The sequence below is a fragment of the Aulostomus chinensis genome, chromosome 11 (genome assembly GCF_037954235.1).
Source record: "Aulostomus chinensis isolate RoL2024-O1b breed Wild chromosome 11, RoL_Achi_v1.0, whole genome shotgun sequence".
NCBI lineage: Eukaryota > Metazoa > Chordata > Actinopteri > Syngnathiformes > Aulostomidae > Aulostomus > Aulostomus chinensis.
This window is the reverse complement of record NC_141330.1, coordinates 17,697,935-17,769,151: the sequence shown is the minus strand read 5'-3', so window position 1 is coordinate 17,769,151 and position 71,217 is coordinate 17,697,935. Positions and strand designations below refer to the sequence as shown.

At 42.3% G+C, this 71,217-nt stretch overlaps 4 protein-coding genes across 8 annotated transcripts in view; 1 reads left to right on the top strand and 3 right to left on the bottom strand.

Moving 5' to 3' along the window:
• The window catches only part of LOC147253672 (basic helix-loop-helix transcription factor scleraxis-like), a 10,952-nt gene extending 7,141 nt beyond the window's left edge, over positions 1-3,811 (bottom strand). The window contains exons 1-2 of the mRNA XM_086217340.1: positions 2,981-3,811; positions 2,532-2,748 (exon numbers count right to left, since the gene is read on the bottom strand). Coding sequence (XP_086073466.1) covers positions 2,532-2,748; positions 2,981-3,378 — 615 coding nt within the window. The 5' untranslated portion in view covers positions 3,379-3,811. The remainder of the gene's footprint in view (positions 1-2,531; positions 2,749-2,980) is intronic.
• A 15,184-nt stretch (positions 3,812-18,995) lies between these two features.
• Positions 18,996-32,268, top strand: LOC147253671 (sialoadhesin-like). Of its 5 annotated transcripts, none has more exons than XM_086217336.1 (19): positions 18,996-19,036; positions 21,588-21,653; positions 22,340-22,438; positions 22,957-23,068; positions 23,158-23,303; positions 23,392-23,512; positions 23,590-23,726; positions 23,932-24,054; positions 24,644-24,790; positions 25,219-25,324; positions 26,459-26,622; positions 26,933-27,082; positions 27,243-27,374; positions 29,422-29,503; positions 30,312-30,360; positions 30,525-30,611; positions 30,824-30,957; positions 31,041-31,167; positions 31,463-32,268. In XM_086217336.1, exons 2-18 carry the CDS (start codon positions 21,605-21,607, stop codon positions 31,144-31,146), a joined length of 1,944 nt encoding a protein of 647 aa, XP_086073462.1. In that variant the 5' UTR covers positions 18,996-19,036; positions 21,588-21,604; the 3' UTR covers positions 31,147-31,167; positions 31,463-32,268. The 5 variants fall into 5 exon arrangements, with proteins under 5 accessions (XP_086073462.1, XP_086073461.1, XP_086073463.1 ...); XM_086217335.1 differs by lacking the exon at positions 18,996-19,036 and adding an exon at positions 21,431-21,481; XM_086217337.1 differs by lacking the exons at positions 18,996-19,036; positions 27,243-27,374 and adding an exon at positions 21,431-21,481.
• A 4,955-nt stretch (positions 32,269-37,223) lies between these two features.
• On the bottom strand, positions 37,224-42,511 carry LOC147253670 (poly(A) polymerase type 3-like). The gene is made up of 17 exons (XM_086217334.1): positions 42,377-42,511; positions 41,270-41,449; positions 41,042-41,108; positions 40,835-40,916; positions 40,531-40,694; positions 40,321-40,432; positions 40,140-40,229; positions 39,809-39,947; positions 39,612-39,684; positions 39,406-39,526; positions 39,173-39,257; positions 38,977-39,030; positions 38,716-38,826; positions 38,440-38,543; positions 38,062-38,348; positions 37,861-37,908; positions 37,224-37,730 (listed from the first exon to the last, which is right to left on the bottom strand). Exons 1-16 carry the CDS (start codon positions 42,382-42,384, stop codon positions 37,873-37,875), a joined length of 1,713 nt encoding a protein of 570 aa, XP_086073460.1. The 5' UTR covers positions 42,385-42,511; the 3' UTR covers positions 37,224-37,730; positions 37,861-37,872.
• A 12,192-nt stretch (positions 42,512-54,703) lies between these two features.
• On the bottom strand, positions 54,704-67,184 carry LOC147253669 (poly(A) polymerase beta-like). Its single transcript, XM_086218907.1, has 17 exons — positions 66,106-67,184; positions 58,581-58,760; positions 58,353-58,419; positions 58,146-58,227; positions 57,842-58,005; positions 57,632-57,743; positions 57,451-57,540; positions 57,120-57,258; positions 56,923-56,995; positions 56,717-56,837; positions 56,484-56,568; positions 56,288-56,341; positions 56,027-56,137; positions 55,751-55,854; positions 55,373-55,659; positions 55,172-55,219; positions 54,704-55,041 (listed from the first exon to the last, which is right to left on the bottom strand). Exons 1-16 carry the CDS (start codon positions 67,182-67,184, stop codon positions 55,184-55,186), a joined length of 2,784 nt encoding a protein of 927 aa, XP_086075033.1. The 3' UTR covers positions 54,704-55,041; positions 55,172-55,183.
• Between the last annotated feature and the right edge of the window lie 4,033 nt (positions 67,185-71,217).

The following is a 71,217-nucleotide window of genomic DNA, read 5'->3' as shown; positions in this document are numbered from 1 at the left end:
AACTGCTTCAATGCCACATGAACGCTTGTTTTTCTCCTTAAATAACTTTCAAAGTAACAACATGTATTTCATTTGGCAGCTGTGTGCATGAGATATGAGCTTATTATAGCTGCACAGCTGCGATGCAATGATGGTGTTGGACGGTTTTCGATATTTGTGATATATGTTAATTCGCTGCGGTTGAAAAAAAAAGTGTTATAATAAGGGAAGGAACATTAAACAATTATTTTTAAGAAATGATTTACGATCCGACCGAGAAGTTGGATTGTTGCAAACCTCTGCAAACATCAATGAGCCACACTGACATGTCCCTTTATTGCAATAAAAATGAGTACTGCAGTTTACTTTGAGTCACTCCCTCAGACAACCCCCCCAACCCCATGCCCCCCCTTACCCCCCCCCTCCACACTGCTGCAGTAAATACTCTGATGAGCAACAAATGTGTATTAATCCGCCAGTGAAAATAGCCCCCTCCTTTTCAAAATGCATTGCTTTCTCCTGTTTAAGTAATGTTGGCCAAACACAACGACGGCCAGATGTTTTAGGAAATGACTGAGCTTTTTCAAAATAAAATATATTTGTGAGCTGTTTTTAAAGATTTACTGCGCTTGGAGCTGAACGTCACAGACAAGGTAGAATCCTGAACAAACAAGGCGATTTATTGACAGTATGAAAAATATAGGCTAATTGTTTTACATATAGAATAAATAATTCAAAAGGACAGTAATTTACTTTAAATGGATCCAGGTTTTTCATTTTGTTCTCTCATACCACTGAAATCTTTCCCTAACTCACCTTCTTTTTCTTTGTGACTGGTGGAGAAATGGCTCATGACAACAGTAAATTCATGCCCAGCAAACACACACTGAGCTAATAAGAAACAGCATAATGTGTCTGAGTCTCATGACGTGCAAAAGTTTGAAAACTGTTTTCTACCCAGCATGCATTTACAGGTCAGTCAAGCATCTGTTGGAGCGAGTTGACAGCAGCAGATAGTATTACACAGCTCCGACTGACAGCTCTGACCTCCACCGGGCTGATCGATATGTCGACGCAGAGCTGAGACGAGGTCAGTGGGAAACAGAGAAGAGGGCGGTTAAAGGAGAGTAAGGACGAGAGAGGAAAATGCGAGCGAGGGAGGCTAGTTATCTCCTAGCCGAGGGTGTCTGGGTTAGGACGCTGAGGACGTCTAGGCTTTCACTCACTCAAGAAGCAGGAGGGGGAGACACACTGCTGAGACTCAGGTTATCCCCCAGCTAAAGGGTCTCTGGGTTTAGACACTGAGGAGAGTATTAGCTTTCACACACTGTTGGGGTAACGGGGGAGTCTGCCAGATGTCAGCTCCTTACCCATAAATCCTGCTAAATGGGCAGCGGCTAGTTTCAAGAGGGAAAGTTGAGTGGACAGCACCTCTCTATCATCTTCCATGTGCAATGGTGGCTAAGGTCAGAGCTGGAGTCGTCTAAATTTGATTAGAGAAATTTTGCGTTCCTCGTTATTTCTCTCTGAAAGTCTTCTCAATTTCATTTATTTCCTGTGTCGTATTAATCACAAATAGGTTGTCCTTTTCCGTGTCTCTATTAAGGTGTGCACTGGCGTGTCAATACAGCCACAGCGGCCTCCGTTCAGAAGAAAAATCAAGGAAAAAGTAAATACATATCTGTTTGTTTTTGCTGTCCTCCTGTAGTTCCTGTTCCTGGAAGTACTTTTGAAAGACTACTTAAGAATATGTGAGTTAAATGTACAAAGTGTACATGCCATACAACATTTCCAGTCACAGATCTTTGCATCTCAGGTCAGTTATGATCTAAAGCGTCTCATATTCAGGCCTACGTTAATATATTCTATTACAGTTTTTAATTGATTTTCTGTGCTCTCGATCATCTACGCTGAATAAAAAAAACCCTGTAAACGTTAAAATATGAAAAAGAGAAAGGGTTAAGAGAATTCCACGGCTGAGTTTAGAGGGTTTTTTACGCAATGGCAGCGCACATTTTGACAGCGTTATTGTGAAAAATAACTGCCTGTAGTTTGACCCTTCAACTGTGTCCCACCATCTCTTCTATCCACTGAAATGTCCAATGAGTCTCACCATCATGAACCTTCAAGCCACCTGCTCCAGTAAAAAATGTCTCCCAACAGTACAGTAATACACAGTCCTTCACCCCAAAGACGACTTTAAAGAGGTTCTGTTTTTACCGCCCCTCAGGGCCAATCAGATTTATAGGCACAGTCACTGATCTCACATCAGCTTTAAACACCAAACTGACCCTGAGCCGCCACACAGTTTCCAGAAAGAGGCTTGTGATCAGTTTTTCTTTGACTTTAATTTGTTTAATTCTGGAAAAAAAAAGTACCCTTGGGAGCATCTGTAAGGCATCCAGAAAATGTTTTTTTATGGTCATTTAGGTGAAATGAAAGCCCTGATTATTATTCAAACTATTTAGTGCCGTATTACACAAATTACTCGTACGAACATTTTACCTGCAGATTTCTCTCACCGTTTTCTTTTATCGTTTTTGTCTGCTCACCATTTTCCTCTGGTTGCTGAGGCAGAAAGTACAGATGTGCTTAGGCTGAGCTGATTGGTCAGATCCTCGATTGGGGGAGGAGTTTACGTGGAAGAACGGCGGTGAGGGGGCGTGGCAGGGCTGTCCGTCATGAAGCCCTTCACCCAGGAGCAAAACGTTCCCCAGATGGCTGATGTAGCTGCTGGCCAGACGAAGAGTCTCGATCTTCGACAGCTTCCTGATCAAGAAATCAGAGTGAGATCGATTATATTACTGATGACATCAATCATTTATTTGCACAACATTTGTTCAAATTTCATTCAGTTGCTTCCTGTGCACTCTTAAACTACACGCGTTCAGTACGTCATCTACACTGGAACCTCAGAAATAGGCTAAATGTGCTAAAAGGTCTAATCGCCCTGAACTACTTTTTTTTGATGAAGAGATATTCCTGGTGTGCTGCTCTGTACCTGTCCGCAGGCTCGGTGGGGATGAGCGTACGTAGTGCCGTGAAAGCTGTGTTGACAGAATTGGTGCGATCTCTTTCACGTGCATTGGCTGCAGTCCTCTGGCGAATTTCAGTAGGGGGAGATGAGCCTGGGGGTCCAAGCCTCCCCACAACTGCAGCCGTAACAGCTCCGCCCCCTCCTCCCCCACACAGCTTCCTCTTCCGGTTCACCTTGATGTGAAAGGCAGACGGCGACGAGGAGGACAGACGGAAGGCGGTGGAGTTGGAGGAGTTGGTAGAGTGCTCCTCTGAGCCCGAGCCCTCACTGCCGTTCTCATCATCATCTTCAGAAAGGAGAGCGATGTCGCCATACAAAAACCGGCCTGCAGGAGGCGCCGTGCGTAGCATGGCAAATGTCATCTTTACCACAGCTAGGCAAATCAAGGCAAGGAGGTCAGAGGTCAATCCTGGGGAGACTTTCCTGAGAGAAACGCTGACGGTTGTTACTGGACACTACTTTATGAAAAACCGAGTTGTCTTAGTTGGTATGCCAGTTGAACCAGACGCTGAGAGAGTCTTGGGTCAGGGTGCTAGATCTGCAGTCATCAGCTGCTGTGTGACAGGTGGCTGCAGGTTCCAGGATCCACTCGTCTTTTTCTCTTCACATCCCAAAGGTCAGCTCCTCATTCAGTTAAATCCTTCAGAAGAGAGCAACATTCTAATGGCATGCTGAAGGCAAACGTGTCCTCTTTTCACCTCTTTGTTTGTCCTTCGTTTTTATCTGCTTCAGTCCCAACTGTAGAACTGCTCCCAGCCTGTGGTAGCAGTTGGACTCCCTCTCTCTCTCTCTTTCTCTCTCTCCCTCTCTGCGTCCTTGCTCCACGTGTGCCTGCTGTCTGAGTGTTTCCGTCTGCCTCGAGGTTTATAGAGGGTGGGAGGGCCTACTGACTCCTCTGCTCCTCCCTCTGAGCTTCGAGGGTCTCTCGGCTGCCGTCTAGAAGCAGGCCAGCGAGACCGGAGGCAAGAGGCAAACGATCGGCTGGAGTTTGTTTTGGCTGCACACTAGTGTGTTCCTGGGGAAGTCCATGCTAACATGCAACGTGCATCACCCTCATTTACTGGGTTGGTTAAGTGACCATAGAGGCCACAGATCGTCTAAGGTCCCTGTGTAAATCATATTTGTGTCAGGGAATATTATTACTGCATTTCTTGGAACGCTGCTTAAAGCGGGAAGGAAATAACTGTCATTTCTTTCTTGGACAAAGCAAGTAGATGTCTGACACAAATATTCTAAACCTGCCTTCTTGTTTAAACGAACATTTGAATGCAGCATTCTTCTAAAATATTGTTGGAATACATTCATCAAACAGACAAAATGAAAATGGCTTTTTCCATGCTTTTTCAGATGAATCTGAAGGTATGACGAGGGTTTGGGCTTCACTGCTTTTTTTAACAAGGAGTTGAGAGGCTTGAGCGTTGAGGCAAGAGATTGCCTTTCTCCATGTCTTCTTTTCCTCCCCCTCTGTGCTGTTTATGTCTCAGGACAGCAGGCTTGGAGGCGGGCAGCCGCAGAGCTGGAAGCTGTCAGTCCAGTCTGGAGCTTGCGGCTGAAGCCGGGAACTGTGTTTATTCAGCCATGGCTGAAGCCTTTTATCTGTGAAAGCTGCGGGCCTGCAAGTAGTTTAGACTCTGGGGATTGAGATTTTTGGGTGGAGTGTTTTGGTGATGAAGGGGAAACTCAGGGGTTACTAATAGGGAAGCTACTACTTTACTCACTTGCTCCCTTTTACAATCTGTCTTCCTGACAAAGAGAAGAAAAAAGTATGTCAGACAGAGGAGGGAGGAAAGACACAAGTGGGAGACAATTAACAAAAAGAACAAAAACAAAGGAATATAAGAGAAATATCAATACAAAAAATTATCAGTTTTGGAAAATACAGAAGTGTTGAAGAAAAAAACTATCCTGCATCCTTGATCAAACTCTACTCTGCCCTTCCTGCTGAAAGTCATTGGGATTATATTAGCCGTGATTGTGTAATTTAAGTTTTATTTCCAGGGAACTGTCTCAACCCAGTCTTTTTTTTCTTCCTGTTTCAAGTGTATGGTGGTTAAAGGTTGACAGCCTTTGTAAAACAACTATGAAGTCTATAATCCTCAATTGTATGATACTGAAACTACTATTGCTGGTGTGCCTCTTTTGTGTGGATTGGCAAGAGTAAGCTACAGCTGAAAACTAATAGCACAATGAATAATCTGTCAAAGTTACACAATGTTACAGTCAGCATTCATCACCGCCGGCCTCCCCACTTCGACACGTAACCCTGCAATCCTCAGCAGTCTCCGTTCGGGTGTTTATGTTGTGGTACTGACGGTGCTGGCTGTAATGCTTAATCGAAGTAGATGAAGTGCTCGGAGCAGCGGGCGACTGACTGCGATCGTACCAGTGTATAAACACCGTCATAAACAAGCAGTGAGTTTGAGTCAGTATCTGTAATGTTCTCATGGAGGGGATCAGGAATACGAGCCGAGTCCCTTCCAGGTAAAACACAGATTTTCGGGGTCACTGGCAATTGCCCTGAAGTACACCTGGCCTTTAATAAAGTGACAGCTGATCTCATCTGCTGCCCGTGATATCACTGTAACCGCCGGCAACAACAGCTGACGAGAAATGAAAGCTTGCCATCTATATCCAATCCGCTGCTCTGTGCTTGTAAAATGAGCGAGGAGAGGGGAGGTATGAATGAGAACTTATCAAATCTGAGTGTATTTCAGAGAATCCAGAACTGAGGCGATTTTCCAAACTTTTTTTTTTCATCACTTTAAAGAAGAAACAGGGAAAGGAGCAAGCTATTTTCAAAATGAGCTGCTGCTTCTTCGCCGTTTGTCAGGTGACTTACGCAGATTTGGCAGTAAAAACATTTCAAGTCGAACTTTCACACAGCAGGTCAAAGAGTGAACAGTACTAATCAGTGGCAACATTCCCACTCTCTGGCTGCAATCTTGGGACACTTCTGGTTGCTGAATATGAGATGTGCATGAAAATAGTTGCCTGGACGTCATCTCTGAACATCGGAGACGCAGTGAGGATCTACATGACATCATGTCAGTGGTGGAAACATCCTGCCTCTAACCTTTAGCGCATATCAGTTTCTTATGTGGGCCTCACCTCTGAACCAGCATCAGCAGCCACTAATGTTGCTGTTGTTTATTCCCTGATTGAAAAAAAATCAAACGAAGCTGTACAAAATCATCAATATAATCTTTTAAAAGAGCCCTTTGCTTTTGAAGTGGATCAAATCTTAAAGAGATACCTCACCAAAAAGGTGCATTTTGCCTTCAGAGTACAAGTGTCTGGGGCTCATGAAGACATTTTCCTCTCACGTCTTTGTGACTCTAGAATGTAGAAAGAGTCGGCCACGTATATTTAGCTAGAAGCCAATGATAGCTAACAACACCTTCAGCAATAAAACAACAGCAAATCTGTCCAAAAACATTTGTTTACAAGCTCTCAAGTGTTTCATCCATGTCTTCTTGAACAAGCTGCATGCTCAATAATCCACAAAGACTTTGATTTAAAAACTAACCATAACACTTGTGGTTTGATGCTAAAGTGAACAAGCCACTTTGTTAAAAGACTGTACAAGAAATAAAAGTAGCTTTTGAATTGTAAATTCATTTAAATTTGGTTTTGTTTGGATTAGAATGTGTGTGCAGTGTTTGTACTGTACACCTCAACCACCTGTAGGGCCTCTGGCACCTTTAATTTGGGGGTCCCGAGCTGGACTGCTTGGTGACCCCTGCATGAGAACAGTCCACCCGACCCCTGCATGAGAACAGTCCACCCCAGTAAAGGCAGAGCTGAAGCTACTGGACTTCATCTAAAGAAGGGGCCCATCTTTTTTACATTACTCCAACTATTTCATGTGTTTGCGAGAGTTTCTGTCAGTTGGTTAGACTTCAGGAAAGTCTGTAAAGTCTTTGATGACAAAAATAGTGACGCTGATATTTAAATGTGAAATTCATCAACAGCATGTAGCGTCGCCGTGTATGCACCACCATTAGTTTCCATTAAGAAATATGGAAATCTTAACCTGCCATAAATAGCAGCAGATGTAAGCCACAACCAAAATATGTTGATTAATGGATGCCAGATTGTTTTTAGATGTTCTAAATACATTTTAGTGGAAGCTTTAACTATGGAATAATAATCTCTGGTAGTTCCAAAGCTACTTCACCCACTGTGGTCCATCATTACATGCATTAGCATGATCTTCCTCTCATTTGCATCTCCCATGAGTGTGCGGCTGCTCTCACACTGGATCCATTTCTCTCTGAATTGTTGCCCTCAGGCCAGAAAACATTTGAGGGGGTAAAATGCAGACATAAAGTCGTTTTATAATCATACGTGGCTGCATTTGCCAAGAGATTGTTCGTGTGAAAAGGAAATAACTACATTACTGCAGGGTAATGGTGATATTTACATAAAATTACACCGAGTGTTGACCTAAGTTCATGACGCAGAGATTTGACACAATCATGCTGAATGTGGAGAACCTTGGCTGTCAGTCTGGACACTTGAAATTACATAAAAAGATGAAAATGCGAAGAGTACATACCATCTGAAAGACACACATGCTATAATTATTCTTGCATTGGGAGATATTTCGCAGTAGGCCAAAAATACTTGTAGTTTACCTCACATTCAACAATGCAAAGCGTAAGAGAGCTTTTGAGCTTGAAGCGGTCAAATTTCCATCCTGTGATTGATATTATACAATTTTGTTATGTTTTTATAATCTTTCAGGTGATAAATTTCATTTTAATTAAAACTGGTTTCTAAACTTGATGATCTACGTCATCTTCCTGCCTGGTTTTTAAAGGATAGAGCTCACTGAACTCATTTCTTACTTATACATCGCTCCTCCTTACTGTTGTGATTTTCCGTAAAATCATCATCACCTATAAGAGATTTTAAGTTGTGCAGCATTCTACTTTAAAGGCGCAGCAGCAGCGGCAGCAGCAGCAGCAGCAGCAGCAGCAGCACAGTAGTAGAGCACCATCTGATAGTCATTACCCCTCCCCTCCTCCTCTCTCCTCCTCTCGCTCGATACTCTTCTCTCAGCTCAGACGTATTATTCATTAGTTTGATGAAAAACACCCACAGACGTCGCTAGGCCCAGCATTGCTCTCACTTGCACAAAGACACCTAGACACACACTCACCACCATCACCCCCACAGTCCCAACCCAGCTGAACCGCTCTGGTGTGGGTCAGGGACCTGTCAAAACTCGGAAGCAGGTCTGGACCCAATACAGTACCACAGAGCGGGCGTCTAGAGACGGGGAGAGAGAGAGTCTCAGAGGAGGTGAGCTATATATTGTAGTCCTTGGATACTCGTTTTTAAACCGAGCTGAAAGTGATAGAAAGTGGAGAAAGAGCAAGACGTTTCTGGACTTGTTATGGTGCCACAGACGTCTGGAGAGGGTCATTACCAAAAGTAATTGTCTACTTTCCATGGAGAAGGAAGAAGAATAGGAAAAGGAAGAAAAGGAGTGGAAAGATGGAAAGAAAGAGGCATTACTAGTGAGACAGATGAGGAAAAGTCAGATGGAAAGGAAGGAAATGAAGGAGGGAGGTAAAGAAAACGAAGGGGAGAGACTTGGCGGTGGCCTGCCAGCGCTCCAGACTGGATGGTGTATTGCATGGGGAAAATGGTCGGAAGTGCTCGCCCCCCCAACTTGCCCCCCCCACCCCCACCACCACCACCAGCCCCATTTTCAGCCTCATTCAGCCTTAGCTCCAGCCACACTCTACTGCGTTTCCCAGGAGAGGCCGACTCTACAGCTGGCCTTATTAAACTGAGAGAGGCAGAGAGACAGAAAAAAGTTGAAGAAGGAAAGAGAGGTCACACAACTGGAAGACATCAGTTGAAACTGCGCTCGCTCCCTTCGTTTTTTCCGTTCATATCCTGTTTTATGATAGAGTGATAGAGTTTCTCACAAACACGCTCGCGGTGCACTGGGTTCAAACACATAATAAAAAGCTATTGTTTGATTTGACATCCCTCAGAATGCTGTAAAATAATGAACCAAATGTTGGGAAATTAAAGTCTGGGTGACTTTTATCTGGTTTGTCTGAGTGTGTCTGAAAGCTGTCGTTATATATCTGAGGCCCGCCGCTGGAGGGTGTCTCCTCTAGTTTGTTTGAATCCTGCACTATATGCGAACACAATAAAAGAAACAGAGGGATGGAAATCTGTTTCTAATCCATTATCTTGTATTCATTTATAATTTGCTTCTTTTCTGCTCCCGCTCGCGAAATTCAACTCAACGTGCTGTTTTACCTTGAAGGGGTTTCCACTGGTCGTACCATTACACACTTTCACACCTACAGTATGCTCAGTACATCCGGCAACAGCTTTACTGGCCACTTATCTGCTCCACTGAGAAGAAAAGTGGTTTGTTCAGTGAGTGGTGTTTTGTTTGAGTGTCAAAATGAGGAAAAAAAGTTTCATTTTTCAAACGCTCTCCGTGTACGTTTACAACATCATGATAAGTGGATGTAATTACAAGCTGACATTGGTACTCCTGTATATTGAAAGGAAAAGCAATGTATTATTCAACCTGATTTTTTTTTTTTTTTTTGTTTCAAAAAAAAAACTGAAGGGACCAAAATCGTTCTTGTACTGAGATGCTAAGGTCAGGGCAACTATCCACGTCAGAGTCCATCCATTAAAAGTGTGACGGACAAGAAACTGAGGTCTTGTTTATAAATCTCACCGACTTTCTGATAGTTTTGAGTGTTCCTCAGGTCTTGTTTTTTCTCCTCAAGTTTTTTTTGTCACATGAAAGAATGTCTCATGCGTAGCGATGTCGATCAGAGGGGCGAAATTCACTCACGCGGTGACACAGTGTTTTGTAGAGTTGAGTACTCATCAGTGTTGGATGTTTTATTCGGACAAATCCCATCATGACACAGTCAAGCATCAACACACAGTCTGGTAACTAGCTGACACAAGTATTGCAGCTAATACAACAAGGATGCTACTGTGTATGCCTAATGCAACGCGAACGACCTGATCTCTACCAGCTCCACCTCCACCAGTCTCACATTCATGTCTGATTTCCCTCCTCCATCTGGGTCAAGCCCTCTTTTATTTCTGCCAAAATAAAGATGGATGGCCATCACGTACAAATGCTTCCCCCACACGTAAATAACTGCTGAATATCCGTCCGTGACTTTGGAAAGAAATTAGTTATAGCTGTTCCTCTGTCACAGGTGATTCAGTGCTCAGTTTCATTTTGATTAATACTGGAAAAGCACTTGTATTGGTTGGGCTTTGACGTGGTCAGTTGACTTACAACATTATATTGTGGTTGTCATAGCATTCTTGCACAATATTGGAATGTTTCAAATAAATTTGCTCCCTATCAATTTGTTTTACCAGAATTTTTGCTCAAAAACATAAGAAACCAGAAGGCACTTAGAGAGCACGTAGAGTGTAGAGTGAGGTTGATTAAATGAGGCATTCTTCATTGAACCACTAGATGGCACATACTATGACTAAAGTGAATAATAGTGTAACTTGCACTTTAAAGACTCACAGTTGTATTGAGCTGTCAGTTTTTGATGTCTTGGCTATATTTTTTTAGCTCAAAGTTATTGACCACTTACAGTACTGTGACTAAAATCAGACCAAAATGTCACCTCTACAAATTCTCAAATGCATAATTCAGTATAATCCCAGTTTCCTTTATGCTCAGTAAACCACAAACTTCTGGTTCTGCCTCACCGTGGATGAGATCAACTCCGTGACTCGAGCTGTTCACCAAAAATACCTCCATACAAGGCTAGTAGCATTATGTTATCCTCATTATCGGCAGCAGTGCTTTAAAATTGTTGGAGCAAAGACAACCTATTGTAGTCCACGCGGCTCCAGTGTGGGTGAAAGGTCTGCTTCATGTCATTGCATATAAAGGCAGCAAAAAATAATCAAGACATCATTTGCCTTTTCTGCAGCCAATCAGGCCTGGACAGTCTTCAAATCCCTCTCATCTCATGTGTATTAGGCCTCTGTTTCTTGTTGAATGAATGTTGGACACAGAAAATGAAAGCAGAGATACATAACAAAGGCAGTATGACAACAAAGCTCTCCATAAGCATTAAAGTGAGCCATATCCTCCAGGGAAATGTTAAAGGCTTTATTACAGTTAAATCAGTTGCTGGGAGACAGCTGCAACATAGATGGAGGCGGCGGTGGCGGGCGGGGGGGGGGGGGGGGTTACACTAATATATATAAAAGAGAATGGTCTCTCTAATCAGAGCAGATGCAGCCTTGATTTTTACTCGCTCTGAGTTATTGACGACAGAAAGGCAGCTCCCCAGACTCTACCGTTTAAGACTCTGGCCAGTAGCTGCTCTACCTCTCTGGCTAACAGAGGAGCAGCAGTAGCTGACAAAGAGAAATTGGTTATGATGTCATCGCCACTAATGAGGTGGTAGGAGCAATTTGACCACCTGACTCACTCACCACCTCACCTTTCTGTATTTTTAACTTCCTCTCAAGCCCCCCTCCCCTCCCCTTCCATCTCTACCTTCCAGTTGTGTGGACTTCCCCTTACTACACCGTCATTTTCAGAGCCACGCTTGAACGCAGCTGGGACATTTACAGTTCAAGACAATCTGGTCTAGCAGGGCTAGTCATGAGGAAGGCATATCTAGTAGAAAGGTAGCAGTAACCTAGCACATTATGGTTTTCTAAACTCTCTGGGCTCTGGTTGGCTTCAGTACATTCCATGGTGTAATGGCTGGCTGCTTCAAATGCCAGGCAGCTCACATCACTGAGACAGAGACAAATAAGGAGGCAGGGACAGACAGAAGTAGGGCTGGTACAGAAGAATTACAAAAAAGTCTGAAAAACATCAAGGATCAGGAAAGACACATGACTCAGTGTAAGAATCTCTCGCGGAGCACAGAGGTCCAACGAGACGAGGTCAGTATAGGGCCGGTTTGAGTAGGAAGTGTTAGCATACCTCCGTCAAATGTCATCAACTAAATTACTCTAACAAGGGTTGGAACAATTTCATTTGAACAACGTAATCAGATGCTGTAGTTGGACCTACTTTCCCCACAAAAGCTGGCGTAGGGATTTCACATAGCACCTCAAAAGCCCCATTGTAACTCAAGCTAACAAAATTAGTTGACAACTAGAAGAGCGATTGCTACAATTTATCATGGCTGGCTTTGTAAAAGAGGATTAGGATTACTTCTATTTGATGACTTTGGACTCAGGTATGCTATCAGTTCAAATCCACTATCAGTCATGACGCTACGCAAACTAGTGCTTCGCTGGTCTCTGTGGGTCACAGCTTCCTAACACAGGAGAAAAGGGTATCTATCCTCTTGTCTGGCTCAGAGGAGGACAGCAAGAAAGAGTATTTCCCAAAAAGCCACTTTTAAATATGTTTCAGATGTCCAGGTTTTTCATACACGTTTGACACATTAAAGGGAGGTATAATACCGCAGTTTCAAATTCAGACATTTCATACTTCATACTGACTTTTATGGCTGCTCTACTGTGATGCAGCAACATTCACAGATCAGGTTTAAAAATAGCCTCGTTTTAAAGGTATCACGGAAATAACGTTTACGGCATTTAAGGAAAGAGTTTTGCTTGGTTTTCTCCAGTGAGGTCAAAGGTTCCCTCGCCACCTGTAGCTATCTAACTGATATCCAACACTGGAATATCACACTGCATGTACAGTTAATATATGAGAGTGTGTTAAAGGAAGACAAGAGGGACAGCAGGAGGGGTGAGACGGAGGGAGGAGCAATGGTATGTCGGGAATGAGAAATGAAGATTAGACGAACTTGTTAAGGGAGACTGAAAGGTGAGTGAAGTCAAACCTTTGTGTTAAATATATATATATATGTGTGTGTGTGTGTGTGTGTGTGTGTGTGTGTGTGTGTGTGTGTGTGTGTGTGTGTGTGAGTGAGTGTGTGTGTTTGATGTTACAGTCTTGTAAAGCAGCAGCTGGAGAGGGCTGTCCCCTGAGAACCACCGCAGCCGGCTAGTAAACCCCAAACACACACACACATACGCGCGCACACACACACACACACACACACACTTGCACACTCGCAGATGCAGTCTTTAATAAAGCTATTGCCAGGGAAACAGAGCAGGCCAAGCCAATCTGAGGCTCTTTTAAGGTGAGAGTGACACGGTCACGCTCGTGCTCATACAGATTCGGATCCTCGCAGCCAGAGGAAACCCCATCACTCTGCCTTTGAATCCTACAAACCAACATCGGACTGATCAGACGACTGGTAGAAATAATACATTTTCTTTCTATGTGTGTATGCAATTATAGATATTATGAGTGCATATGGTTCAACTGTAAGTGTAACTGTAAAAGTGCCCGTCCAGATGTGGAGTTAGTAATACAAGCCACAGAAGGGGTGAGCACTATGAAGTCAGTTGAAGCTCATTAGAAAAATGAAACACCTGGATGACCCTGTGAAATACCAGACGGAGGGATTTTTTTCTGCTTAATTATTAGTTTGGTTTTGTCCACACATGAAGAGATGGTGGAAGTTATTATAGTCTGATCATTTATTTAATTTTGAGCTTAAGAAAATGAAAGACAGGTGCAACACGTTTTTTCTGTTTATGGCCAGTTTCTCTTTAGACAAACATGAGCTGCAGACAGAGCACCAAATTAGTCTTCACCACAAAAATCTCCATATTTAAGCAAACCACTGTTCTTTGCACATTCACATGTCATCAGTTATCTCTTTTTTTTTTCTTTCTTTTTTTTGCCTTGATTGTTGGAATTATATTGGATGACATCATGCTGCAGCTGACTGGGCCCAAACTCTCCAATTTTAGAGTTGTGGATTGTTTCCAGGGAGATGATATAACACAGTCCAGATGAGTCCCTCCAAGGATTGTCTCATTATCACACACGCCACAGCTGTACCGCCACTGAGTTTCTGTGTGTGTGTGTGTGATTGTGTGTGTGTGTGTGTGCGTGCGTGCGTGCGTGCGCGCGCGCGTTTTAGCGTGTGAGTATGTGTTTGTACATCTGTCTGTGACCATTTAAACTCTACTTGCAGTCAATTACCAGAAAATGACTTGTGTGGACCATTTTCTTTCCAGAAAAACTAATTATAGGGTTTGGGTTAAGGTTAGGATTGGGGTTGGGATTGCAGGAAAGTCCTGGACTGAGCTTGTTCCATGTGGATGACGTGAAAGCAGGGGTGTAGCCAGAGTGCTGCCTGGCCAGGAATGAACCCTGCCCCTCTGTGCCACCCCAAAAGCTTCAAAAATATATTTAGATGTTTAACGACTTTAAACTTCACATTTTCAGCTGCCCCGAGAATGATGAAACTGGCTCTTATCTTGAAAAATCTTTTAACAAACAGAGTATTCCATAGAAAATAAACTTAACATCACATAAAAAGCCCAAAACACAGTCATAGAGAGATTTATTGGGTGTTTACAGACACTTTGGTTTAAATTAAGAATGTTAATTGCAAAAAAACATTTGGTAATTCAACCACATTTATCACAACACTTTACAAAAGTGTTAATGTTGATGACTTTTTAAGCAGTGTTTGTTTTAGTAAAGGAGCAAACAGGGAGCAATCTAGTGAAACCAACAGGTTTTTTTTTTCCGTCGGTCTTTTAAACAATGGTGAATTTTTTTTGGATTGCAAAATTCTATTTGTTTTAAGCCTAAATGATGATGGATCTTTTTAGTTGATAGTTTTATACAACAAAATCCCCAAATATCTTTTTCCCATTAGGATTTTTTTTTCCTCTTATTTTCTCTCTCTCTCTGGATGCACAAGAGCAAAATATGATGGATATAGAGTTACAGTCAGCACAGTCAACCTGAATAGATTTGATTGTCCTGATTAAAACCTGATTTGAGAATAAAAACTATCAACACTGCAATAACCCCCAAAAAAAAAAGTTTAATTGGAAGCCAAATGCATTCGTAATTGAACAGGAATTCATGTAAAATCCAAAGCTTTCCTCGATGAAACCAAAGTTTCTCTGTCCTGTAGGGCTGTCGGGAAGTCTTAGTGTCAATCACAGTGACAGTTTAGCGCGAGCCAATGGAGACGTGTCTGTCAGCGGAGGCCCGGTCCGCAAGAATACGCTCAATAACAAACAAGAATTTGGAAACAGAACTATTGGATTTACATTTATAGGGTTTTTTCATTCATTTTACTGGTAAAGAAAACATCTTTTTGATTGCAGTGTGGAAAGCTTACGTCTCTGATTTCAAACCGATTGCGTGTGACATAGTAAAACCACAAAAGTAAATAAACTGTTTAATATTCAGAGTACACATGTCGAGTATTGCAGAGTTGATTTTCATTTTTCAATTCTAAATTGTTTTTTCAGACAACTTTGGATTATGTTTCTTCTCCCAAAAGAAAACAAGAGTTAACTCGACCTGCTAAGATTTGTGTCACATCTTCATTGTTCATCTTCATTTGCTTGCAATTTTGCTGAAAACTTTTCACTGGTAGATCTATTTAACCCAATTATAACTGTTTTAAAAACTGACATGACAGATTTTAAAGGTAATTGGGTAAAAGGTAATAATTTGCATATTCTTATGAATGTTCACTATACCACACTTAACGCACGGTATCTGAGTTTAACTCTAAATGATGGATTTTTGACAAAGGAAAAGGTTCAAGCATCACATGACACAACTTTAACTGACGCAGAGATTGTGCTAAAATGCTTTGGATTCATAAGTAGGAGCTAAAATTGTGCTTTTCACACAATAACAGATTAGATGTTGCCTTTTGTCACGATCAGAACATTTCAGTGGTGACGGTTTGAGATTATTGTGAGCGTTTCAAAGAGGCTGCTTTGGATTTCCGTAACGTCAAACTAAACAATAATCTTTACATCCTTGCTTTATCGATTTATTGACGATGGGTGACAAAAACAAGCGGAAGAAGAAGAGCAGGAAAAGGGGGGGGCAAGTGGAGGAGGTAAAGGGGTTTCCGACAGTAGCCCAGACCTGACAGGTTCCTTCATATCCGACTTTATTCAGTCCCACAAGGGAACTCTACACATGGTAAAACCATCACAGGCACACAAAACACACATCCACCTCCACACTGACTCCCACACACTCATAGAGGAGAAGACACACATGGTCTCTCTCAGCCTCAATCAGGAAATGGCTTTTGGTCATATTTGAAAACACAAGAAGTACAGCGAGAGAGAGAGAGACAGAAAGAGAGACAGACGGAGAGACATTTGGCTCTTAGTGAAAAGTTTGTGCCACTGCAGGCTCAGATCAAGACCAGCTGGGAGAATCTGGACAGGAGAAGTGAACAAGGTGTGCTCATCGCCTCCTCCTGATCGCCTGTCTGTGAAGAGTTGGAATGCTTCAAAGATGCTGCTCAGAAATGCTGCAATATGAAGCCATAAAACCACCACACTCAGACCTGCGTGCAGTTTTCTAGCAAAAACAGCCCAACCATGGAGAATATTAATATACAACAATATTGTTCCAGGTGACTGTACACGTATTTGTAAAGGTTTCATCTATTATTTGCAAGCTTATTGAGAGGAAATGTCTGACCTTGTCAGGGCGTTTCCATTGTTAGGATGACTTTTGTGTTGATGAAAGATGAATGATGGCACTCATTATAAACTCTAATAATAACAACTTGTTTTTATCTTTACTTACATCCGCATCCACACAGCAACCTTTTCATTTCATTTCCGTCCACACGAGCATCTTAACACCATTTCAGGTTTAAACTAAGACCACGCGCACTAGAGGTTTTGGGTCCAAATCACATCTGTGAATCCATATCAAGAGAACATTTACAGCACTGTTCACTATTAACATCAATCCATTTTCTACTGCTTGAACACATAGAGACAGACAACCATTCACACTCACTGTCACACCTACGGTCAATTTAGAGTATCAATCAGCCTCGTCCTCTCTTGATGTCTTTGGACTGTGGGAGGAAGCTGGAGTACCAGAGAGAACCCACGCAGGCACAGGGAGAACATGGAGACTCCACACAGAAAGATCCTGTGATGGAGCCGGGACTGGAGCCCTGAACCTTCTTGCTGTGAGGCCACAGTGCTGACCACTGCACCACCGTGCCGCCCCCACTATTAACATGTACGATGTAAACAGGTTTCTTTGTGGTTAATTGGAGGAAATAATTTGTGGCAATGTCTTATCTGCAAAGTGTAACTTATACGTTATAAATGTCAGAATTTAACTGCCCAACCAGCTGCTGGCAACAATAATCATGAGGTCCAACCATATCAAAGTCAAAATCAGCTTTAATTGTCCACATGTTGTATGTACAAGACATACAGGAGTTGAAGCGGCATTTCTCACAGTTCCAGTTGTAAGACGCTCTAAAACTGATAAACACAGATACATCTAAATATACCAGAGCGAGTAAGTGAACATGAAAACATCAAGAGAATATATGCAACAAAAATCAGGACGCAACTGTACACACTAATGTGCAAATGCTTAGCATAGCTCAGGGTTAGCAGCAAGATTTGATGTCAGTGTCTAGACGTTGGTGACAGCACTCAAGCTTTCACAGTAGCTTGTGTTGCTGGCCGTCCACACAGCACCACAATACTGGAGTTTTCATACTTAAACAGAGTCAGATCTCTGTAGTGTAGCAGTATTTTGGGTGTGCAGCGTGGATTGGTGATGGAAACGTAAACGTTGTATGTGTGTTTTTAAAATGAAAATATCTCAGTGTGGCTGTAGTTTAAATTAGAGTTCTTAAGTATTAATACGTGGATTAGTGATGGACCAGAGATGTTCAGAGCAGCCATATAAACCTAAGGGGCCTAAATACAATGCTGCTCTTGCCAAGTCTGGAGAGAAAAAGAACAGAGGAGCAGATTTCAAACCAGCAAAAAAAGATGACGTGCAACTATAAATGAGATTCTAAGATAAAGTATGTGGTTAAAATCTGCCGCCACTGGCCACCAAACAGCAGCTCTAACAAAACATTTCAAAGTTATTAGTACGTTCAGATCCTGAAAATCCTTCCCAGCTGACTGGTAATATTTATTTTATGAATTCTTTATTTTCGTCATTTACTTAAAAAAAAAAAAAAAGAAAAAGAAAGAAGGTGGTTCTGTTCGGTCTTACAAAATCAACCAAAAATGTGCGCTTCACTCATCTAGCTGGGTTAAATTAGAGCCTGATCTTAGTCAGCGTGCTTGGAAGAGCCTCAAAAACAGATGTAATTTTGTCTGCTGCCACTAGTCGGGGGTGAGAGACGGGGGGAGCCAAACGCCTGCCCATAATAACCATCAGACATGACTCATTCAGCGTGGAATACCACAGCAGCCACAGACAGGTCTCTGGCAGACGCTGAGCAGAAATCCGACCCGGCAGAGTTTGTGAATGGGACAAGAATTTAATAGAGCTCCAATGGGTTTTTAAAATTCATCAAGAGTTTGATTTGGCTCATTTGTGAATGTTGGGTGTCTAAATGTTTTATTGATAAGCTGTGTGGATGAAACCAAGAAGAAGCTCCTTCCCTCAGCCAGTTTCTGCTTATTTCTTTGGTCGGATTCCTTTTTGGTCGCACTGATTTTGTTGGCAAGAATCCCACTCATCAAGTCATCATGTTGAAATCCTAAAAGGCAGCACAGAAACAACATATCACCTTGTCAGAAATGATTGTAGCTCTGATCATCATCACTCTGGCCTAGAATTCCCCCATGGAGAGGACCACTCAATTTGAAGACTAACACATGTTGGACAGTCATTATTTGCTTTAGTGGAGTCCATCCAAGGCTGGAGAGCCTGGAGAGCCAAGAGTCTAATCTGTGGGCATAGGAATAACATAGAAATAACATATTGTACAACTTAACGTATGGCAGGGGAGCAAACTGTGAGCGGTCACATTACATGAAAACAGCAGGCAGGAAGTGTTTTGCAACGGTGGAAAATCTTCAAGTCCAGTCTGACCACCAGACGGTCGCACTTCATCTGGCCTGGAGGCTGCGGTCAGGGGGATGGATACCTTCCCTACCGTAAGGGTTGGAGTCACTGTTATACATTTGTCGATTGCTCCCTCTCGCTCTCATTTTCCATTTTTCTTCCTCTTTCTCTCCTTTCTGACAAATATAACACGCATCCTCTTTGAAATTTCTCGCTGGCTTGCTTCATCTCTTTTCTTTCCTCCTCAGCAACCTTAACTCGTCACATTTCTGCCTCTTTTCCCTTCCCCCTCCCCCTCTTAACTTCGCCTTCAAACTCTCTCATTTCTTCCTCTATCACTCTCCTTCTCTCTCCCTCTCTCTCTCTGTTTGTGGTCAGTCACACTTAATCTAGCGCCATCCATCTGTTTCTCTTCATTCGTTTAGTCGTGTCTGTTTCCGATTAAGATTACATCAGGCTTTGACCTATTAGTGTGTTGTGATCCTTTTGAAGTCATTCAGTGGTTACAGGTTAAGCTCAAAGCCCACCACTCATCTAACTCGACGTAATACAGACAGGATTCAGAGAAATGCTGCAACTTCTTAAAATGTTCAGTCCGCGACCAAAATTTTTTTTTTTTTTTCTTTCCAGGATCATTAAATCATATGGGTGCTCCTGTCATGTGGAGACCCACTAGAGGAGGGCCTGTGACCCATTTTGGGTCCCAACCCATAATCCAACCTAGCAATCTGCGAACTGGAATATATTGTTCATTTAACCTCACATCCTGAGGATTTTTATTATATTTCAAAGGTAACCATAGAATTTCTGTTTCTTATTAGGGTTGCAGTTCAAAGTCAAACTGAACCTCCCCACTTGAATGTAATGTGGCTATCTTTTTATTTTTTTTTAGCAATGAAATGAAGAACGAATGAACCGTCATTGATAGATATTAACCACTAATACGGCGTCATGTTTTGGATAAACAGCAGTATTTGCTGAATTAAACACTGATCTTTTACTGCGTGTCGCCCCACCCATCACCATCATCTTTGATCAGTCGGCTAATAAGTCAAACGTCATCTTTCATTTCCAGATGTAGATCAAGATATCATCTAAAACCTCCAGCTTTACTCCCCCGTCTTCCTCCAAGTTGGAGGGCTGTGAATGGAGATTGACTGAAATGTTAAATTATACATCTTCATTACTCCTGGGTCAGAGATGGGCTAAGTAGCCAATTGGCCGAGGCTAAACTGACATCTATTGGCCAAGATGTGGCGGGGTAGAATGTTAAAGTCATTTAGACTCATCAGGCTAAGTGGTCACAGTTGACTGAGAGGTCTTGAACCTCCCCACGTCTGGTTGTGGGTAGTTTTCTGTGCCAACAATCCTCAATTAGAGCAATGGATGGGAGGACATCTGGGCTGCCGGGTCTAGGGCTGCCTGACTTATGTACTGTATGTTCCTGTATGCCATCGAGCCTGATTACATCTCATACATGCTTGTCTCTTTAACAATCAGTCAATCATCATGGTCAGTGTTTGCTGTGGTGGTTCGTGTTCGGACTGATCATGTCAGGGGATCAGAGCGCAGACAGACATCCACTGAAGCATCTCAAATATTTCAAATACAAAAAGAATAAAAAAGTACAAATTGTTGGTAACAAAGACCTCAAATATGCGGTTTGAGATGATGATTGATATTAGTATGAAAATAGGAAAATTTGTCTGTGGCAGAGCACCATGCCATTTCCACATTTTGAATTTGGGTTCATATTTTTGCATGAAAGGAAAATGTTTTTAACATAAAAACTCAGTCAATGTGATGTCAGTGCAGCAAAAACAATACTGAAGTTAAGAAACAAAGTGTTAATGTTCAATTGTCCACCACTACTGATTATTTCCATTACTGACACTGTTGTGCAGCAGCGGAATTAAAGGTGGAACCTTTTCGGTGACGCACTTCTGGAGTGTCTACAGCCTCTGGAGAACCCTACTTGGGAGGATCCCTCCTACCGAGGAAGGATATTTGTGATTGAGGGAGACAGACAGACTGAGGAGGAGGAGGAGGAAACACCAGAGAAACACTAGAGAAACACTAGAGAAACACTAGAGAAACAGGGTAAACAGAACAGACACAAGAGGAAGAAAACTGACGTCACACATCCAGCATGTCTTGGTGGTTTAGCTCATTTATCAGGCTTGTTGACAAACCAATACTCAAGTGTCCACTTCTTTTCATCCTCTTCCTGTCCTCTTTAGGTTTTTGCCGATTCCATTCAAATAAAAAAGACACGTAAAAGTGATATGACCTCATGAATCATGACATTATTGTCCTTAATGAGGAGGAGAAGTGAAAATAACCAAAAATAGCGACACTTAAAGCAGCCAAACATAAAAGATGGGAAGCTGTATGAGGATTCATCCCCCTCCTGCCTCTGCCCCCTCCCCTCCTGTACCAGCTGATTCTGATTGCCAAGCAACTCTGCATCGAGCCTCAGGTTGAATGCATCACTCATCCTGTATAAGTGGCTGAGGTGAAGGAGGATACTTGGAGGGGTGAGTTGCTTTCGTGCAGGATGGTGTTGATTCAGTCATATTCTGCTGTGTTCCCTTCTCTTCTTCTTCTTCTTCCTCTTCTTTTTCTTCTCTGGTGATATTACAGAGCTGGCATCAGCGGAGATGTTGGCAGGTGTCCTAGTCCTGGCCACCATCCTTACAACTTTACCAGGTAGGAGAAAAACACTGAAATACAACTGAAATGTAGTTTTGTAATTCAGGAGATGTGAGTGAACAATCGATATCAGGATATTTGAAATAAAAAAAAAACAAAAACTACTCAATGTCACAACAGCTGAATGAACAATGACAGGATGGATTGTGCTCATGAGGCTGAGCAGCCAGGTGCCCTTGCCTTTACACTCAGGTTATTTATAAGTATTGATTGGCTTTTGTGCAAGGTAGTCACCCAGGCAGGCAGCGAGCAGCTACGGATGATAACAGCACTGCAGGCTCATCCTCCCTGCTTCTATCTCACGTGTCACTCAAGTGCAATGTCGGAAGGTTTGTCTTCGTATGGTCCCGTCTTCTTTGTGTCCTTAACACTTCAGTCTCCCTCTTTTCAAAAATGTTGTCAATATCACAGCGACTTAATCAAGTTGTTTATTTGAAATTCTCAAACAACATGTCTGAAGATCTCTCTCTCTCTCTCTCTCTCTCTCTCTACACACACACACATGCACAACAAACAGACATGTGTGTACAGATATATATATATATAGAGAGAGAGAGAGAGAGAGAGAGAGAGAGACAGAGAGAGAGACAGAGAGAGAGTCTGTGTTGTTTTTTTTTAAGTTCATGATTGTTTTTAAAAGTTTACGCCTGTGGCTTTTTTATGATCTTGACTGGGTTCTGCAGGTAGCCAGAGCAGGTGGAGTGTGTCCTTTTCAAGAAGAGAGATCTGTGTGTGGGCAGGAACGACTGTAACTCTGCCCTGCCGATACGACTATCCATCAGGTCTCAAAGCTTTATTTATGTGCATTTTGTGAAAAGAGTATTGTCCCTCATTACCTATTAGACTGCACCAGGACAAAAAAACAAAACAAAAAACAAAACTGAATTGGTGGGATCACAAATTCAGTTCCATGAAATGCAACAAAACGCAGAAGTGTGATACTAGCGGATGATTTTGCTTCCAGCGGAGAGTACAGAGGTCTAGTAACCTCAGTCATTTCTACTCTGCACCCCCAAATTTGTCTTTAGCTGTTAGAACCTGTAGGCTCATGTATATTGATGCAGTTTCATCTAGAACACAGCAGCAGTGCTACCAAAGACCTGTTAGCAGACTTTGATGTCCCCTTTATATATTTGATAGCCTGTATTCATGTATGCATTCTTGTGCATTTTCAAAAGTAATAATGATAATAAATGAAAAATGTAATGCTTAATATGAAAATGCATGTAAGAGCCAAAAACTAAATGTTGCCGTTTCGTTTGAATGTGCAGTTTTGTCATTGTTGTCTTCTGCTTCACAGGCCACAATGTGAAGCGGGTCATGTGGTTTCGTGTGTCTGCAGAAGGCCGCAGGGAGTTCGCCCACCACACTGACCCAAACCAGATCAGCCTGTCGTACCGAGGACGCACACGGTAGCAAAGACACACAGAGACATCTGAAGCTGATAGAAATGTAAGATAATACATGCTGTAAATGCCTTCCAAATTCCCCTGGTTTCCAGTTACATTGGGGGCAGCTATTCCAGCTGTTCTGTCCAGATTCGGGGTGTCAAGCTGAGTGATGCGGGACAGTACCACTTCAGGTTTGAGACTGACCAGCCACTAGGAAGGTGGACCTCCCCTGACACTGTCACTCTTGATGTAACAGGTCAGTTCCAGCTGTGACAGACAGCAGTTACTGATGTGGAGGTGTCCTACAGTCTCACCCTGACAGTATTTCTGTGTGAATGTGTCAGACCTGCAGGTCCAGCTGCATCCAGCCAGACCAGCCAACATGTTTGGACTTGGAGAGACTGTGTTTGTGGGCTGCCAGGCCAGTGGCTGTGCTGCTCCAGGAAGGAGCCTGGCACTCTACAGGTGAATACATGTGATGGTACAACTGGTAAGCTGGACAGACAGTAACAGCTGTACATGACATCATACTCTGTACACAGGAACGGATTAAACCTGGGTTCCTATGAGAAATGGAAGATCATCAACCGCTTTGACCAGTCTCATGCTGGAGTGTACGCCTGTCGGCCCATCCCACCACAGAACGTACAGTCGTCATCCCTCTCTATAGAGCTGGGCTGTAAGTAGTCTCCCAAAAGACAAAGTTTTCACCCTACCCGCTAATGTTTGACTTGTTTTCACATGTTAGCTAGGAAGCACATCTGGGACAAATATTACAGAGAATGGAATACAACACATGCGCTTACTCAGAAAGGGGTTGAGGTGGCCAGAGATCTGGGAAAAGCAATTTTTTTTCACATCTTGCCCTCTCTCTTCGGCTGCAGACGCTCCTCTATCCACCTCCATATCGGTATCTCATGTCGGGGAGGTGTCAGAGGGGGGTTCGGTCACTCTGACCTGCAGGAGTGAAGCAGCTCCACCTGTGGAGAGTTTTGCCTGGTTCAAAGGTACAACAGTGTGTAACCTTGGTTTGTTGGTGGATGACTTGATAATAAAATATCATGTGAATTCTGTCCAGCTGCAGCTGCACAGGTGAAGAAGGTCCATTTTGATCTGTTTTATTTTTTAGTAAAATAAAGATTTTCTTGGAGAGAAGCTGCGTTCTGGCAGCTGGAAAGATTCCACTTCCAAGTTTAGAGAGTTCATATTACAACAATATATATATAGTGAGGTAATGTTATTTAACCAGCCACAAAGCTAACAATACATTAGCTAAACAAAAGCATAGTAATTTATGGGAGTAAATTGTGAAGAATTGCTCGATATCACAATTGCCTGCACCAATGAGTGCAACCTTGAGTAGTGAGGAGGCTTTTAGACTTTTATTTAACACAAATGTTGCCATGTTGAGCGACGTACTTTTCTGAACTCTAAAAAAATCCCACTATCCTAGGAGGATATTCAGAGTTTGACATGTAATCAGTGTTTTCTCCCATCTCAGAGATTTCAACTTTCCCCATGTAGCTGCTCATGAATCTCTCACTGACAAAAATGGTCTTTGGTAATTATCTTCTTGTATCCTTGTGTCCCCCACAGACATGGAAAGTGGCAGCATCCCTGACAGTTTTAGGCCTCAGCTCCAATTATCCCCCCTGAAATACACCGACAGAGGAGAGTACTTTTGCGTAGCGCGTAACTCTCTGGGAACAGACCGCTCCGAACCACTTCTGCTCAATGTGACGTGTAAGTTTGTTGCACATAATTTGATCACCAAACCCTCTCTAGGTCCAAGTTTATGTCTCTTTCAGTTCCTCTCATGTAGGACTGTTCGAGGTTAGTCTGGGTTAGACTACTCTATTTGAAGCTTTAGTCAGAATAATCTGTCATTTGGACACGGCAGGAAGTGATAAACTGTGGGATCCTGCCGAGACTTCTGTTGATGTTTCATTCTCTTTCACTTTGCTAAAACAATGAGTCGCATGAAGAAGATAAAGATGGTTTGATTCTGGGTAAATATGCATATTTGTACACCAAAGTATACGGATGTACTATATACAGCCATCTAGTGTGACAGGTCTTAAATCCGTTTACATCCATGTCTATGAGAAACTCTTCATCATCGACAGACATTTGGATGGTTTCAACGGCAATGTCTCTGTCCGTCTGTTCAGACTCTCCAAAAAACACACGAGTGTTGGTGAGCCCGTCTGGTGACATCAGAGAAGGCTCCTATGTAAACCTGAGCTGTGTAAGCCACGCCCACCCTCCAGCCAACAGGTACCGTCGCTTGTTGTTGATCGTTATCATCATGATTGCATTGTCGTTAGCATCGCTGCCTACTTATTTATGTCATCTCCATTTACCCATCTAAATTGTCTTGTCGTTTCTTCGCTGTGTACTTCAGATCAACAGCTCATCACAAAATCATTGATCTGGTAGAAAATCTAAAGGAGATTTCATCAGAATTATGTACCTTTTTTTTTTTAAATTGATTGAAACATGAAAACTTGAAAGAACTCCAAGAGTTTAGACCTCCACTAAGATGAACGTTCAGGTCCTGATACTCTTGTGCTCACGCTCTTATTAAAGCTGCTAGCGGTGATGAGCAGCCCCTCCCCGTCCACCCTCTGTCCAGGTTGTTCTGTAGAGTGAGAGGAGATGAAACCTGATAATATTTCAATTTGACATGGAGGAGCAGACGAACGCTGCACACTGGTACAAAGAACACTTCCTGTGTCCACCAGGTGGCGCAAGAGAACACACTTGATGTATATGACGTTGCTGTACATCACATGAAGACACGGTGTGATTTTGATTCATATCAAGTGGTGTTTGTTACATCAGGTCTACTTCCAGTTAGCCTGTGGGTGGCACGATGACATCAATTCCGCTTGTTGATGTCTTCAGGCTGGGACTCTCATCACAGCTGTGAAGCCTGGAATAGATCAGGCCATGATGAGTCCACTGTTATAGTTTTCTCCTTTGGCAAACTACCGAAAATTGGCTGTCTTGAAAACTCTGGTAAATGAAAACTCATAGTCTTCACAATGACTAATGGCCAAGTTATTAAGGCCCTTCTGACTACATTTGAGATGGATCCGGTCGCCCTGTCAAAGTGTAAATTAAACATGTAATTTCCTGTTGCCACCATGTGAAGCTTTGACTAATCTGCCCAGAAATGTAATGGGTTCTTCCTTGGCCCGTTCAACCCCCCCCGCCATCTTTGGTCACAACAACCTCATAGTTTTTGTGTAATCCCTCTGACAAGCAACCTAATTAACAGACGAATGTCACCAAAAACAGGACCTCATTGGTGGAAGTAATGATTCTGCTGAGTTATTTCACAATCCCAGCCAGGTGTCATTCACATCAACGCTGTCATCCTCATTTTCACCATCCCCGCTCCTGCAGGTATGCTTGGTATCGTATCTTGGGAGACCAGGTGTTAGTTAAAGAAACCATTCAGAACCTGACGCTCTCATCAGTGCGTGCTCACAACTCTGGTCAGTACTACTGCAAGGCATGGAACCGATTAGGATACCAAACCTCTCATACCGCGACACTCACTGTGTTGTGTAAGTATGCAATATGTGTGTGTGTGTGTGTGTGTGCGTGTGCGTGTGCGTATGCGTGTGTTATATCAGTACTAATGCTTATCTGAGGCCACATGAGAGAGTTGGCAATGATGTGTCGGTTGTCAGATGTGCGTCCCCCCTCCTCTCCTCACCCACTGTATTTCTACAGTCTCTCTCTTTCTCTCCCTATTTGTCTTTACTGCTTCTTGGTATCTGCTTCTTCTCTTCTCTCTCTTGTGTTTCTGGGTCATTTTCTGCCAGCCAAATCTCTCAAGACTGTCTCTCTTGTTTTGACTCTCCTTCCCCTCAGACCCTCCCCAAAACACTTCTGTTCTGGCGCGTCCCTCAACTGTGGTGGATGCTGGCCGACCTCTGACTTTGACCTGCAGCAGTCAGGCCAACCCAGCTGTAGAAAACTTCACATGGCACCGCTTAGCTCTGGACGGCGGCTCCGTACAATGTTAGCGTCATAAACCTGTGGTTCCACTGCAGGTTACAGAATCATCAGCACTCTACCCTGTGGTTCATGCTTGTAGTCAGGAAGTTGTTACACTCTGGACTGTCCACCTGTTTGTGTTCTTACATTCTCTGCATCTCCCTTTCTGTGCGCCATCGTGCAGCGTGGGCCACCAGGTCCAGTCCTGTCTTCACCTTCTCAGAAGTCGGTCCAGGGGAGAGTGGACAGTATTACTGCGAGGCCAGGAATCGAATTGGAGTCCACAGCTCTCCTGTCCTCACAGTACGAGTCAGAGGTATAAGGCTTCATTGAGGCTGAAACTAGATAAACTTGGGAAGATTGATGGATTGACCCAAAACATGGGTCAGAAAACCTCACTGAAAACTTCCAAAATGGCAGCCACCGTTAAACACCACATTACGTGGTGGTGGCGGGACATCTGGGCCACCACTGCACAAACAAGACCAGTTCAAAAACAAAGCACACTCGGCAACAGCTAACACCTTGTTTTGTAGTTTGAATTCACTGTTGCAGAATAGTGTTTCATGATGTGTCAGTTAGGGCTGTTGAAACTGGAAAAGTTTCACATTCGCATTAACTATTTGATGAAAAAAAAAAGTTAGAGTAATATGAACATCTACTTTTGGGTAATTGATCCACGTGAGGACAATCTAAAATATCCCATATGCAAACTTCCTTCAGAGTACACACAAAACAAATACGGAACAAAGAACAATTCCTAATAGAACTCCCTGAAGCCTTTCCCTTCAACTACACAATCAGCCTCGTGTTCTTGCACATGAAGGATAGCTTCCACGCGCAAACCACTTGTCATGCTGCAGACAGTGAGCTAATGGCCCGCAATCTCATGTTGACACCGATGTGTGACGTCGAGTTCTGAGCATCAGGCCGTGCTCATTTATGTGTGTATTTTCAAGCTGTGCCCTTGCGCTGCGAGTGGTGGAATGGCTGACTCCAGCTTGCATCTCGCAGCTTACAAACAACTTCATCTGAATTATTTTTGAACACCTTCTCTCCAAAATCCAAAATATTTCCAACTGTGGCCTTTATACATGACTCCGACTCGCATGCCCTGAACTGTTTTGGTTGTTTCCATGCGGTTGTTCAAAATGACCGTCATGCTATCATCAATCAGCGAAGTTACATGAGACATCAGGCTTTAGAACATACCGTTGACAGCCCTTCATTGTCAGTACAGTTGAGCTCTCTATGTTTCAATATAGGCAATGGCTTCATCTCTACATTGTGCTAAGCACTAACAAACAAATTAGCATAATAGGGTTGTGATTGTGCTGGCTCAAAGCTCTCTGTGCCCAAGAGGAGCAGCAAGCAACTTGTTTTTGATAAATATTTAGTTGTAAACATGGTGTTTTTTTTCGAGAAATCTTAAGTTGTCTTTGATTTTCCATAGATTTCTGCTGAGTTTTGGAGCTACGAAGTCCAGTTTTACTTGCTGCTACAAAACAGGGTGGAACAAAATGCAGCAACATTATTAAAGCGGCTATGCTGAGTTATGTGGTGGTAAAGAGTGGAAAATTAGGATTTATTAATATGTAATGTAATGGACGACAACTTAACAGTCCATATTTTTGACACTAGCAAGGAAAAACTTGATGTAGCAATGCAGCAGTAGGAGACGGACAGAGTTACACTGGAATATGTCTTGATTTTCCTGAGCGGTGAAGGTGTCAGAGTTGCATTCACACTCAGTCTGGAAGCCATTGTGGTTCTGTGACTCCCCCTGCATTCACTGTAGTGGGCTGTGAAAAGATTTTTGAGTCAAATGCTTTCCACTGTCGCTTTTAAAAGTGTAATGGAAGAGATGAGGTGTTACTGATAACCTTGGTGACATACTCCAGCCCATTTCTTACGTCTAAGTTTCTGATATTACGTTTCATGTGCTCGACTGAGATTAGAATAGAAGAGATATTTTTATAGGTTTCTCTGTGTTTGAGGTGATGAGTGATGAAACCTTCCTGTCACTGTCCCAGCAGGAAGTCGGCGCTCTGGTCGTCCTCGTTGTATATGGCCTTGTGATTTCTGCTTGTGTGTCTATGAGTCACGGTGAGTCATGTGGAGCCCGCTCACTATGAAACGAGAGGAGGTGATCGTGGAAAGCTACTATTTGAGGCTAGACAGCTGAAGAAGTGAAGTCAAGTTTGGAGATCAAAACTGGAAACACAAGTCTAGACGTTGGCAAAATAGTGCTCTGCTTTTTCCCCATGGCTAGCGCTCTGCTTCTATTTTTATGTCTTCAGTGTTTATTTCAATCACTAAACTTCTGTTTTTACTGATCTTGTGTATTGTCTCATCTTCATTAGGTCGTCTTAAGGTCATTGCCTTGGCATCCGCGGTAGGCGTGTCTGCTGGGCTCATCACGCTAACTGTGGCCATCATGATTAGGTGACAATACACGGATATATCTTATTTTTCTGGATTATCTTAAATTTTCCCAACAGGAATCTACTGGTATGTGTCAGTCATACCTTCATTTTCAGATTAGGCTCATTGCTTTTTACGATTGACGATTTTAAATGCTTCAACTCGAGCGTGTTCCTCTGCCAAAGCTACCTCAGCCAAACCCAGTATTTTTTTTTTTAAAAGGTTTTTTTCGTTCATTTTTGGTACAACAGATCTGCCTCAAAACTGTGTAATTCTTCCGTTGCTCAAGCGCACTCCCACAAAACTTTGTGAAAATCATGATTTTAAATTAATCCCGTGTACAGGCAGGATTAACTCCTCTGCAAAGGGAGAAAAATCAAAGAAGAAAAGCCGAACACAGCACATTTATTTGTATGGGGGTTTTTTTTGTTGTTTTTTGGGTTTTTTTGCATTTTGTGTCACAGAGTTACATGAAAGTATAAGTTATAAATTGAAAGGACAATTCCATCCCACATTAAAATCAATACCACAGCACAAAAAACATGGTGAAGAGACATTTTCATTGGCAGAACTGCTGAAGCCTGACAATAATAAATGTGAAGTGCTGGAATATTCATGTCTCAATGGAAAACGGAAGGGTGAAATGCCCTCATAGATTTTTCTTTTAGATTTGTAATGAAACAAAAACATTAATTAACAGAACTAACAACATGTATTTTATTTGATTTACATGCATTTTAAATCCGCATGAGCCTCTGTCAAGACACTGTTATTATCTATGCACATGGTGCTTTGACAATCGGGGTCACGCTGAGATTTGTCTTCACAGCAAAAACATGCACAGAGTAGACATGGAATCAGCAGAAGTAACTCACAAGGTATTGTTTCTTTAGCCTTATGATTTGAATGCAATTTATCCTTTAAATGGTACAGCATTCATAGGATTTCACTAACAAGCCAGTGCATTTATTTGTGTGTGTGTGTGTGTGTGTCTGTGTGTGTGTGTGTGTGTGTGTGTGTGTGTGTTCATGTGTCACTCCAGCGCCCATCAGTAACAGCTGACACCATGTTCTACGAGTCAACCCAACAGGCCTTCCCCATGAGGAAGGGCAAAATGTCTGACATACTAGTAAGGAAATGAGCGCACTAAGAAGCTAACGTCTAGTACATACACATATGACTGACACATACACATATGACTGACACATACACATATGACTGACACATACACATATGACTGACACATACACATATGATTTACACATACACATCTGACTGACAGCATAAATTCTCTCTTAAATATGTCTGTTGAAAAAAGTGTACATCTTTGTGTATGAGCAGGAAGAGCCAGAGGACTTGAGTGACAGCTCCCACCCCACCATTGTCCCTCTTAAGGATGCTCCACCTATCACAGAGGCTGAGACCCACAGCCCCGCCCCCAACTACATCACTGTTCACTACTCCAGATTGTCCAGGTAAAAATCTACCTGACTTGTTAAACTTTTGAGATGTCCTGACGAACTCACAAAGTTGCTGTTTGCTGCTGATGTTGATGTAGTGCTGCGGAGCAGGTGCAGGTCCACAAGCTGCCGCTGGGTGGCGATAAAAGGCCCAAGGATACCTCTAAAGTTGTTTACACTTTGCTGCCCCAGCCTCGCCACTAACAGCCTGTAAACGGCCCTCAGGTATGACACTGTGCTGATCTGAGTGGCATTTGCCTCCCACTTTGTTCCCTGAAATGTGTTCATGTACAAGAAAATGAGTCGGTTCACACAAAGGTCAATCCACATCACACAGTTTTCCACATTTGACTGATTTCACAAAGACAAAACAATATCTCTCGCCAAGTACAGACAGCAGCTAACTGAAAGTCAGCAGTTTTGGTTCAACTCTTAAATCCAGCTGTGATGCAACAACCACCAGTGACATTTTGTGCAGAGTTAGAGAAATGCCCGTGCTTCTTCTCCTCTTCCCTTCCAGCTTTCTTCATGTGAATCAATCACTTCGCTCCCGTTGAGGATTCGACATCTGAGTGAACTCTGAAGATGCCTCCAGACTTGCTGCTGTGGACTGTCTGTGGTTCATCAGACCACAGAGGCAACATGTGGTCCCGCTGCTGTCTGGGAGCCCAGATCTTCAACTGGGCCGCATGTATTTCCCTTTTATTTATTTATTTTTCTCCCTGAGCCTCTTATCGCAGTATTCGTGTGTTGAAGTGGAAATTCTGTTCAACAGCGAAGACAAAGACACACAGCTTTCATCCTTTCGCACGATCCAGCTGTGGCTGCTGCTTTGTAGATGCTATGTAGTTTGGATATTTCTCCAACTCAAATGTCACATGCTGACTTGCAGATAAAATAATGTTTGCTGTTTTGACTCATCGATCTTTTACACGCAGCCCAAAAAAAAAAAGACATATTACACAAAACATGTTGCAGCAATTCCATGACATCCACACCTCCAGTTCGGTGCGGTTCAGGGAAAGAAGTTTCAACACCCTTTTGTTAAAATTTAGGCCCAGTTGCACTTTCATACTTTCTCTTTGTCAAGTGCATCAATCACTGTAAACAGACATAATGTGGTCAGAATAAAGAGACCATTGGGATTCCACAGGCATGACTTTAATGGTCTTCCAAAGCGTCAGGCCTTTTTGCTGTATTTACTGTGTTATGTTATGAACCTTCTCACCTGCCTCTTCAAAAACTCCTGCGATTGTATCCACACCTCTTCATTTCCACTGCTGTCCTTCTCAAAAATGACTATCGTGTCATATTAAAGTGCCCAACTACAGCACAGTAGTTGTTGCCTTTTTTATTTCCTTGTATTACACAGCAAGTTAAGACAAGACAATCTAGTTCAGGCTGGACTGAGACATGAACGAGTTGGAATATGTGTCGATGAATAATGTACAGAAATATGTGTGGTACGAATACAAATTTTAAACATAAATCTGAATAACTACAGCAATGAAATACATTCAAATACATGGATCCAGAGGCTCTTTTGTTAGGTGGCAATCATGGTGATAACACTAATGCTGGTGCCATCTACAGCTCAGGAGTGTGAACTGCTTGCTGCAGCCACACTCCTGTCCCAACAATGAGAAGTCACTCACTCTCAGGGTCAGTCATTCATCCCCTGACAAGCTCACTCCAGCTCTAGTCAAAAGAGGTCCCACCCACCGCTCCTCCTCCCTTCCCTCCTCGCCGCCTCATCATCATCACCCATGTTCTTGAGTCAATGAAATTAACATTTTCTGGTTCACTTGCTGTACGCGTTTCCTTTCATACCTCAAACTAACCGTATCAGAGTTCACTAGGAAGGAAGGTGAAACACACCAGGGTTCATTTAAAGAGGAGCAAAGAGCTCAGGTGTGAGAGGAAGGTTTAACATCATGTGCTAGTCATTAGCCAGCACTGAAGAGGCGATAGGATACGTGTCTGAGCATGAAGGACTGTTTGGTAGCCGGGACAGATCCGGCACTGGCAGGGCCTCTTGCTGCAGCATCCATCCATCTGGTATATTGATTACATTGTTATTGCCCGTTTGCTCACGTTGATGAGCAGGTAGCAAATGTTGCAGCTTGAAAGCAAGTCAGTTAGTTTTGAAGCTGAATGCCATAGGAAAGGTTAAAAGGTTAAAGTAAGTTCAAGTAATCTGATTTCATCTCGTGAAAGCAAAAATTGTTTCTGACTTCACAAGAAACGTGAAAGATTCTGCCAAATTTTGCCGTTCTAACTTTACTTGAATGTTGAAAATGAAAACAATGAGACACTGCATTCATATATTTAGCCAACATTGCTAACCTGTTTTAGTACGTTGGCATTAAGCACACGCAACAAATGTGAATATTCCTGAGGTATATTGAACATTGAAGTCAAGTACATCTAATACTTGAGTTGTAGTATTTTGGAAGTTTTGAAACATGCAGCAGCTACTTGGAAGTGATGCACACACAGGACAGGTGCGTGAAGTCAACGGGCAAACCAGATGGGGAGGAAGTGTTCCAGCTGTAATGGCAAAAACCACAGGTATGACATTTTAAAGACGCACAGAGCCACAACTGTGGAAAAACTGGCCGTATTATTAAGAACGCTCGCAGAGGAAATGTGGCTGCTGCTCAAATGCCACATAAAGAGCAACAGGCTGGGAAAAAAAACTTAAAATATATGGAAGCAGAGGAAATTGTGTTGGCGATATTAAAAAGACCATAAAAGACCGTACAGAACACACCTTGGAGTTAATGAAAAAGAAACTGAGCTGGACACTGACACTCGCGCAGCACAGAGCATTATTTGAAGAACAGATCCAAAAGCAACCGCTAGAGGTCACCACAGTCAAACTTAAGACTTGCAAAAGACTGAACGCATAAGACCAGTTTAAATTTTCTAATTAGTGTAATTTGTTGCTAGGTTCACCTAGACAGAGGTATGAGGCATCTAGTTGAAGTTATCAAAACAGGGTACAAAACCTCCAACAAATTTAAAGATGAATTCAACTGACATTTTGACATAATCTCGTTCAAATCTTCTTCAAATATCACAATACAATTTTTGTAATCAATTATTTTGGCCAAAAAAAATAATATTGGGCTAAAGATTATCTTCATCATCCATTTACGTGCTAATTATTTTCGCAATTAATTGTTGAGTCTCCATAATGTAAAGAAAATTTTTAAAATGCTCACAGCCTGACAGGACGTGTTCAGAATATTACTTTCTAAAACCCAAAGACTCTTAACCCGCAAATCCTTGAAGTCTGGAACCAGCGAACGTTTGACTTTTTTGTTCTCAAAACACTGAAATACGGACCCTATTGTCAAAACAGTTTGCAATTAATTTCATCCCAATCAACCGATCAGTTAACTGTTGCAGCTCTGCGCAAAAATCATGATGACATTGGAACTGCCTTACTGTCATTGCGCCACTTCCTGCTTATTTTCACATCCAGAGCTGTTTTTTTGATGGAACCTGTTTTCCTGTTGATTGTTTATCTGTAAACATGTGAATGTATTGGTTGTGTTTACATGCCCCCCCCCCTTTTAAAATACTGTATATTTATTGAAAAGCCTATTATCATAATTACAACCGTCAGCTACTTCCACAATTCTTGCTGGCGATGTAACCCAGCTGTGGTACGTGATATACTCGGCAAACAATCTGAGTTCGAGAAAAAACAGCGACCCTGCTTTCTTTAAATGACAAAAGTAAGGATTTGGTGCAATGGCCTTACTAAATAACACACATGGTGTACATAACAAACTTTGTATTTTTTCATCTTTGTCAAAATACACAGCCCAACCTGCCGAATTTTGACCACAAATAAACTCTGCTGGTGAGTTGTGAGCTACATGTAAGACCTCCTCCTCATTAGTTCTTTATGACAGACTGCCAGTACCGGAGTCGTTTGGTTCGAGCGTCTCTAACAGTACTGGACCTGCACTCTGCTCTGACACAGGGATTCCCAAAGTGTGGTGCGCCATCCGCACCGTTAAGACTGCACACAAAAGCTTGTGGCATCTCCCTCAGCAGCCCTGTCTTTAGGAGGCTGAGCTTCTCGTGGATGCAGCATGGATGTTGGCCTTACCATGTCATCCAAACTACTTTGGACAGAGGCTTGCGGTGCCTCCACTATGGCGCTGCGAAACAGCGTGGTCAGCACCGCGCTTTTGTCTATCTCTTCCTCTCTCTCCCGATTCCACCTTCTCATTTGATGTGTTACGTAGGCTGCAACATTTTCAGTCTCTAATAGTGGCTCCCCTTGAGCACTTAAGGATCCACTCTTGCTGGATATTCATAGTGCAGCGCCCCCCACAGAATCAATATGCACTGAAATCAGTTCCATCTGCTCTGGGGCTCAACATCCACTCATTGTCACAGGTTCTTAGTGCGTTGTCCATAGTAGGGACCCCACAACACTGCACCCATATAACTTTAATTTCCCCTAGGGCCAGCAGTTTGCTCACAGTCTCTTCCTCAAATGTTGCGATCCATTTGTTCATGCCCTCATGGATATCAGGCAGCCGCCTCAGCAGCCCAACAAAGTCGAGCATTTGCCACAGTGCATAATGACCCTCAGCTCCCTTTATTGATATTGGATATTGAACATCTGAGCAATCACAGACTGTATTCACCCAAAATAGCACTGAAGCAAGCCTTTGCTAACCCTCTGAGGAAAGTGTTTCTACTGTCAGCCTTCATCAGCAGTGGAATGAATGACTCAATACACGTGAGCCTTTTAGTACTTTTCCCCCATTGGCTCCTTGCCCTGCTACTTAAAGTCATCAAGTTGGATCTTTCACATATATTTAAGTCTAAAAAAGTAAAGTATAATGACTGTATATATACTGTGTAACTCTTCTCAGTCTGCGGCATGGAGGCAGTATCTTGAAGCAGTACTGAGACCTTTACTTCAGTAAATCAGAGCACTGATTCCAAAACTCGTTATTTTTGAGGACACTCCTTACTCATGAAGGTAAACACTACTGTTTGTAACATACAGAGGTGCAGGTTTCGTACCTCCATGAACATCCATGAGAGTGGAAAAGAGGCTAATGTCTTTCCACTGTTGGAGCAAAGAAGGGGGAGGGTCGATAAAATGATGAGCTTTGGACCTTAAAGCTTCCTAAACGACCAGAATCTGTATTTGAGGATATATTTTGTGGGCACTGATTGAGTCCACGTGAGAAGACGCTGCTCCAGGATCTCTGATGGAATTAAAGAGGAATTGCTTGTTTTTGCCCTACTGTCAGTTTTTGTTTTCAAATCTCTTTATATTTATTTATATTTGTGCAATTCATGCAATTATTTTAAAATGAAAACAAGTGAACTGACAATCAGGTTTCCTACTGCTGCCTCTGACCTGTTCCCCTGCAGAACACCAGTCACATGAAGTAGATGTGGTGATAGTCAGTAAACTGGAAACATCTGACAGAAAACACTATCAGAATCTGATCAATTGATGGAATAATTGAATACAATTATGATTAAAAAACACGTTTAAATAAAACTAAAGAAGAAATAGCAATAAACCAACAAAGAGCTGCAACACTCTCCCCGTCAGGGAATCGAACCCCGGTCTTCTGCCTGACGGCAGACGTACTGACCACTGTACTAACAGGGACTTTGTGTTGCGCGCATCTACTTCGCGGTTTTTTACTTTTTAATCGCTGCAGCGGGGCTCGCTAAAAATTACAACTAAATTTGCAGGGCTGTTCGAGATTTGTTTTTTTGGGTGCCACAATTGGAACGTTATGGTTCGCTGAAAAAAAAATTGCCTGAATTAAACCGGAATATCGAGTCATGGAAACACGTTAATCGGAAAAAAGCCCCTTAACAGTTGCCTACAACTGTGCAGCTGCAGCTGATGAGAGCAGTGTGTTTACATACAACCCAGAGGTCGAGGTGTGCAAATCTAAACATCTATGAAGTAGTGATTACATAAAGAAGTGATTTTTCTAAATGCACTGGAGACGATTTGTTAGCTATTCTTTTTACTTTGACGCCTTCGCATTCCAGTTGACGAGTTGAGTACAACTTGCAGGAACCACAGGTTTAGTGATGTTGCTTAGCGACCACCCGGAAGTGAAGCAAATACAAACGTTAACCCGGATACGAACATTAACCTGAATAAGAACGTTAACCTGAATAAGAACGTTAACCTGAATACGAACGTTAACCTGAATAAGAACGTTAACCTGAATACGAACATTAACGCGAACACGAACGTTAACCTGAATACGAACGTTAACCTGAACACGAACGTGAACCTGAACACGAACTTGAACCTGAATACGAAAGTTAACCTGAATACGAACGTTAACCTGAACACGAACGTGAACCTGAATACGAAAGTTAACCTGAATACGAACGTTAACCTGAATACGAACGTTAACCTGAATACGAACGTTAACCTGAATACGAACGTTAACCTGAATACGAACGTTAACCTGAATACGAACGTTAACCTGAATACGAACGTTAACCTATCGCGTACGTGTAAATGTAGACATTGTGATGTGTCACGTCGCATTGGGAAATTTATAAAAATGACGGTGGAACTGACATCACTTCTAGAAAATGGCTCCTGCATCAACGCATAATGCAACATTTTCCAGGTTTTGGAGGGGGGGGGAACTGACGACTTTTCGTGACTAAAGTGCGGGAATGCGGAAAATACGGAAGCTAATGCGTATTTCGCAGAGTTCGGCTGATTTTACAGTAATTTACGCAAAGATTTTCTGGAGGGTCTGGAAAAGTAGAAACAAGAGAGTAATATTAGACACATGATACTAAATGACAATTAAAATGATCAACAGTGATGAACTAAACACAATCAAACTGTACAGAAAGAATAAATAGAAGGAAAAAAATAATTGCCTGGTTGAGTCTTCACTCGAATCCGTAAAGCGCGTTGAACAATTCCTCCTGCAAGACAAAGAAAAAAGGTTTGAAAGATCAAGTTGAAAACAGCACGTAAACTAACAGTTGCATGAAAACTCCGACCAAACAAAATCTCAAAGCAAGATTATGTTTTTCCAACTGCAACTTTAAAAGGGTGTCAAAGACAGTTTGATGGACCTCATAAGCTCTCTGCTTCTCTGCCTCGCCGTCATTTGAGGGGGGCTTCTTCTTCCCTCCCAGCTTCCCATGGCGAGGCTCCGATCTGAAGGTGGCAGGCCTCTGGGGGGTCTCCTCAGCCAGACTTTGGACAGCATAGTCCTGCCAGTGAACGCAAGGTGTCGGCTGAGGATAATGCTTCTCCTCGCTGACCCTCACCCAGAAAAGCTCTTCCCTCCTGAAAAAGCCAAGCGAGAGCCTCATTCCCTCGTCCAGAGGGACCCTGCGGCGCTCAGCCTCGCTGTAGACTGCAACAGCACAACACAATCAGATGATTTACAATCTTTGTTGCACACAACACTGCTTCATCTTTCGGAAAAACACAAAGAGACCAAGAACCATAGTTGCAGAAGGTTTTGATGGTGTAGTCCAGCTGCTTGTCGAGGAAATGGGGGTACTCCGTCAGCATAAGTCCCATCAGCCACTTGGTGCTCACTTCTCCACTGAAACAGACAGAAAAAGAGGGCAACGGGTCAACACACACTTCGCCTCAAATATTACAAACACATTTAAATATTTTTAGCAGTAGTATTTTTATAGTCAGTAATCTATGAATTCATCCAAGAGAACTGCCTGCTACGATCAAAATGGAACAGAATACTTTGGCGTTCTTACTTGCTGTTGAGTCCGGAGAAGGACTGGGTGTTCACGTGGGCCACGGAGATATCAGGAACTAAATCCACTCCTTCCAGGAGGATCCGGATCTTGGACTCGATGAAGCCCATCCTGAGGGAGGGAAAATACCATAAATTACTGCAGCAGCTGGAGATCGAAGTTTTAAACAGTTTGCTCTCTCAAAGAACATCAGTCAGCAGATGATCTACAGGACGGTCCCCATTAGTCCACTTAGGCTGCTTTTCTGTTCTGTCTACTCACCACTCGTGATGCTCCTCCTCCATCTTTGTACTGGCCTCCACCACAAGGTAGAACCTTGAAACACAACAGACAGAAGCACGGTGACATAGTTCTTAACCCTCCAACACAACTTCAACTCATACTCTGTATGTGTATGCAAGTGTTTGTTCTGGACACGGCAATCCGATTTTGAATCGTTCAGCAACTTAATACATACGGGAACTTCTCTAGAAATTTTGACTCCTCGAAAAGTTCTGACCAGTCGGCTTCGTTCCTTTGGATCCTTTCAATGATCTTATTGGCTGTGGAAGGAGGAAGGAGACATTTCAAATCCTTCTACTTCCAACATCCAGCTAACAGTCACATTCAGATGTGAAATCCACATCATAGATCAATGACCACAAAGCCACATGTGAAGAGTGACGTGAGGTGAGATGGGTGGCAGCATACCCAGGATGATCTCTCCCATGATGACGTTGAGGCTGGTGTGAGTCACGTTAACACAGGTGTTCTGCTCCGGGTAGCAAGGTGTGATGATAGGCATCACGTGCCTGCTGTCACTGACATTCACCTGAAGATGCAGCACAACGCAGCACGGTGAGCACACCTGACGCTGACAGTTTGAAAAACCACATCCCATCCTAGTGAGGTCTTACCATGGGGTTCCACACAGGCAGGTCGAAGTCTAAGTCCGTTCTGACTTTCAGGCAAACTGGGGTGGGCCACTCCCTGAAACACAACACAAGATGTTGCAGGTCAAACACAAACTCATGAACTCAGAGAACTGTGTCATGGGGCCTTTCATGGAAAACTAGACTGCAGTGCATCTGGAGATGTTCGGTCAACAACTCACCACATGGAGTAAACATGAAAAAACTTCATGACCAGGGTGGCTGGTGCAGCATTGGGATAAAGCTGGCACACCCTGGCCACCAGGATGGCCCACGACACACCACCCAAAAAGCCCAGCTTGTTAGAGTAAATGTTGCGTCCTTGAAGGAAATGAGACGATGGCAGAAAAGCTTATTAGCTCCAGTGCACAGTGTTGCTCTGATGTGCAAGAATCCAGAGGAAATTCATTCAAAATGATGGGAAATGTACATAATTACAAAAAGACACAAGTTCAAAGTGATCCATCTGCCTAACCTCTTACAAGCTCAACTAGTTTTGTGTGTTCAACTCACGTTTGGCCCACAGCTTAATGGCCCTCAGAGCCAGACGGAAAGTCTCCTGGCTGGGCACCAGACGAAGTATTTCCATCGAGACACGGTAACCTGTAAAAACACGGAATTACAATAGAAACACAAATATACCAAACAACTGCTGTCAGGACTTGTCAAGAACTCCTTCTGTCATTTTTATTACCGTTGAGACTGCGCACACAAGCTTGTTGCATCTCCCTCAGCAGCCCTGTCCTGAGGATGTTGAGCTTCTCGTGGATGCTGCTCCTGTAGATGGAGGCGTAGACCAGGTCCACCTGAAAAAAGGACAACACAAAAATTAGGAAGACACAAACTATGCAACAAACACATTTTACTCGCCTACAGTCTTGACTCATTTCTCAAGGCAAATTACCTCAATGTCCTCAAATCTGAGTTCTATCAGCGGGACGAATGCCTCCTTCACCACGCGCATCTCTGTCACCTCCTGCTGAGCCCAGAGCCTCTCGGCGAAGGAGGTGAAAAAATGTTGCCGCTCAACAAATGCGGGTCCAACACACAGGCAGTCGATGTCGGATCCTGTCAAAACAGCAGAGGGCCGTATTCCAGAAAAGTATCTCAATGTGTAACAATGACAATGACCTTTCCCGCTTTCTTTCAGGCGAGGCCGCATCGACACATGATGAAGCGCATTTGCGAGGAAAGAAGCTGGTGGTTACCTTTGCTGTGAACTCCCAGGAGGTAAGATCCAAAGGGCACCACCTTGCCCCCGGCCTTTTCCTTAACATCAGCAGGAACACACTAAAAACACAAAATACAAGATGTAAATTGTGTGACCTCATACCAGCATTTGGAAAGGTTCCTTTTAAAGCTAGGAAGATGTCATATTTACAGGTGTTTGAATGATTAAACAAACAATTTCTTACCAGCTCATCGCAAACATCTTGCACCCATTCCCGGAAGAGAGCCTGAAGACGTTCCAGGGTCTTCTCTCTGCGTATCAAGTACAAACATGTTCAAATACATTCACTCCCCTGACAACAACCTCACCGATCCTCCAACAACCACTCCAGCTCAGGGTGGGTCACAAAAATCACAACTCCCTTTATATCTACTGAAATTATTAAAACTTCAAATTAAACAAAGCATCCTACCTCTTCTGGAGCTCATGGTGTTCCTCAAACACTGGATGGCATCTGAGTGTTTCAATTAATTTGCTAGACTGCACCACGTCAGCAACCTCTGGAAAAGCCTCACTGATGGTGGGGACCATCAGCCATGAGGGGGCTTTCTGGAGAGCTGGTTGAGCATGCCTCCTCCGGTTGTGTTCACGTCTAGAAGGAAGCGTTGATATCTATTTATGACACTGACACGAATACATACATACATACATACATATATATATATATATATATATATATATATATATATACATATATATATATATATATATATATATATATATATATATATATATATATACATATGTCTGAGCGCAGAGGGACGGAGCTGGACTCGTGTTTTCGGTCAAGATCTGATACATCAATTTGGCTTCATGATTAACATCATTATTACTGCCAGAAATGTAAACGTCTCTCACTTTATGGAGCAGCAGTAAAATACCACCTTAACACAAAAGAAAGCAAATTCATTCAGTGCTGGTTGTTGCAAACATTTACCTCAGTTAAAGTTGTTCGGCTCAGATAAAAAAAACCAGAATGAAACAAGAAATTAACTCCATCCATGTGGTTTTGAACATGAAACCATTCAAATCAAACAAAAACAATCAATATCTCTAAAATGGAATGAATGTTCAAGATAAAACAAGGTGAAAATATCAAAAAGAAGAGTCAAGCTTTCAGAACGCTACCTTTAGAAGACAATGACAAACTCCTAGCTAGTAAGCTAATAGCATCGACTTTTTTGGCATACTTCGCTAAATGCTTGTAAAGATATAAAACAAAAATTCATAAAAGTTCACAAATTACAACGGGGTGATAATTTACGGCCACCATTACCAAATAAATTGAGAATTCATGACAGCACAGAGGGACTGAGCTGGACTGAAGTCTCCCCTGTGGCGCCAGAGATGCTAACATTTCTCCTGACATGGAGCAACATTACAAACAACTCAAAACAATAAGAAAACACAAGTTACAGCAAACTCATTGAGGGCTTTTTTTATTACAAATATCTTTTGTACCTTAGTCAAGACTTTTTACTCAGGAAAAAAGTGGAGCAAAATATTAAAAAGCACTTACCGAAACATGCTGAGACGAAATGAAGTTTTCAGTCACTGGACGAAGAGAACCAGGTGAAGAAACCCTTCTCAAGAGCAATAATTTAATATTCAGAAATAGTTTTGTGGCACAGCGAGGTCCTGACTCAGAACAAGTGCAGGACCGACAGTTAAAAATGGCGGCAACCTTATATAGGAGCATTGTTCAAGATCAGACGAAGCCGAAATGACGTCATTATGTTGTGACGCAGTGACGTCATTAACCCGCCCACTAAGGTGAAGATTGGTTTCCTGAAATACGCCCACGAAATGAGGCTGAGTACTTTTCCTACTATCTTTTCCCTTTCATAGTATATTTAACTGAAATTCCAGGAACATTTTTCAAGGGTTGTTCTTTGAGAAAACCTACATGACATGTGAGGAAGACCTGTATTTTCTAATTTATTGTGAAATATAATAAAATGAAGCTTCAAACAAAGGAGTCTTTATTCATTGTCTGCTGTCCCCAACAAATTATTTGAAAATGTCATTATATAATTGAAAAAAAACATTTGTTTTTATTCCTATCTGGATTTTTTTATAGTAATTTTTTGCTACACTAAAAGCACTGATCAATATCTGAAATTCGTAAACTGGGTCCAGTTTTTACCATGTATTGCTTTTGTTTGGAATCTTATAATATCATCCACAGAGTGGCAGCAAACGTTTTCTGATCAAATAACAGAAATCCAAGAGTTCACTTTAAATATATTTTTTCAATTGTTGTTCTTTTCAGTGAAGAGAGACAATCAGTGGCGTCATCAGTCTAAGTTTGAGAGTAACAGCTTGAGAAAAGTTGTTTGTTTTTGTTGTCAATGCAGTAGAACTTTATCATTTATTTAGGGCAAGAGAAGGTACAAAGAATGGTGTGGATATATTTTTCATACAAAATCATTTGTGACAGTAGAATTCTGTAGCCTCTATTTCTACGTCTTCGGTGTCTCATTCAACTGTCTGTTACAGAAGAAAACATGTTTTGTTGCTTCTTATGTTTAAAATGTGGACACTATCTTGAATTTTGCTCATTTTTGAATCAATTTTCATTATTTGTTGACTATGAATGGAATTGCAGTTTTATAATAGCCAAATATATTGCATACAGCAACATTCATTTTATTTTTATCTCAATCAAATATATTCTGAATGTGTGTTTATGCTTCTTAGTAAAGTTATCCTGCGTAAATAACAACACTGGTTCACATCTCCAGCACTTCAGGACATGCAGAGAAATTCAGCGTGAGATCATATAACATCCATTAGTAGCCACAAATTCTTGTAAAGAATCTCTATAGTAATGTATAAAAGTGACTGCTGTCACAGACCTCTCTGGATTTTCAAGGTGAAAGCGTAGAAACCTCTAAGTGCCATCAGGAACAAAACATTAGCCAAGCAAAGTCATGCTTTTTTCTCTCCAACACTGGGAGGCACTTTACTGTATTTATGTTTACTTAAAAACAGTAAATTGATGATGAGAGCAGACATGCCCTGTGACCCTGATTCACTTCCACGTCAGTATGTTGTGACGCAGTGACGTCATTAACCCGCCCACTAAGGTGAAGATTGGTTTCCTGAAATACGCCCACGAAATGAGGCTGAGTACTTTTCCTACTATCTTTTCCCTTTCATAGTATATTTAACTGAAATTACAGGAACATTTTTCAAGGGTTGTTCTTAGAGAAAATGTGCACGACATGTGAGGAAGACCTGTATTTTCTAATTTATTGTGAAATATAATAAAATAAATTCATTGTCTGCTGTCCCCAATAATTTATTTGAAAACGTCATTATCTATTTACTAAGTACTTAAAAAAATATTTGTTTTTATTCCTGTCTTGATTTTTTTTAATGTATTTATTTATTTTGGATAGATATTTGGATACTTTTAGGTTTAAAGGTTGAAAAGTTTTGGGTCTATTGGCAGACTCACCTGCCAGGATGGAAACCTGGGAGTGAAATGAGTCGGTCATTGTCATCAGATATTCAGCCTCCATGTTTCATCCCAAAAAAAACAACAACCCCTAAATGTCATTCTTGATGTGTCAGTGTAAAGGTTATAGTGAGTCAAGACACATAAAAGATATCAATAAATAATTCAACTTTTTGTCTGTATGCATATGGATTATCTCACATCAGCAATAATGATGATATATTTAACGATTCATCCTGTCTTTCTCATAGCAAAGTGACGACAAACTTTTTATAATTGTTTTTTTAAAATAGAATTAATCTTGATTTCCAACTTTATTCTGTAATTTCAATCATTGTGGAAAATAAGCCTTTGTAAAAAGGCTTCTAGGTTTTGTTAGGGAAGCGTGGCTGTTTTTTTCTTTCCATTGAAAAGGTAATAAAATGAAACTTTTTTTTCCACAAATGTACTCTAGTTTCTCATTTAATTTTTTAACTATTCATGTGTGACGACCCAAACATACGAATCCAATGCTAAATCTCAATACTGATTCACGATTCCTTTGTTTTTTTAATCAAACGCATTTCATGTGAAATTAACATGACTTTTAGCTGCGTTTACAGGAACGTTCGACAACAGTTTGGTCGCTTTTTGTGCCAAGCAAACATTGAAAGTGGAACAAAAGGTAACATCACATCCTGTGTTAAAATCAAACAAGGTGACACAAGGTAGTAAACATACATGTCCTCCATGTTGGCTGCCTCCTTCTTCCAAATCCCATTGGTCGTCAAAGCCAACAAAATTATCTGCAACAAAGTTTTCGCGACATTAAACGTTGAATTTATAAGGTCATTGTTTTTGGTGTGTCAGCAAGTGATTAAATGCTCCTGTTGAGGAAATATTGAGTCTTTGAGAACACTCATCGAGGACGAGAATGCTGGAAATGGTTCAAAAGCACGACATAAACTTGCACAGATTACAGTATGTGTTGGCCCTGCGATGGACTGGCGACCTGTCCAAGGTGAACCCCGCCTCTCACCCGTAGACGCTGGGATAGGCTCCAGCCCCCCCACGACCCCTAAAAGGAATAAGCAGAAGACAGTGGATCCTGCTCTTGGCCCCTCCCCTGTCCCAAAGCACTCACAGGCGGCCCTGTCCTTGTGTAGCAGACTGTCCCTCTCAGCTGCAGCAAGAGCAGTGGATGTCCACCCCTCTGCATCCAGAGGAAGTGACAAATGTATTGACTTTTTCAGGTCTTGTGAACACGTTACTCCGTTCCCCAGTTCATGTCCTTAATGAGCAGCTGGTCCACCCCCCCCCCCCCCAAAAAGAAAAAGTTCATTTGTAAGTCTAAACATACTTAAGATGTTTTCACACACTTGTCTGTCTCCAATGATGAGAATCCTTCATCTACCACATAAAGTCCATTATATATAAATTCATTATTATGCAAATGAACTGATGATGTCATCTAGCGATGTCTGGCTACTATTGGGACAGCCAATAGCTGCTTTTTGGGATTTGGAATTGATTGTTCCCACCACATGAATACAGTTTAGCCAAAGGTTTGTCAAAATCATTGCATTGAATGTTCATAGCAAAATTAGCATCCAGTGAACAGTTGTTATCAGAATAAATACTTGTGGTTTTTATTGGCATAACTTTCAGCTTGCATGCAAAAAGAGGGTCACAGTCAATTTAAATCCAGAAGTCAGTTTTTATTTCATATAAATTAGACAGTTGCACAAATGAAAATGAAAGGAAAATGGTTTAAAAAAAACATTCTCCACTCCAAAGCTTCTTAAAGGTCATTTTAATGTTTAAGGGTGGTGCTGAGGAGGACCCCCTGATCCTCCCTGTCATGGCTGCCATGATGTTTTCTTGTGGTGCTGTGGTTCTTCTGATGAAGGGCGGCATGTTTGCTGTCTCAGGCTCCACCAAATATCTTCTTTAGGATGCCAAAATATGGCCTTTTCAGGACTCCATCTTCCCCGGCATTGGTGACACAAGGGTTTCTTGTGCCGCATCACTTCAAGTAAAGGGCCCCATCGTCCTTCTACCGAATGGTGGGACGATGTACCCGGCAGAGGACGCAGTGACCCTTCGTCACATCAGTGCCACAATTCTTTAAATAGGGAACAGCCCAGGCTTTTGTGTTTGGCTCTGTGCTTCCTGCACAGAGCATCAGGATCCATCCTTCAAAACATGTAGCAAATTCTCTGGTCGTATTAGAATTCAGGGGCAGGGGTTGGCCTCCGGATCTTAGCCTGGCTGGCACCGCAGTTCACGCACGACTTGTGAAATAATTATTGTGCAGTGAAATAATGTTGCTTGGGGCAGGGCATGGCTCCCACATCATATCACCCTATCGCTGGCACCATAGTACCCAAGGTACTTCCTACCAAGGTTGGTGAAGTAGTTCTCTTCAGCAGCACTGGTGCTTGGGGCAGGTGTCGGCCTCCAGACCCTTCTCTCCATGGCACTGCTGTTCATGGTGCGGCGATGGACCTGGCAGAGGACGCAGTGACCCTTTGTCACATCAGTGCCGCAATTCTTGACGTAGGGAACAGCCCGAGCTCTTGTGTAAAGCTTGGCTCTGTGCTTCCTGCACAGAGCATCGGGATCAATCTTTGAGAACAGGTGGCAAATTCTCCTGTGGTAGGAGAATTCAGGGGCAGGGGTTTGCCTCCGGATCTTAGCCTGCCTGGTGCAGCAGTTCACTCCATGCCTGGCAAAATAATCATTTTGCCTTGCAGCACTGGTGCTCGGGGCAGGGGTCGGCCTCCAGATCCTTCTCTCCCTGGCACTGCTGTTCGTGGTGCGACGATGTACGTGGCAGAGGAAGCTGTGACCCTTCGTCACATCAGTGCCGCAATTCTTGACGTAAGGAACAGCCCGAGCTCTTGTGTAATGCTTGGCTCTGTGCTTCCTGCACAGAGCATCGGGATCGATCTTTGAGAACAGGTGGCAAATTCTCCTGTGGTAGGAGAATTCAGGGGCAGGTGTCGGCCTCCAGATCCTTCTCTCCCTGGCACGGCTGTTCATGGTGCGGCGATGTACCTGGCAGAGGAAGCTGTGACCGTTCGTCACATCAGTGCCGCAATTCTTGACGTAAGGAACAGCCCGAGCCTTTGTGTAATGCTTGGCTCTGTGCTTTCTGCACAGAGCATCAGGATCAATCTTTGAGAACAGGTGGCAAATTCTCCTGTGGTAGGAGAATTCAGGGGCAGGGGTCAGGCTCCGGATCTTAGCCTGCCTGGTGCAGCAGTTCACTCCATAATTATTTTGCCTTGCAGCATTGGTGCTCGGGGCAGGAGTTGGTCTCCAGACAATGTCCTCCATGGCACCGTAGTTGCTGCTATGCTGGACAGCGGATGGCTCCCAGATCATGTCCATAACCTCATTGCTTGCACTGTAGTATCTTTGGAGCTGGGACTGGACCAGATACCTCACAAAGGAACTCATAATGGGGCTTCAAAAGTCTCTGCTGGTGCTGAATTGTCTTCCACTTGCTCTCAGTTTTGTCTGGTCCCAACTTGCTCTCACGTTACTAGTTGTGTTCTTTCTTTCTATATATTTGTTCTCTCACCAATTCTACATTCAGTCATGTCTTCTGCTGTCATGTCAAGATGACAGTCACAAGCCAGAATGTCTTTCTGTGATCTCGTGGACTGAGACTTAGCAGGCTGTGTTCTCGTGAGGGTCAGAATTCAACCTTCATCTTGAGTTGAGAATTACAACGCTCCCATTTTATGTGCGCATTTTTTATTTTAAGTCCAGGCCAAGAAAAGCCATCTTTTTTTGTAATTAAATTTGTAATGATGCTGTCTTGTGATAATGGGTAAATATCTTGTTGTTGTGATCCTGGATTAATTCTTCTGGCTGTTTCAACATGTTCAAGTTCATTTTCCCTTCATGGCAAAATATATTTTATGAGGACTAAAATTTTCTGGCCTCAATCAGAATGTGTGCATTTTGTTTTCATCAACATTTTTTCTCAGCTCTGTAAGTTTTGAAAACTATGTGGGGAACTCGTTAAACTCGTAAAGTATGCATTTCTGTGTGCAAACTAGTGAGGGGCGTGGGTGCATGTCAGGATATTTTGCCACCAACACAGAATCCACACTTTAGTCATGTGATGAGATGGCTTCTCTGCTCATGATGTTAACGGACAAAATGCGAATTGAAAGAGTGACACAAATGTGTTTATGAACAAAACACATGTCTCCAGTAGACTTTGATCCAACATTTGAAGGTCACAGGGAAACTCATTTGCCTCTCGTGCTGCCAGTTCAACCCACTTTGGCAGGTGACCCACTCAGTCACCTCAGTTTCAACTTTGTTTTGAATATTCCATTGTGGATGCAGAGGAATGTGGACAAAATGTCCTTTGTCAGAAGAGGGATTCGAATTCACACCTCCAGGAGAGACTGGGGGCACCTTCCTTCATTTATCAGTTAATTACCACTTCAACAAACATGCCACATAACAACCCAGTCTCATGTCAAAACGTGAAAAGGCTACGTTTGTCCACAGTGCAAAACGTATCAGTTCTACAATAAAGGCCTCAATATTGTGAAATGTGTACGTTTTTTCCCTGTTCGTTTCTATTGGAACGCTGGTAGGTCATGTGACTCTTTAATGCGGGCCTCTCAAAACACAAACGTGGCGGCCGCTCCTGTCATTTTCGGAGGAAAGTGCCTGATTCCAAGATAGTTTTGATTTAATAAAGCATTCAGATGACATTTCTAGCGAGAAATATACATTTTGTTTTCATAATATTCGCTCAGTTCTTATGTATAACCTTTGGTTTGTTCGTTATTACGATGAATCTTTCACCTCTCTGCTGTTGCTATGGTGGTTGCTAAGGACGCCATTACAGGACGAGCGTCATTCCAAGATAGGTTTGATTTTAAAAAGCATTTTCAGGACATTTCTGGCATTTCTGCAGTTGTTATGGTTAAAACCACGGAAACCTAAATGGCATTTATGTTCTTGTATTTTGTCGTTACATTGTGTCGTTATCTGAGTTGATCATATATTTGTGTGATTGTTGACTAATAAAAATAATATGAAACGTATTGACCCAGGAATTACCATCAAAATATAAAATAGCTACGCTTGTTTGTTGTTGTTTGTGTGATTGTTGACTACAGCTGTTCAATGAAAATAATATGAAAGTGTGCCAGGAATTCCATATATCCGCTCCCCCCCCCCCGTTCTTCCGTGAAAAATGCGGAAGTTGTCGCTCACTCCGAGGAAAAAGAAACAAACATTTTTAATTCTTTATCTTTTGATTTATAACACAATCAAAAAATTAATTGAATTTCTGGATGTTTATTCAACCTACAGGCTGCACGGTGGTGCAGTGGTCAGCACTGTGGCCTCACAGCAAGAAGGTTCCGGGTTCGAGTCCTGGCTCGGGCGCGGGATCTTTCTGTGTGAGTCTCCATGTTCTCCCTGTTCCTGTGTGGGTTCTCTCTGGTACTCCGACTTCCTCCCAACGTCCAAAGACATGCAATTGGGGACGAGGCGGATTGGATTCTCTAAAAATTGACCGTAGGTATGAATGTGAGTGTGAATGGTTGTTCGTCTCTGTATGTCGGCCCTGCGTTGGACTGGCGACCTGTCCAGGGCGAACCCCGCCTCTTGCCCGTAGATGCTGGGATAGGCTCCACCCCCCCTGCGACCCTTACTAGTAAGGAATAAGTGGAAGATGACGATGGATGGATGGATTCAACCTCCAAAGTACATCTGTAACCATTATAGATCTAACAATCAACATTAAGAATATAAACAATGATTCAAACTAATGGGCGCGGTCTGCTGACGTCACATCCCTCACAGAGGCTAACTCATGCACTCAGAGGTGGCCTTTCAGTTCCATCATTTCACGCTATAATTACAGATTTGTTATTGAGTGGAACAAACCACACTTATGTCTGGGTTAATCAAGGATATGATTAAAGAAATCCAAACTATTTGGCAAGTTAAATGTATCCTAACTGTCCTTCATATATTGTGCTGGTAATGTCATGTAATTTCTTTTCAAATGTAACTTTTTTTCGTTCTGATGTGTGTATTTTTACTGCTCCAACAAAGCTGTTCCTCTTCTGGGGTAAATCAGTCATTCAGGCAATCAATAACTGACCGTCTCTGATGCTGTACAGTAGGTATAGCAGTACAACAACACTTTGATCCTTCCTTAAAAAATAAATAATTGATATTAAGCTTTGTTTCAAACAATCGTCATTGATCAGGAAATGAGGCCTGATGGGCTGAAATAGCAGGCTTTGTGCTGTTCAGTGACACCTGCTATAAAAAGGAGTCAAGGCGGTCTTAAAGATGTGAAAATGTTCCCAAAGATCATTCTTCATTTTTGTCCTGAACAAGATTGGTTTCAGGCCTTTTTTCAAAGGAGCTCCAAAAGGCTCACTTAACCCTTTGAGGCCTGGCTGAGACATGAGGCCTGTTGACCTTTGACCCTGTTGTTCTTTTGCTCTCATTTGGCCTCTACGGTGGATACAGACCTGAAACTTGAACTGTGAGGCCTGTAAAATGGATAAAATCATAATCTGGTGGAATAACTCTATAACCCCCTCCCAAACAGGAAGTAGCTTCAGAAAGGAGGTGGGGCTTCAAAGTTTTCAATATTGGTTTCTGGCAGAGATGTGAACTCATCCCAGAAATCTCATCTCATTTGGAGCAACTTTGACCAAATTATGATGCTTCATTGATAGACTTTACTGGACTTTGCCACGCCCTTTACGGACAGCAGGAAGGACTTAGGGGGGTCAAACCAGCACAGATGCGATCCTTATGGAGGACAGAACAACATACGAAAACGTGACACTGTAACGACTCTATTCCGCGAGGTGAAAGATTCATCGTAATAATGAACAAACCAAAGATTATACACAAGAACTGAGCGAAGATTATGAAAACAAAATGAAAAACACAGGGCAGCCAGTAGTGAGGCAACTGATGCTAGCAGGATAGAACGAATGCTACTTTTGCTCTATGTAACAAATTTGTGAGATGGGTCATAGAAATGTAAGTAGAACAGGGTTTCCTGAAACCATATTTATGTTCATCCATCCATTTTCTCATCCTGTTAAGGGTGGCGGGGGGGCTGGAGCCTATCCCAGCAGCCTTCAGGTGAGAGGCGGGGTTCACCCTACAGGTCAACAGTCCATCACAGGACCAACACATAGAGACAGACAACCATTCACACTCACAGTCACACCTACGGTCAATTTAGAGTATCAATCAGCCTCGTCCCCTCTTGATGTCTTTGGACAGTGGGAGGAAGCTGGAGTACCAGAGAGAACCCACACAGGAACAGGGAGAACATGCAGACTATAGACAGAAAGATCCTGTGCTGGAGCCGGGACTGGAACCTGGAACCTTCTTGATGTGAGGCCACAGTGCTGACCACTGCACTGCTGACCGGATGTGAATCACCGTGTGAACCAGAGGAGTAATCATGGCCTGGGGGAGTACTCATCTGCTCTGGGGGAGTACTCATCTGCTCTGGGGGAGTACTCATCTGCTCTGGGGGAGTACTCATCTGCTCTGGGGGAGTACTCATCCTGTCTTTCTCCGAGTGGAGGTAAAAAGACAATGCTGCCAAGCCTGGAGGTGGTTGTTGGGCTTCATGGGTCATCATTGGATGAATCATTGTCTGACCTGGAGGGTTAATCCTGGACTGAATGAGTACTACCCTGAATCTGATGAATACTCCCCCTATTAGATGGCAGTTCTCTGAGGAGGATGAATAATGCTCAGGTTTCGGATGAACATCAGCTCATCAGCTCGTGAACATCCGATGGGTAATCCTGAAAGTTACACAGATCCGCTTTGAGGCCATCATCTAAAACCAGCTGAGTCCACTGCTCTGTTGAGGGCGGTTCATTCAAAGAGTGCCCTCACAACTACAGTGACCAAGGAACCGAGAAAGGAACGCAGAGCTCATCAGAGCTTTTTTGGCCGCGCACCCCCGTCTTTATTCAAACTGGGTCGACGCACCCCCAGTTATGAGTACCTGTACTTTCTCAGTGGATACACACAATCCAATGGAGCTTATATGTAAACCATTCAGGCAAAGCTTTTAAGGGACCCAAATTTGTCCAATAACAGTCTGTATTCATCCAAAATAGCACTGAAGCAAGCCTTTGCTCGGTTCTGCATCAGCCTCTCTGAGTAAAGTGTTTCTACTGTCAGCCTTCATCAGCAGTGGAATGAATGACTCAATACACGTGAGCCTTTTAGTACTTTTCCCCCATTGGCTCCTTACCCTGCTACTTAAAGTCATCAAGTTGGATCTTTCACATATATTTAAGTCTAAAAAAGTAAAGTATAATGACTGTATATATACTGTGTAACTCCTCTCACTCTGCGGTATGGAGGCAGTATCTTGAAGCAGTACTGAGACCTTTACTTCAGTAAATCAGAGCACTGATTCCAAAACTCGTTATTTTTGAGGACACTCCTTACTCATGAAGGTAAACACTACTGTTTGTAACATACAGAGGTGCAGGTTTAGTACCTCCATGAACATCCATGAGAGTGGAAAAGAGGCTAATGTCTTTCCACTGTTGGAGCAAAGAAGGGGGAGGGTCGATAAAATGATGAGCTTTGGACGTTAAAGCTTCCTAAACGACCAGAATCTGTATTTAAGGATATATTTTTGAGAGGTTGGAAAAAGTGGTGGCGTAGCGACAACAATGGGAGGCAGAAGTTGAAATCTCACGGAAGAACTCAATACTGCTGAGACTCCATACTGATGCAAATCATGTGAATATTTTACAAGTGGCGGTGGATTGTTGGTCCACGGGAGAACCCACACTCACAAATGAGAAGCCCTACGCCTGCAACACCTGTGGGAAAAGATTTGCTCACCAGTCAACACTAGGAGCGCACATGAGGATCCACGCAGGTGAGAAACCTGATGTCGCTGTGGGAAAAGTTACAATTGTATGACTCACGTAACAAAAAAACACCTTCATATTCACACAGGTGAGAAGCCCGACACTGCTAAACATGAGTCAACACGTTTGTGGGCACTGATTGAGTCCACGTGAGAAGACGCTGCTCCAGGATCTCTGATGGAATTAAAGAGGAATTGCTTCTTTTTGCCCTGCTGTCAGTTTTTGTTTTCAAATCTCTTTATATTTATTTATATTTGTGCAATTCATGCAATTATTTTAAAATGAAAACAAGTGAACTGACAATCAGGTTTCCTACTGCTGCCTCTGACCTGTTCCCCTGCAGAACACCAGTCACATGAAGTAGATGTGGTGATAGTCAGTAAACTGGAAACATCTGACAGAAAACACTATCAGAATCTGATCAACTTATGGAATAATTGAATACAATTATGATTAAAAAACACGTTTAAATAAGACTAAAGAAGAAATAGCAATAAACCAACAAAGAGCTGCAACACTCTCCCCGTCAGGGAATCGAACCCCGGTCTTCTGCCTGACGGCAGACGTACTGACCACTGTACTAACAGGGACTTTGTGTTGCGCGCATCTACTTCGCGGTTTTTTACTTTTTAATCGCTGCAGCGGGGCTCGCTAAAAATTACGACTAAATTTGCAGGGCTGTTCGAGATTTGTTTTTTTGGGTGCCACATTTGGAACGTTATGGTTCGCTGAAAAAAGAATTGCCTGAATTAAACCGGAATATCGAGTCATGGAAACACGTTAATCGGAAAAAAGCCCCTTAACAGTTGCCTACAACTGTGCAGCTGCAGCTGATGAGAGCAGTGTGTTTACATACAACCCAGAGGTCGAGGTGTGCAAATCTAAACATCTATGAAGTAGTGATTACATAAAGAAGTGATTTTTCTAAATGCACTGGAGACGATTTGTTAGCTATTCTTTTTACTTTGACGCCTTCGCATTCCAGTTGACGAGTTGAGTACAACTTGCAAGAACCACAGGTTTAGTGATGTTGCTTAGCGACCACCCCAAAGTGAAACAAATACGAACGTTAACCTGAATACGAACGTTAACCTGAATACGAACGTTAACCTGAATACGAACGTTAACCCCAATAAGAACGTTAACCTGAATACGAACGTTAACCTGAATAAGAACGTTAACCTGAATACGAACGTTAACCCCAATAAGAACGTTAACCTGAATACGAACGTTAACCTGAATAAGAACGTTAACATGAATACGAACGTTAACCTGAATACGAACGTTAACCCCAATAAGAACGTTAACCTGAATACGAACGTTAACCTGAATACGAACGTTAACCCCAATAAGAACGTTAACCTGAATACGAACGTTAACCTGAATACGAACGTTAACCCCAATAAGAACGTTAACCTGAATACGAACGTTAACCTGAATAAGAACGTTAACATGAATACGAACGTTAACCTGAATACGAACGTTAACCCCAATAAGAACGTTAACCTGAATACGAACGTTAACCTGAATACGAACGTTAACCTATCGCGTACGTGTAAATGTAGACATTGTGATGTGTCACGTCGCATCGGGAAATTTATAAAAATGACGGTGGAATTGACATCACTTCTAGAAAATGGCTCCTGCATCAACGCAAAATGCAACATTTTCCAGGTTTTGGAGGGGGGAGACGAACTGACTGACGACTTTTCGGTACTAAAGTGCGGGAATGCGGAAAATACGGAAGCTAATGCGTATTTCGCAGAGTTCGGCTGATTTTCCATTAATTTACGCAAAGATTTTCTGGAGGGTCTGGAAAAGTAGAAACAAGAGAGTAATATTAGACACATGATACTAAATGACAATTAAAATGATCAACAGTGATGAACTAAACACAATCAAACTGTATAGAAAGAATAAATAGAAGGAAAAAAGTAATTGCCTGGTTGAGTCTTCACTCGAATCCGTAAAGCGCGTTGAACAATTCCTCCTGCAAGACAAAGAAAAAAGGTTTGAAAGATCAAGTTGAAAACAGCACGTAAACTAACAGTTGCATGAAAACTCCGACCAAACAAAATCTCAAAGCAAGATTATGTTTTTCCAACTGCAACTTTAAAAGGGTGTCAAAGACAGTTTGATGGACCTCATAAGCTCTCTGCTTCTCTGCCTCGCCGTCATTTGAGGGGGGCTTCTTCTTCCCTCCCAGCTTCCCATGGCGAGGCTCCGATCTGAAGGTGGCAGGCCTCTGGGGGGTCTCCTCAGCCAGACTTTGGACAGCATAGTCCTGCCAGTGAACGCAAGGTGTCGGCTGAGGATAATGCTTCTCCTCGCTGACCCTCACCCAGAAAAGCTCTTCCCTCCTGAAAAAGCCAAGCGAGAGCCTCATTCCCTCGTCCAGAGGGACCCTGCGGCGCTCAGCCTCGCTGTAGACTGCAACAGCACAACACAATCAGATGATTTACAATCTTTGTTGCACACGACACTGCTTCATCTTTCGGAAAAACACAAAGAGACCAAGAACCATAGTTGCAGAAGGTTTTGATGGTGTAGTCCAGCTGCTTGTCGAGGAAATGGGGGTACTCCGTCAGCATAAGTCCCATCAGCCACTTGGTGCTCACTTCTCCACTGAAACAGACAGAAAAAGAGGGCAACGGGTCAACACACACTTCGCCTCAAATATTACAAACACATTTAAATATTTTTAGCAGTAGTATTTTTATAGTCAGTAATCTATGAATTCATCCAAGAGAACTGCCTGCTACGATCAAAATGGAACAGAATACTTTAGCGTTCTTACTTGCTGTTGAGTCCGGAGAAGGACTGGGTGTTCACGTGGGCCACGGAGATATCAGGAACTAAATCCACTCCTTCCAGGAGGATCCGGATCTTGGACTCGATGAAGCCCATCCTGAGGGAGGGAAAATACCATAAATTACTGCAGCAGCTGGAGATCGAAGTTTTAAACAGTTTGCTCTCTCAAAGAACATCAGTCAGCAGATGATCTACAGGACGGTCCCCATTATTCCACTTAGGCTGCTTTTCTGTTCTGTCTACTCACCACTCGTGATGCTCCTCCTCCATCTTTGTACTGGCCTCCACCACAAGGTAGAACCTTGAAACACAACAGACAGAAGCACGGTGACATAGTTCTTAACCCTCCAACACAACTTCAACTCATACTCTGTATGTGTATGCAAGTGTGTGTTCTGGACACGGCAATCCGATTTTGAATCGTTCAGCAACTTAATACATACGGGAACTTCTCGAGAAATTTTGACTCCTCGAAAAGTTCTGACCAGTCGGCTTCGTTCCTTTGGATCCTTTCAATGATCTTATTGGCTGTGGAAGGAGGAAGGAGACATTTCAAATCCTTCTACTTCCAACATCCAGCTAACAGTCACATTCAGATGTGAAATCCACATCATAGATCAATGACCACAAAGCCACATGTGAAGAGTGACGTGAGGTGAGATGGGTGGCAGCATACCCAGGATGATCTCTCCCATGATGACGTTGAGGCTGGTGTGAGTCACGTTAACACAGGTGTTCTGCTCCGGGTAGCAAGGTGTGATGATAGGCATCACGTGCCTGCTGTCACTGACATTCACCTAAAGATGCAGCAGAACGCAGCACGGTGAGCACACCTGACGCTGACAGTTTGAAAAACCACATCCCATCCTAGTGAGGTCTTACCATGGGGTTCCACACAGGCAGGTCGAAGTCTAAGTCCGTTCTGACTTTCAGGCAAACTGGGGTGGGCCACTCCCTGAAACACAACACAAGATGTTGCAGGTCAAACACAAACTCATGAACTCAGAGAACTGTGTCATGGGGCCTTTCATGGAAAACTAGACTGCAGTGCATCTGGAGATGTTCGGTCAACAACTCACCACATGGAGTAAACATGAAAAAACTTCATGACCAGGGTGGCTGGTGCAGCATTGGGATAAAGCTGGCACACCCTGGCCACCAGGATGGCCCACGACACACCACCCAAAAAGCCCAGCTTGTTAGAGTAAATGTTGCGTCCTTGAAGGAAATGAGACGATGGCAGAAAAGCTTATTAGCTCCAGTGCACAGTGTTGCTCTGATGTGCAAGAATCCAGAGGAAATTCATTCAAAATGATGGGAAATGTACATAATTACAAAAAGACACAAGTTCAAAGTGATCCATCTGCCTAACCTCTTACAAGCTCAACTAGTTTTGTGTGTTCAACTCACGTTTGGCCCACAGCTTAATGGCCCTCAGAGCCAGACGGAAAGTCTCCTGGCTGGGCACCAGACGAAGTATTTCCATCGAGACACGGTAACCTGTAAAAACACGGAATTACAATAGAAACACAAATATACCAAACAACTGCTGTCAGGACTTGTCAAGAACTCCTTCTGTCATTTTTATTACCGTTGAGACTGCGCACACAAGCTTGTTGCATCTCCCTCAGCAGCCCTGTCCTGAGGATGTTGAGCTTCTCGTGGATGCTGCTCCTGTAGATGGAGGCGTAGACCAGGTCCACCTGAAAAAAGAACAACACAAAAATTAGGAAGACACAAACTATGCAACAAACACATTTTACTCGCCTACAGTCTTGACTCATTTCTCAAGGCAAATTACCTCAATGTCCTCAAATCTGAGTTCTATCAGCGGGACGAATGCCTCCTTCACCACGCGCATCTCTGTCACCTCCTGCTGAGCCCAGAGCCTCTCGGCGAAGGAGGTGAAAAAATGTTGCCGCTCAACAAATGCGGGTCCAACACACAGGCAGTCGATGTCGGATCCTGTCAAAACAGCAGAGGGCCGTATTCCAGAAAAGTATCTCAATGTGTAACAATGACAATGACCTTTCCCGCTTTCTTTCAGGCGAGGCCGCATCGACACACGATGAAGCGCATTTGCGAGGAAAGAAGCTGGTGGTTACCTTTGCTGTGAACTCCCAGGAGGTAAGATCCAAAGGGCACCACCTTGCCCCCGGCCTTTTCCTTTACATCAGCAGGAACACACTAAAAACACAAAATACAAGATGTAAATTGTGTGACCTCATACCAGCATTTGGAAAGGTTCCTTTTAAAGCTAGGAAGATGTCATATTTACAGGTGTTTGAATTATTAAACAAACAATTTCTTACCAGCTCATCGCAAACATCTTGCACCCATTCCCGGAAGAGAGCCTGAAGACGTTCCAGGGTCTTCTCTCTGCGTATCAAGTACAAACATGTTCAAATACATTCACTCCCCTGACAACAACCTCACCGATCCTCCAACAACCACTCCAGCTCAGGGTGGGTCACAAAAATCACAACTCCCTTTATATCTACTGAAATTATTAAAACTTCAAATTAAACAAAGCATCCTACCTCTTCTGGAGCTCATGGTGTTCCTCAAACACTGGATGGCATCTGAGTGTTTCAATTAATTTGCTAGACTGCACCACGTCAGCAACCTCTGGAAAAGCCTCACTGATGGTGGGGACCATCAGCCATGAGGGGGCTTTCTGGAGAGCTGGTTGAGCATGCCTCCTCCGGTTGTGTTCACGTCTAGAAGGAAGCGTTGATATCTATTTATGACACTGACACTAATACATACATATATATATGTAGCATAGTTAAAAAGGTTTTGGTTAAATCCCGCTAAATTGGACAACTGTGCCACCTGCTGTTCACAATTTGTACCTGCAAGAGATAGTAACCGCAAGGATTTATGGGTATTCCTCAAAGCGACGGAGGAATTTTCACGAAGTAACGTATCTGGAATGTCGGTGGACAAAAACAATGTTAACTAAATAGAAAAGCATATAAAAGTTAAGCTGGCTTTATTTGGTTAGTCACTATCTTTTTTTGAGTAAATTCGCCATGTTTTTATTTATTTGTTTTATGTGTTTTAATCGTCAGTCAGAGAATATCCTTTCGGGCTAGCCAGCTAGTATTAACACGATGCTGCCTTTCCAACAGAGCATGCGCTGTGTCCAAGCGTGATGACATTCCATGTGGTTATCTTTTTGTCATAAATGCAGGTACGTTATAGTATATTACAGGGTGTCTTAATGTTTTAGAAGTGTTTTTGATGTTCTTAATTGTAATTAAAATGCAAATTTGTTATGAGATAAAAATGGTAAAGAAAAAGATAACAGTCCAGTGTCAAGATCCAATATAAAATATCTGTTTTATGTTATGTGTAATTTTTATTTCTGCAATTTTCATAGACTATACTATACTATACGATCACTGTGTATGGGTATTCCAAATAGCGACGGAGGAATTTTCACGAGAGCATGCGCTGTGTCCAAGCGTGATGACATTCCATGTGGTTATCTTTTTGTCACAAATGCAGATGGAATAAACCTGCTGTTACCACAACCCTGCGCACTTCGAGAGTCTTTTATGCATATAGAAGACATCACACTGAGGTCACACATATATATATATATATATATATATATATATATATATATATATATATATATATATACATATATCTGTGCGCAGAGGGACGGAGCTGCACTCGTGTTTTCGGTCAAGATCTGATCCATCAATTTGGCTTCATGATTAACATCATTATTACTGCCAGAAATGTAAACCTTTCTCACTTTATTGAGCAGCAGTAAAATACCACCTTAACACAAAAGAAAGCAAATTCATTCAGTGCTGGTTGTTGCAAACATTTACCTCAGTTAAAGTTGTTCAGCTCAGAAAAAAAACCCAGAATGAAACAAGAAATTAACTCCATCCATGTGATTTCGAACATGAAACCATTCAAATAAAAAAAAACAATCAATATCTCCAAAATGGAATGAATGTTCAAGAAAAAACAAGGTGAAAATATCAAAAAGAAGAGTCAAGCTTTCAGAACGCTACCTTTAGAAGACAATGACAAACTCCTAGCTAGTAAGCTAATAGCATCGACTTTTTTGGCATACTTCGCTAAATGCTTGTCAAGATATAAAACAAAATTCATAAAAGTTCACAAATTACAACGGGGTGATAATTTACGGCCACCATTACCAAATAAATTGAGAATTCATGACAGCACAGAGGGACTGAGCTGGACTGAAGTCTCCCCTGTGGCGCCAGAGATGCTAACATTTCTCCTGACATGGAGCAACATTACAAACAACTCAAAACAATAAGAAAACACAAGTTACAGCAAACTCATTGAGGGCTTTTTTATTACAAATATCTTTTGTACCTTAGTCAAGACTTTTTACTCAGGAAAAAAGTGGAGCAAAATATTAAAAAGCACTTACCGAAACATGCAGAGACGAAATGAAGTTTTCAGTCACTGGACGAAGAGAACCAGGTGAAGAAACCCTTCTCAAGAGCAATAATTTAATATTCAGAAATAGTTTTGTGGCACAGCGAGGTCCTGACTCAGAACAAGTGCAGGACCGACAGTTAAAAATGGCGGCAACCTTATATAGGAGCATTGTTCAAGATCAGACGAAGCCGAAATGACGTCATTATGTTGTGACGCAGTGACGTCATTAACCCGCCCACTAAGGTGAAGATTGGTTTCCTGAAATACGCCCACGAAATGAGGCTGAGTACTTTTCCTACTATCTTTTCCCTTTCATAGTATATTTAACTGAAATTCCAGGAACATTTTTCAAGGGTTGTTCTTCGAGAAAATGTGCACGACATGTGAGGAAGACCTGTATTTTCTAATTTATTGTGAAATATAATAAAATAAAGCTTCAAACAAAGGAGTCTTTATTCATTGTCTGCTGTCCCCAACAAATTATTTGAAAATGTCATTATATAATTTAAAAAAAACATTTGTTTTTATTCCTATCTGGATTTTTTTATAGTAATTTTTTGCTACACTAAAAGCACTGATCAATATCTGAAATTCGTAAACTGGGTCCAGTTTTTACCATGTATTGCTTTTGTTTGGAATCTTATAATATCATCCACAGAGTGGCAGCAAACGTTTTCTGATCAAATAACAGAAATCCAAGAGTTCACTTTAAATATATTTTTTCAATTGTTGTTCTTTTCAGTGAAGAGAGACAATCAGTGGCGTCATCAGTCTAAGTTTGAGAGTAACAGCTTGAGAAAAGTTGTTTGTTTTTGTTGTCAATGCAGTAGAACTTTATCATTTATTTAGGGCAAGAGAAGGTACAAAGAATGGTGTGGATATATTTTTCATACAAAATCATTTGTGACAGTAGAATTCTGTAGCCTCTATTTCTACGTCTTCGGTGTCTCATTCAACTGTCTGTTACAGAAGAAAACATGTTTTGTTGCTTCTTATGTTTAAAATGTGGACACTATCTTGAATTTTGCTCATTTTTGAATCAATTTTCATTATTTGTTGACTATGAATGGAATTGCAGTTTTATAATAGCCAAATATACTGCATACAGCAACATTCATTTTATTTTTATCTCAATCAAATATATTCTGAATGTGTGTTTATGCTTCTTAGTAAAGTTATCCTGCGTAAATAACAACACTGGTTCACATCTCCAGCACTTCAGGACATGCAGAGAAATTCAGCGTGAGATCATATAACATCCATTAGTAGCCACAAATTCTTGTAAAGAATCTCAAGACTAATGTATAAAAGTGACTGCTGTCACAGACCTCTCTGGATTTTCAAGGTGAAAGCGTAGAAACCTCTAAGTGCCATCAGGAACAAAACATTAGCCAAGCAAATTCATGCTTTTTTCTCTCCAACACTGGGAGGCACTTTACTGTATTTATGTTGACTTAAAAACAGTAAATTGATGATGAGAGCAGACATGCCCTGTGACCCTGATTCACTTCCACGTCATTATGTTGTGACGCAGTGACGTCATTAACCCGCCCACTAACGTCAAGATTGGTTTCCTGAAATACGCCCACGAAATGAGGCTGAGTACTTTTCCTACTATCTTTTCCCTTTCATAGTATATTTAACTGAAATTCCAGGAACATTTTTCAAGGGTTGTTCTTCGAGAAAATGTGCACGACATGTGAGGAAGACCTGTATTTTCTAATTTATTGTGAAATATAATAAAATAAAGCTTCAAACAAAGGAGTCTTTATTCATTGTCTGCTGTCCCCAACAAATTATTTGAAAATGTCATTATCTATTTCCTATATAATTTAAAAAAAACATTTGTTTTTATTCCTATCTGGATTTTTTTTATATAGTGATTTTTTACTACACAAAAGCACTGATAAATATCACAAATTCGTAAACTGGGTCCAGTTTTTACCATGTATTGCTTTTATTTGGAATCTCATAATATCATCCACAGAGTGGCAGCAAACGTTTTCTGATCAAATAACAGAAATCCAAGAGTTCACTTTAAATATATTTTTTCAATTGTTGTTCTTTTAAGTGAAGAGAGACAATCAGTGGCGTCATCAGTCTAAGTTTGAGAGTAACAGCTTGAGAAAAGTTGTTTGTTTTTGTTGTCAATGCAGTAGAACTTTATCATTTATTTAGGGCAAGAGAAGGTACAAAGAATGGTGTGGATATATTTTTCATACAAAATCATTTGTGACAGTAGAATTCTGTAGCCTCTATTTCTACGTCTTCGGTGTCTCATTCAACTGTCTGATACAGAAGAAAACATGTTTTGTTGCTTCTTATGTTTAAAATGTGGACACTATCTTGAATTTTGCTCATTTTTGAATCAATTTTCATTATTTGTTGACTATGAATGGAATTGCAGTTTTATAATAGCCAAATATATTGCATACAGCAACATTCATTTTATTTTTATCTCAATCAAATATATTCTGAATGTGTGTTTATGCTTCTTAGTAAAGTTATCCTGCGTAAATAACAACACTGGTTCACATCTCCAGCACTTCAGGACATGCAGAGAAATTCAGCGTGAGATCATATAACATCCATTAGTAGCCACAAATTCTTGTAAGGAATCTCTATAGTAATGTATAAAAGTGACTGCTGTCACAGACCTCTCTGGATTTTCAAGGTGAAAGCGTAGAAACCTCTAAGTGCCATCAGGAACAAAACATTAGCCAAGCAAATTCATGCTTTTTTCTCTCCAACACTGGGAGGCACTTTACTGTATTTATGTTGACTTAAAAACAGTAAATTGATGATGAGAGCAGACATGCCCTGTGACCCTGATTCACTTCCACGTCAGTATGTTGTGACGCAGTGACGTCATTAACCCGCCCACTAAGGTGAAGATTGGTTTCCTGAAATACGCCCACGAAATGAGGCTGAGTACTTTTCCTACTATCGTTTCCCTTTCATAGTATATTTAACTGAAATTACAGGAACATTTTTCAAGGGTTGTTCTTAGAGAAAATGTGCACGACATGTGAGGAAGACCTGTATTTTCTAATTTATTGTGAAATATAATAAAATAAATTCATTGTCTGCTGTCCCCAATAATTTATTTGAAAACGTCATTATCTATTTACTAAGTAATTAAAAAAAATATTTGTTTTTATTCCTGTCTTGATTTTTTAGAATGTATTTATTTATTTTGGATAGATATTTGGATCTCTTTAGGTTTAAAGGTTGAAAAGTTTTGGGTCTATTGGCAGACTCACCTGCCAGGATGGAAACCTGGGAGTGAAATGAGTCGGTCATTGTCATCAGATATTCAGCCTCCATGTTTCATCCCAAAAAAAACAACAACCCCTAAATGTCATTCTTGATGTGTCAGTGTAAAGGTTATAGTGAGTCAAGACACATAAAAGATATCAATAAATAATTCAACTTTTTGTCTGTATGCATATGGATTATCTCACATCAGCAATAATGATGATATATTTAACGATTCATCCTGTCTTTCTCATAGCAAAGTGACGACAAACTTTTTATAATTGTTTTTTTAAAATAGAATTAATCTTGATTTCCAACTTTATTCTGTAATTTCAATCATTGTGGAAAATAAGCCTTTGTAAAAAGGCTTCTAGGTTTTGTTAGGGAAGCGTGGCTGTTTTTTTCTTTCCATTGAAAAGGTAATAAAATGAAACTTTTTTTTCCACAAATGTACTCTAGTTTCTCATTTAATTTTTTAACTATTCATGTGTGACGACCCAAACATACGAATCCAATGCTAAATCTCAATACTGATTCACGATTCCTTTGTTTTTTTAATCAAACGCATTTCATGTGAAATTAACATGACTTTTAGCTGCGTTTACAGGAACGTTCGACAACAGTTTGGTCGCTTTTTGTGCCAAGCAAACATTGAAAGTGGAACAAAAGGTAACATCACATCCTGTGTTAAAATCAAACAAGGTGACACAAGGTAGTAAACATACATGTCCTCCATGTTGGCTGCCTCCTTCTTCCAAATCCCATTGGTCGTCAAAGCCAACAAAATTATCTGCAACAAAGTTTTCGCGACATTAAACGTTGAATTTATAAGGTCATTGTTTTTGGTGTGTCAGCAAGTGATTAAATGCTCCTGTTGAGGAAATATTGAGTCTTTGAGAACACTCATCGAGGACGAGAATGCTGGAAATGGTTCAAAAGCACGACATAAACTTGCACAGATTACAGTATGTGTTGGCCCTGCGATGGACTGGCGACCTGTCCAAGGTGAACCCCGCCTCTCACCCGTAGACGCTGGGATAGGCTCCAGCCCCCCCACGACCCCTAAAAGGAATAAGCAGAAGACAGTGGATCCTGCTCTTGGCCCCTCCCCTGTCCCAAAGCACTCACAGGCGGCCCTGTCCTTGTGTAGCAGACTGTCCCTCTCAGCTGCAGCAAGAGCAGTGGATGTCCACCCCTCTGCATCCAGAGGAAGTGACAAATGTATTGACTTTTTCAGGTCTTGTGAACACGTTACTCCGTTCCCCAGTTCATGTCCTTAATGAGCAGCTGGTCCACCCCCCCCCCCCCCAAAAAGAAAAAGTTCATTTGTAAGTCTAAACATACTTAAGATGTTTTCACACACTTGTCTGTCTCCAATGATGAGAATCCTTCATCTACCACATAAAGTCCATTATATATAAATTCATTATTATGCAAATGAACTGATGATGTCATCTAGCGATGTCTGGCTACTATTGGGACAGCCAATAGCTGCTTTTTGGGATTTGGAATTGATTGTTCCCACCACATGAATACAGTTTAGCCAAAGGTTTGTCAAAATCATTGCATTGAATGTTCATAGCAAAATTAGCATCCAGTGAACAGTTGTTATCAGAATAAATACTTGTGGTTTTTATTGGCATAACTTTCAGCTTGCATGCAAAAAGAGGGTCACAGTCAATTTAAATCCAGAAGTCAGTTTTTATTTCATATAAATTAGACAGTTGCACAAATGAAAATGAAAGGAAAATGGTTTAAAAAAAACATTCTCCACTCCAAAGCTTCTTAAAGGTCATTTTAATGTTTAAGGGTGGTGCTGAGGAGGACCCCCTGATCCTCCCTGTCATGGCTGCCATGATGTTTTCTTGTGGTGCTGTGGTTCTTCTGATGAAGGGCGGCATGTTTGCTGTCTCAGGCTCCACCAAATATCTTCTTTAGGATGCCAAAATATGGCCTTTTCAGGACTCCATCTTCCCCGGCATTGGTGACACAAGGGTTTCTTGTGCCGCATCACTTCAAGTAAAGGGCCCCATCGTCCTTCTACCGAATGGTGGGACGATGTACCCGGCAGAGGACGCAGTGACCCTTCGTCACATCAGTGCCACAATTCTTTAAATAGGGAACAGCCCAGGCTTTTGTGTTTGGCTCTGTGCTTCCTGCACAGAGCATCAGGATCCATCCTTCAAAACATGTAGCAAATTCTCTGGTCGTATTAGAATTCAGGGGCAGGGGTCGGCCTCCGGATCTTAGCCTGGCTGGCACCGCAGTTCACGCACGACTTGTGAAATAATTATTGTGCAGTGAAATAATGTTGCTTGGGGCAGGGGATGGCTCCCACATCATATCACCCTATCGCTGGCACCATAGTACCCAAGGTACTTCCTACCAAGGTTGGTGAAGTAGTTCTCTTCAGCAGCACTGGTGCTTGGGGCAGGTGTCGGCCTCCAGACCCTTCTCTCCATGGCACTGCTGTTCATGGTGCGGCGATGGACCTGGCAGAGGACGCAGTGACCCTTTGTCACATCAGTGCCGCAATTCTTGACGTAAGGAACAGCCCGAGCTCTTGTGTAAAGCTTGGCTCTGTGCTTCCTGCACAGAGCATCGGGATCAATCTTTGAGAACAGGTGGCAAATTCTCCTGTGGTAGGAGAATTCAGGGGCAGGGGTTTGCCTCCGGATCTTAGCCTGCCTGGTGCAGCAGTTCACTCCATGCCTGGCAAAATAATCATTTTGCCTTGCAGCACTGGTGCTCGGGGCAGGGGTCGGCCTCCAGATCCTTCTCTCCCTGGCACTGCTGTTCGTGGTGCGACGATGTACGTGGCAGAGGAAGCTGTGACCCTTCGTCACATCAGTGCCGCAATTCTTGACGTAAGGAACAGCCCGAGCTCTTGTGTAATGCTTGGCTCTGTGCTTCCTGCACAGAGCATCGGGATCGATCTTTGAGAACAGGTGGCAAATTCTCCTGTGGTAGGAGAATTCAGGGGCAGGTGTCGGCCTCCAGATCCTTCTCTCCCTGGCACGGCTGTTCATGGTGCGGCGATGTACCTGGCAGAGGAAGCTGTGACCGTTCGTCACATCAGTGCCGCAATTCTTGACGTAAGGAACAGCCCGAGCCTTTGTGTAATGCTTGGCTCTGTGCTTTCTGCACAGAGCATCAGGATCAATCTTTGAGAACAGGTGGCAAATTCTCCTGTGGTAGGAGAATTCAGGGGCAGGGGTCAGGCTCCGGATCTTAGCCTGCCTGGTGCAGCAGTTCACTCCATAATTATTTTGCCTTGCAGCATTGGTGCTCGGGGCAGGAGTTGGTCTCCAGACAATGTCCTCCATGGCACCGTAGTTGCTGCTATGCTGGACGGCGGATGGCTCCCAGATCATGTCCATAACCTCATTGCTTGCACTGTAGTATCTTTGGAGCTGGGACTGGACCAGATACCTCACAAAGGAACTCATAATGGGGCTTCAAAAGTCTCTGCTGGTGCTGAATTGTCTTCCACTTGCTCTCAGTTTTGTCTGGTCCCAACTTGCTCTCACATTACTAGTTGTGTTCTTTCTTTCTATATATTTGTTCTCTCACCAATTCTACATTCAGTCATGTCTTCTGCTGTCATGTCAAGATGACAGTCACAAGCCAGAATGTCTTTCTGTGATCTCGTGGACTGAGACTTAGCAGGCTGTGTTCTCGTGAGGGTCAGAATTCAACCTTCATCTTGAGTTGAGAATTACAACGCTCCCATTTTATGTGCGCATTTTTTATTTTAAGTCCAGGCCAAGAAAAGCCATCTTTTTTTGTAATTAAATTTGTAATGATGCTGTCTTGTGATAATGGGTAAATATCTTGTTGTTGTGATCGTGGATTAATTCTTCTGGCTGTTTCAACATGTTCAAGTTCATTTTCCCTTCATGGCAAAATATATTTTATGAGGACTATAATTTTCTGGCCTCAATCAGAATGTGTGCATTTTGTTTTCATCAACATTTTTTCTCAGCTCTGTAAGTTTTGAAAACTATGTGGGGAACTCGTTAAACTCGTAAAGTATGCATTTCTGTGTGCAAACTAGTGAGGGGCGTGGGTGCATGTCAGGATATTTTGCCACCAACACAGAATCCACACTTTAGTCATGTGATGAGATGGCTTCTCTGCTCATGATGTTAACGGACAAAATGCGAATTGAAAGAGTGACACAAATGTGTTTATGAACAAAACACATGTCTCCAGTAGACTTTGATCCAACATTTGAAGGTCACAGGGAAACTCATTTGCCTCTCGTGCTGCCAGTTCAACCCACTTTGGCAGGTGACCCACTCAGTCACCTCAGTTTCAACTTTGTTTTGAATATTCCATTGTGGATGCAGAGGAATGTGGACAAAATGTCCTTTGTCAGAAGAGGGATTCGAATTCACACCTCCAGGAGAGACTGGGGGCACCTTCCTTCATTTATCAGTTAATTACCACTTCAACAAACATGCCACATAACAACCCAGTCTCATGTCAAAACGTGAAAAGGCTACGTTTGTCCACAGTGCAAAACGTATCAGTTCTACAATAAAGGCCTCAATATTGTGAAATGTGTACGTTTTTTCCCTGTTCGTTTCTATTGGAACGCTGGTAGGTCATGTGACTCTTTAATGCGGGCCTCTCAAAACACAAACGTGGCGGCCGCTCCTGTCATTTTCGGAGGAAAGTGCCTGATTCCAAGATAGTTTTGATTTAATAAAGCATTCAGATGACATTTCTAGCGAGAAATATACATTTTGTTTTCATAATATTCGCTCAGTTCTTATGTATAACCTTTGGTTTGTTCGTTATTACGATGAATCTTTCACCTCTCTGCTGTTGCTATGGTGGTTGCTAAGGACGCCATTACAGGACGAGCGTCATTCCAAGATAGGTTTGATTTTAAAAAGCATTTTCAGGACATTTCTGGCATTTCTGCAGTTGTTATGGTTAAAACCACGGAAACCTAAATGGCATTTATGTTCTTGTATTTTGTCGTTACATTGTGTCGTTATCTGAATTGATCATATATTTGTGTGATTGTTGACTAATACAAATAATATGAAACGTATTGACCCAGGAATTACCATCAAAATATAAAATAGCTACGCTTGTTTGTTGTTGTTTGTGTGATTGTTGACTACAGCTGTTCAATGAAAATAATATGAAAGTGTGCCAGGAATTCCATATATCCGCTCCCCCCCCCGTTCTTCCGTGAAAAATGCGGAAGTTGTCGCTCACTCCGAGGAAAAAGAGACAAACATTTTTAATTCTTTATCTTTTGATTTATAACACAATCAAAAAATTAATTGAATTTCTGGATGTTTATTCAACCTACAGGCTGCACGGTGGTGCAGTGGTCAGCACTGTGGCCTCACAGCAAGAAGGTTCCGGGTTCGAGTCCTGGCTCGGGCGCGGGATCTTTCTGTGTGAGTCTCCATGTTCTCCCTGTTCCTGTGTGGGTTCTCTCTGGTACTCCGACTTCCTCCCAACGTCCAAAGACATGCAATTGGGGACGAGGCGGATTGGATTCTCTAAAAATTGACCGTAGGTATGAATGTGAGTGTGAATGGTTGTTCGTCTCTGTATGTCGGCCCTGCGTTGGACTGGCGACCTGTCCAGGGCGAACCCCGCCTCTCGCCCGTAGATGCTGGGATAGGCTCCACCCCCCCTGCGACCCTTACTAGTAAGGAATAAGTGGAAGATGACGATGGATGGATGGATTCAACCTCCAAAGTACATCTGTAACCATTATAGATCTAACAATCAACATTAAGAATATAAACAATGATTCACACTAATGGGCGCGGTCTGCTGACGTCACATCCCTCACAGAGGCTAACTCATGCACTCAGAGGTGGCCTTTCAGTTCCATCATTTCACGCTACAATTACAGATTTGTTATTGAGTGGAACAAACCACACTTATGTCTGGGTTAATCAAGGATATGATTAAAGAAATCCAAACTATTTGGCAAGTTAAATGTATCCTAACTGTCCTTCATATATTGTGCTGGTAATGTCATGTAATTTCTTTTCAAATGTAACTTTTTTTCGTTCTGATGTGTGTATTTTTACTGCTCCAACAAAGCTGTTCCTCTTCTGGGGTAAATCAGTCATTCAGGCAATCAATAACTGACCGTCTCTGATGCTGTACAGTAGGTATAGCAGTACAACAACACTTTGATCCTTCCTTAAAAAATAAATAATTGATATTAAGCTTTGTTGCAAACAATCGTCATTGATCAGGAAATGAGGCCTGATGGGCTGAAATAGCAGGCTTTGTGCTGTTCAGTGACACCTGCTATAAAAAGGAGTCAAGGCGGTCTTAAAGATGTGAAAATGTTCCCAAAGATCATTCTTCATTTTTGTCCTGAACAAGATTGGTTTCAGGCCTTTTTTCAAAGGAGCTCCAAAAGGCTCACTTAACCCTTTGAGGCCTGGCTGAGACATGAGGCCTGTTGACCTTTGACCCTGTTGTTCTTTTGCTCTCATTTGGCCTCTACGGTGGATACAGACCTGAAACTTGAACTGTGAGGCCTGTAAAATGGATAAAATCATAATCTGGTGGAATAACTCTATAACCCCCTCCCAAACAGGAAGTAGCTTCAGAAAGGAGGTGGGGCTTCAAAGTTTTCAATATTGGTTTCTGGCAGAGATGTGAACTCATCCCAGAAATCTCATCTCATTTGGAGCAACTTTGACCAAATTATGATGCTTCATTGATAGACTTTACTGGACTTTGCCACGCCCTTTACGGACAGCAGAAAGGACTTGGGGGGTCAAACCAGCACAGATGCGATCCTTATGGAGGACAGAACAACATACGAAAACGTGACACTGTAACGACTCTATTCCGCGAGGTGAAAGATTCATCGTAATAATGAACAAACCAAAGATTATACACAAGAACTTAGCGAAGATTATGAAAACAAAATGAAAAACACAGGGCAGCCAGTAGTGAGGCAACTGATGCTAGCAGGAGAGAACGAATGCTACTTTTGCTCTATGTAACAAATTTGTGAGATGGGTCATAGAAATGTAAGTAGAACAGGGTTTCCTGAAACCATATTTATGTTCATCCATCCATTTTCTCATCCTGTTAAGGGTGGCGGGGGGGCTGGAGCCTATCCCAGCAGCCTTCAGGTGAGAGGCGGGGTTCACCCTACAGGTCAACAGTCCATCACAGGACCAACACATAGAGACAGATAACCATTCACACTCACAGTCACACCTACGGTCAATTTAGAGTATCAATCAGCCTCGTCCTCTCTTGATGTCTTTGGACTGTGGGAGGAAGCTGGAGTACCAGAGAGAACCCACACAGGAACAGGGAGAACATGCAGACTATAGACAGAAAGATCCTGTGCTGGAGCCGGGACTGGAACCTGGAACCTTCTTGATGTGAGGCCACAGTGCTGACCACTGCACTGCTGACCGGATGTGGAGTTGCAGGCTTGAATATCTGTGAGGGTGTTGAGTTGTCTAG

Excerpts from the sequence above, each read along its gene's own strand:
- LOC147253669 (XM_086218907.1), bottom strand. The coding sequence starts at position 67,184 with ATGAGTTCCTTTGTGAGGTATCTGGTCCAGTCCCAGCTCCAAAGATAC. Across the intron at positions 58,420-58,580 it reads CACCATGAGCTCCAGAAGAG|AGAGAAGACCCTGGAACGTC; the intron begins GTAGGATGCTTT and ends CTTGATACGCAG. Across the intron at positions 55,660-55,750 it reads CAAAACCTTCTGCAACTATG|TCTACAGCGAGGCTGAGCGC; the intron begins GTTCTTGGTCTC and ends GTGCTGTTGCAG.
- LOC147253670 (XM_086217334.1), bottom strand. Across the intron at positions 40,695-40,834 it reads CCTGGGAGTTCACAGCAAAG|GATCCGACATCGACTGCCTG; the intron begins GTAACCACCAGC and ends CTGTTTTGACAG. Across the intron at positions 38,827-38,976 it reads GAGGAGGAGCATCACGAGTG|GATGGGCTTCATCGAGTCCA; the intron begins GTGAGTAGACAG and ends TCCCTCCCTCAG.
- LOC147253671 (XM_086217336.1), top strand. The coding sequence starts at position 21,605 with ATGTTGGCAGGTGTCCTAGTCCTGGCCACCATCCTTACAACTTTACCA. Across the intron at positions 21,654-22,339 it reads CATCCTTACAACTTTACCAG|GTAGCCAGAGCAGGTGGAGT; the intron begins GTAGGAGAAAAA and ends TGGGTTCTGCAG. Across the intron at positions 24,055-24,643 it reads GAGTTTTGCCTGGTTCAAAG|ACATGGAAAGTGGCAGCATC; the intron begins GTACAACAGTGT and ends TGTCCCCCACAG.